Source organism: Heteronotia binoei, chromosome 14 (assembly GCF_032191835.1).
Source record: "Heteronotia binoei isolate CCM8104 ecotype False Entrance Well chromosome 14, APGP_CSIRO_Hbin_v1, whole genome shotgun sequence".
Lineage (NCBI taxonomy): Eukaryota > Metazoa > Chordata > Lepidosauria > Squamata > Gekkonidae > Heteronotia > Heteronotia binoei.
Window position 1 is genome coordinate 60,766,451 of NC_083236.1, and position 71,920 is coordinate 60,838,370.

The window sequence follows — 71,920 nt, forward strand, 5'->3', positions numbered from 1 at the left end:
CAGACGAAGCCTCTTCAGATTGGCAGGTGAACTCGCCTTCCCTTTCCCTGGATTCATTTCTCTTGCCTTCCGACGTCCCCTGCCGGTTTCTGGATCGATTTTTTTTTTCTCCCCTTCTGCACGTGTGTGTCTGTTAACGCGCATCCCTTCCCAATGCAAGAACAAACCCATCATTTATTGCCGCGAGACTACACGCGCACCTGAGATCAGGTGTGCCCCCTACCTTTCTCCCTCTAAAAAGGGGGGAGTTAATTGCCTGAAGCCTTATGCGTGTGTTCCTTGCTGCGGGGTCTATCCTGCCTGCATACCGCGTACTTCTTTGCGCGGTACTCAAACGACGATATGCCCCCTTCCAATTCAAGATGTTGGGAGAGGAAAGAGTAAGGGTGATCTTACGAGCCCTTTGCCAAGACGGTAAACCTTCCTTTCTCTCCCTTTGGCTCGGTGAGTAGGGTCACAAATGGCAAAATAAAGGGCACTTCTTGAAGATTCCTTCAGGTTCCTCCTGAATGCTGTTTGGACTGCGATCACACACCCTAAACAAAAATGCACTTTTCGTCCATTGGCAATGCACTTTCCGACCAGGGTTCCCTCTAAGCTGAGTTAGCGTGAGCCAGCTCACAGGGTTTTTAGCCTCCAGCTCACATCCTTTTTGTCTTAGCTCAGGAAGGATGGCCCCGGAGCACACTCATTGATGCAGGAGCTCACCATCTTTAGAGCGAGCAGCTCACACCTTGAATGCCAGGAGCTCACAAAGTAGCATTTTTTTTGCTCACAAGACTCTGCCGCTTAAACCGAGGGAACGACTATATTTTGACAGTAATATCCAGTTGGAAAGGGCATTGAAAGTGGATTGAGAATGCATTCTCTAGTGTGTGTGATCTCTCTGTCTCTCTCTCTCACTCTCTCTCTCTCTCTCACACACACACGGATTGTGGCTCTTCTTGGATCCGAATGGGATCTTCTTTCACTTCGGTTTCCCGGCAAGAAGTTTTGGCGATTTCTTAGGCTCGGAACGGAACCGGCGCGCTCCCGAAAGCCACTTTCCCCGGAGTCAAATCAGGTCCAAACTTGCCTGCTCGGACCGGCAGCGTCTTCAGGCTCTCGCCTTGAAGCTCCTTCACCACCCCGAGTACCCGATCCGGTACCCCGGAGACCGAACCTGGGACTCTCTGCGCGAACTCTGGGAGAACCCCCGTGCGCAATTCTCTCCGCTTCCTTCCTTCCCTTTTTCACCTTGCCCTTTTTTCCTTCCCCCGTGCAGTTTTTCGTCTCCGCCGCTTCCACCACGACTTGCTGCGACTCCGCGTCGCGGGCCGCCTCGGATGTTTCCTCGGCTCTTCCCAAACCGCCGCCCTGCGCTGCCCCTCTTACGAGAACCGCCTGCTGGCCGGATCCAGGACCGACCTCAATGCGGCTTTGGGCATGTACGGCTCCCCTTATGCCGCTGCGGCGGCCGCCAGCCAAGGCTACGCCAATTACCTGCCTTACAACGCCGACCCGTCCGCTCTCTACACCACCCTGGTGAGTGACTTGCCGGCCCGGCCCGATTTGGCCGGTGGGGGGGGGGGCGGGGGATAAAGGCGCTAGTCTTAGTGATCACCTATGCGGGGTGTCTAAATGTTGGAAGCCTCCTGGCGACCAGAGCTTGGAAGAAGCAAGAGAAACGACTGGGTTTAAAGCAGAGATGGCCGAACTGCGGCTCGGGAGCCCCGCTGCCCCGTGGACCGGCTTGGAGAAGGTATTTCTCTCTTTAAATCACTGCTTCAAGCCAAGTCAGCCAACAGCTTGGAGATTTCTTCTTCTTCTTCTTCTTCTTCTTCTTCTTCTTCTTCTTCTTCTTCTTCTTCTTCTTCTCTTCTTCTTCTTCTTCTTCTTCTTCTTCTTCTTCTTCTTCTTCTTCTTCTTCTTCTTCTTCTTCCTCTTCCTCTTCCTCTTCCTCTTCCTCCTCCTCTTCCCTCCTCCTCTCTCTCTCTCTCTCTCTTCTTCTTTCTTTCTTTTCTTTCTTTCTTTCTTTCTTTCTTTCTTTCTTTCTTTCTTTCTTTCTTTCTTTCTCTCTCTCTCTCTCTTTCTCCTCTCTCTTTCTCTCTCTCTCTTTCTCTCTCTCTCTCTTTCTCTCTTTCTTTCTCTCTCTCTTTCTCTCTCTCTTTCTCTCTTTCTCTGTTTCTCTCTCTGTTTCTCTTCCCCTTTTTTTTCTTTCCACCTCTCCCTCCTCCTTCCCGATCTCTTTCCTCCCCCCCCCCCTTACGGCTTTCAAACATCTGATGTGTACTCTATGTGGCTCTTATGTTAAGCAGCTTCTCCTCCTCCTCTTCTTCTTCTTCCTCTTCCGCTTTTTTCTTTCCACCTCTCCCTCCCTCCCTCTCTGTGAGAAAAAAAATGAGGAAATAACTCAAATATATAAAACAAACATAGACGTCTTCCTCGTGCCACTGTGGCCACGTAGGAAAAAGTCATTGAAAAAGTCTGATGGGAGGAAGGTTTTATGATGACAATTCTAATTCATGAATCATTTAACGGTAGATGCTGAGCTGATCTAAATGAACCCACCTTCCGTTGATGTCAGGGGTGTGTGGCATATGCAAATGAGTTATGCAAACGAGTTGTGCTAATGAGCTCCGGCACCTCTTTTTCTATAAAATGACCCCTGACCACAAGTATAAAAGGCATCTGCACAGGTGTTATTCTTTGCTTTATGAAATGGCTACTAATCGTCTCAAACCGGTTGCACGTGGACCAAGATCTAAGAACTATTTTTTCGTAAAAGCCCATTTCACATTAGGTCTGTGCTTGTTTCTTTGACTGTTACTTCCCTACAAATTGAGTGCAATACTTCCTTTATTTTCCAGGCTTTGGGGACTTTACTGGCTGTCTCATAGACAGAAATATAGCAAATAAAACTTCCCCCCCCCAGCCCAATTCCAGAGTTCAGAATGGAGCAAAGTATTTAATCCGGATTAATGACTCCATAGGGTTTTTTTTAAAGGTGCCAGCTGGCACATGTGATGTCACTGTCATTAGCGATTCCTGGGCCATGGCTCAGTGGTAGACTGCCTGCCTGGTGTGTGGAAGATCCCGAGTTCAATCCCCAACGTGCCCTGTTAACAGGGGCGGCCCGATTGCCCATGGTGCCCTAAGCAGACTCACTGCCTGGGGTCCCCCCCAAGGGCCTCTACACCCCCCCGCCGTTGCCTCTGTGCCCCCCCTGTGCCTCCCCCTCCCTGCCACACCTCCTCCTCCTCCCCTTCAGACCCTTCCCACCCTATGTCAATTTCAATGCTGGAATCGGCTCTAGCACCGCATTCTGGCTATCTAAAGCCACCCCCCCTCCCTGGCTGATCACTCAATCATGAGTAAAACCGCACCACAGGGTCGGGACGCGCTTACAGTCTGTCAGGATCAACGTCCTGAAAGGCTGACCCACTGCCGCTGACTCCTCTCCCATCCAGGAAGTGGGGAGGGGAGGAGTCAGCGGCAGCAGGGTCGGCCTTTCAGGATGCTGATCTTGACGGACTATAAGCGTGTCCCGGGCCCGCGCCATGGTTTTACCCACAATTGAGTGATCGGCTGGGGAGGGGGGGGGGCTTTAGATAGCCAGAACGTGGTGCTAGAGCCGGTTCTGGCATTGAAATTGACATGGGGTGAGGAAGGGTCCAAGGGAGGGAGGAGGAGGAGGCACGGCAGGGTGGGGAGGCGAAGGGATGGGAATGGAGGTGCGGGCAGCAGCAGTGGTGGGCGGGCAGCGGTAGCAGCCGGTGGGCAGGGGAGGCAGGCAAACTAGGTGCTTGCCTGGAGCACCGGGAGGGGAGTGGGGAGCCCAGTTTGGTGCCCCCACCCTCTCGGCACCCTAGGCAACCACCTAATTTGCCTAGTGGACGAGCCAACCCTGCCTGTTAAATGGAACAGGCAGGAGGGGATGCGAAAGACCTCTGAGAAAGACGTCTGAGACCCGGTGAGCCGCTGCCAGTCTGAGCAGACAACACTAACCCAGGGTCTGATTCAGTCTCTGGAAGCTTCATGCGTTCCCATGTCCTCTTCCCACTCTGATCAACCAAGAGGATGAGGGGGGTTGGAGGAAAGGATGAAGAGCCTGGAACCTTTCAGGTTAGAAAAAAGGAACAACTAAGGGGTGAGGGGGACATGACAGAGCTTGATAGAATCATGCACGGAAGAGAGAGAGAGAGTTGACAAAGAGACTTTTTTTTCTTTTTTGCCCTCCCAAAATACTAGAACTTGAGGGCATCCAATGAAGCTGATGGGCAGGAGGTTGAAGATGGAGAAAAGAGAATACTACCTCTAATGATTTTAATGTGGGATTTGCTGCTAGAGGATGTAGTAAGGGCCGCAGGAATGAATAGCATTTAAAAGGATTAGGTAAGATTCATGGAGGATGAGTCTATCATTGGCCACCAGCCGTGGTGATCGAGGGGAACCTCCACATTCAGAGGTAGTCAGCCTCCAGATCCCAGAGTTAGGAGACAATATCAGGGGAAGGCCTCGGCCTCTCTGTCCTGTTGCTGGTCCTCCAGAGGACAAGATGCTAGACTAGATGGACTGTTGGTGTGATCCCATAGGGCTCTCTGTCTGGGCCAAGTGATGCTCTGTATTCTTGGTGCTTGGGAGAGGCAACAGGGTGTCCTGGCCCCACTGATGGACCTCCGGATGGCACCTGGGGTTTTTGGCCACTGTGTGACACAGAGTGTTGGACTGGATGGGCTATTGGCCTGATCCAATGTGGCTTCTCTTATGTTCTTCTGTGACACAGAGTGTTGGACTGGATGGGCCATTGGCCTGATCCAACGTGGCTTCTCTTATGTTCTTCTGTGACACAGAGTGTTGGACTGGATGGGCCATTGGCCTGATCCAACGTGGCTTCTCTTATGTTCTTCTGTGACACAGAGTGTTGGACTGGATGGACCATTGGCCTGATCCAACAAGGCTTCTCTTACGTTCTTATGTGACACAGAGTGTTGGACTGGATGGGCTATTGGCCTGATCCAACGTGGCTTCTCTTATGTTCTTCTGTGACACAGAGTGTTGGACTGGAGGGGCCATTGGCCTGATCCAACAAGGCTTCTCTTATGTTCTTATGTGACACAGAGTGTTGGACTGGATGGGCTATTGGCCTGATCCAACGTGGCTTCTCTTATGTTCTCCCGAAGATTGGAAGGGGCCCTTCTGTGATTCCCTAACGTCGTTGCCGTTTGCTTTCCAGAACTCCCAGTACGAGATCAAAGAAGGCACCTCAACTTTACATCCGGGGATCCCTCAGCCTGCCACCGCTTATTACACCTATGAGCATTCCTTGGGACAGTACCAATATGACAGGTAATACATACCTTGAGTAGGTGAGCATGGCAGGTGGCTTCTTCGATCAGACACCCCTGCTTCTGTATCCCCTGCAGCCAGCTTCTGGTATTAGCTCACTGCACTTGCCCCAGATAATCCCTCAAGGGTATGTAGTATGCCTGCAATGGGGTGCGCCTTTGTATCAAAGTAAATCATTGAACTCGGTGGAACTAATTTTTGAGTAAGTGTGAAGGGGGGTGGGGTGGGGAAAGGGAATCTCACTATTCCATAGGACTGAGGGCATGGCAGGATTAGGGTTGCCATGTCTAACTCAGATAATATCTGAGGACTTTGAGGGTGGAGCCAGGAGACTTTCTGTAAAATAAATACATAAACACACAGCAGTGCAGTTCCCCTGAATACAGTCTTCATTTCCTCACCCAAGCAGCTGCAAATCATCTCTCTCTCTCTCTCTCTCTCTCTCTCTCTCTCTCTCTCTCTCTCTCTCTCTCTCACACACACACACACACACACAAATGAAACAGTTTGCAATCCCACACTCATGTGGTCTCACTGGGACAATTTACTCACGAGTTGCTGAACTTCCAATAACACAGGGAAACCAAAGGTTCAAGTCTCCCCTTTACTATGCAACCGACCTCTGAGAAGCTTGTATAACAAGCGGAGGGTCTGGGCTGCTTTCACAGCTACTGGGGGGAGCGGCCACGTTGCTCTGCCTGCTCACCCCGCCCCCATTCAGCCTTAAAGACACAGACACACCATCCAAAAAGGAAGCCTTTGCAAGCTTTCTCCTAGCGTTCTGAAGGGAAAAGGCACATGGTAGCTGTGGAGGTGACGCTTCCCCCCCGTTGGCCAGCTGACTGGGGACAGGAAGGAGCCTGGGAAAGCAGGAGAACCCCCGCTGGGGCCTGGAGACTGGCAAGCCTAGGCAGGATGCCTTAAGCTAGGGGTGTCAAACTCATTTGTTATGAGGGCCGGATCTGACCTAAATGAGACCTTCAATAGCAAAACTGGGCTCCTGTGTTAAAACCACATACACAGCTATACAAAACACAGGAAAAAGTACTCCTCGTGCAATTAACTACTTTATTTCACTAGTAGGCTTTATATCTTATGTGCAATTTAATACAAAACTATTTGAAATGCTCTATTCATACATCTCCAATTATATCTCCAAAAATACAAAGTAATCAGATAATACGTTTCCAACACTGGTAAAGTACCAGTAAATTTCACATCTCATTGCACAACTCCACTCTGTAGTAATGGGGAAACACTAATAATAATAATAATAATAATAATAATAATAATAATAATAATAATAATAATAATAATAATATGATCACCATCTTCAAGTACTTGAAGGGCTATCAAATAGAGGATGGTGTGGAATTGTTTTATGTGGCCCCAGAAGGTAGGACCAGAACCAATGGGTTGATGTTAAATCAAAAGAGTTTCCAGCTCAACATTAAGAACTTCTTGACCATTAGAGCGGTTTCTCAGTGGAACAGGCTTCCTCAGGAGGTGGCAGGCTCTCCTTCCTTGGAAGTTTTTAAACAGAAGCTAGATGGCCATCTGACAGCAATGAAGATCCTGTGAATTTAGGGGTAGGGATTTGTGAGTTTCCTGGAGATCCCTCCCGACTCGATGATGATGATGGTGGTGGTGGTGATGATATCTCAAAATTATTTTTAGTTAAAGGAAATACTTCATGTTATCAGTTGTAATCTAGGCAGCAAAAAGCATTGACCAGATGTGTCCATAAACTTGTCTGTTTTGATCTTCTTTTCTGCCAGGTATGGAACTGTGGATTTCAGCAGCTCGGCCAGACGCAAGAACGCTACGCGGGAGACCACCAGCACCCTCAAAACATGGCTGTACGAACATCGGAAGAACCCCTATCCTACCAAAGGCGAGAAGATCATGCTGGCCATCATCACCAAGATGACCCTCACCCAGGTCTCCACCTGGTTCGCCAATGCCAGGAGGAGACTCAAGAAAGAGAACAAGATGACCTGGTCTCCAAAAAATAAAGCGGGAGAAGAGAGGAGAGAGGATGACAGGAGGAACGGGGACGACTGTAGCAGTGAAAATGAAGACAAAGGTAGGAATGGATCTGTCTGTCTGTACTGCATCAAAGAATATGTCTGTGCCCAGGGCTTTTTGTTGTAACAGGAACTCCTTTGGATATTAGGCCACACATCCTGATGTAAGAAGAGCCCTGTAAGTTCTTGGAGGATTAGCTACATCAGGGGTGGCCAAACTACAGCTCGGGAGCCACGTGTGGCTCTTTCACACATATTGTGTGTCTCTTAAAGCCCCAATTGTTCTGTCAGCTGACTTGAAAAAGGTATTTCTCTCTTTAAATCACTTCTCCAAGTCAAGCCAGCCGGCAGCCCTGGAGAATGCATTTAAAGTTAAAGTTGCTTTCTCCCCCTCTTCCTTCCTTCCTTCCTTCCTTCCTTCCTTCCTTCCTTCCTTCCTTCCTTCCTTCCTTCCTTCCTTCCTTCCTTCCTTCCTTCCTTCCTTCCTTCCGTGTGTATATATGTACACACACACATATACTGGCCAATGTGTGACACAGAGTGTTGGACTGGATGGGCTGTTGGCCTGATCCAACATGGCTTCTCTTATGTTCCTTCCTTCCTTCCTTCCTTCCTTCCTTCCTTCCTTCCTTCCTTCCTTCCTTCCTTCCTTCCTTCCTTCCTTCCTTCCTTCCTTCCTTCCTTCCTTCCTTCCTTCCTTCCTTCCTCAATAGAGTAACTGTGTGACTGCTCTCAAACATCTGATGTTCATGTCTTTGTGGCTCTCAAACATCTGATGTTTATTCTCTGTGGCTCTTACACAAACAAGTTTGGCCACCTCTGGGCTACATCAAGGGCCTAATATGCAAAGGAGTTCCTGTCACAACAAAAAGCCCTATATGCTGTTTATTTGAGATCAGTTCTGAAAGAAACCTCTGGTTAATTTGTCCCAGACGCTGGGACTGATTTCCCGCTAGCCTTATGCCGTTCTCACGCTCCTCTTCTCCATGGGGCTTCTGTCGGATTTCACCCTGCCTGCCCCCGGGGCTGCAACTAGCTTCGCCTTTTTCATGCGGCAAACAGAAACAGGTTTTTAGAGGAGCTTGTTTGCTGCGCGGAAGAGGCAGAGCGAGTTGCAGCCTCGGGGCAGCTCGTGCGGAATCCCACAAAAGCCCCGCTGAGCAGAGGAGAGCGAGAGCGAGGTAAGGGTAATGGGAAATCGGTCTGGGTTTCATTCTAAAGATATCCTGAATCTGAGCGTGGAGGTTCTCTTCTTGACCGTTAAGAGCATGCCTTTTCCTCATCTGTAAAACAGGGGAAATAATAAAAAATGTATTGTTGGAGAGTATGGAAGATAGTTTGAGTACTTGGGGAGGACCTAAATGTGAATAATTAAGAATTGCTGCTTTTCTGCTGGATTGAAATCCACAGCAACTTAGAGACCAGTAAGATTTTTGAGAGTTTGATTAAAGTAGCTTTGACTCTTGAAAGCTCATACCCTTCAGATCTTGTTCTCTAAGGTGGACTTGAATGGAGCTGTTGTACTGTAGACTAACACAGTTATACTCTGAAACTAATTTCATGTTAGCATGCCACTGAAACCCAAAGCACATATCAGGAACTCCTTTGCATGAGGAACTCCTTTGCATATCAGGCCACACCCCCTGATGTAGCGAATCATAGAGTTGGAAGGTACCTCCAGGGTCATCTAGTCCACCCCCCTGCACAATGCAATCCTCCAAGAGCTTACAGGTCTCTTAGTTCAGGGCCTACTGTAAGCTCCAGGAGGATTGGCTACATCAGGCCTAATATGGAGCAGAGGTCCATCAGTGGCTATTATCCACAAGGTATAGATGGAACTCTCTGTCTGGGGCATTGATGCTCTTTATTTTTGGTGTTTGGGGGGCAGCAGTAGGAGGGCTTCTAGTGTCATGGTCCCACTGGTGGACCTCCTGATGGCATTTTTTTTTGGCCACTCTGTGACACAGAGTGTTGGACTAGATGGGCCATTGGCCTGATCCGGCATGGCTTCTCATATATTCTTCTGTGACACAGAATGTTGGACTGGATGGGCCATTGACTTGATCCAGCATGGCTTCTCTTATGTTCTTCTGTGACATAGAATGTTGGACTGGATGGGCCATTGGCCTGATCCAGCATGGCTTCTCTTATGTTCTTCTGTGACACAGAGTGTTGGACCGGATGGGCCATTGGCCTGATCCGGCATGGCTTCTCATATATTCTTCTGTGACACAGAATGTTGGACTGGATGGGCCATTGACTTGATCCAGCATGGCTTCTCTTATGTTCTTCTGTGACATAGAATGTTGGACTGGATGGGCCATTGGCCTGATCTGGCATGGCTTCTCTTATGTTCTTCTGTGACACAGAGTGTTGGACCGGATGGGCCATTGGCCTGATCCAGCATGGCTTCTCTTATGTTCTTATGTTCCTGGGCAGTCAGTATGAAGGAATGACCTCAGACCAAGGTCATGGAGACCACAAAGCTGCCTGTGGTCTACGTAAGTTCGATTGTCACTGAAGTGACTTCTCGCTTTCATCCTCCCTCCCCCTTCTGTTCTTGAACCTGCAGATCCCAAAAGCTGCAAAGAAGAGAAGGAGCTCAGGCTGAGCGACCTGGAGGACCTGGATGAGGAGGAACCAGAGACCAAGGCTGAAGCTGAGCTCAAGCACCCAGAACGGCCGGTCATCATCAGCAGCGCCTTGGCCGAGTGCGAGAAAAACAACGGCGGCTTGTCTCCGCCCAGCCACTTCCGTGTGTTTTCTTGCACCAAGAGCGAGTTGCCATCTTCGGGAGACTTCCTGAGCCCCAAAAGGGCTACCTTAGCCAGCAATCTCGGTGGCCATAGCCAATCCTACGACGCTCCAGAGAAGCCCAGGATTTGGTCGTTGGCCCATACGGCGGGCGCCAACGTGATTGTGGGACCCGCGGCCAACCCTTGTCAAAGGACAGAAAGCCCAGATTGTTTAGTGCTTAGGGGAAGGCTCCCCGGGGCTGGAGGACAATGCGGTGAGGAGAAGACACTGGGCGGCCTGGTCAGAACACAATCCCTTCATGACAAGGCCTTGGAGGAGTTGAGCCAGCCGACCAAAATCTTTAGGAATTCCGCTTTCAACTTACAGTCCATCTCTCTAAACTGTGCTTCCTACCCTGTGCTGGGGGAGACCTGCCAATACTCAGCCGGAGCTGAAGGTAGTTATTGTCTTGGCCTCTTTCCCTTCCTCCCCTACCCAGAAGTGATGCTTGGATGATAATCTCACTGGGCGTCAGCAAGCCTGATGGTGCCATGGCCTGGGAACACTTTCATTTACTGTTATATTATTTGATGGCATCAAGAAGAAGAAGAAATTAGATTTGTATCCTGCCCTTCACTCTGAATCTCAGAGTGGCTCACAATCTCCTTTCCCTTCCTCCCTCACAATAGACACCCTGTGGGGTGGGTGGGGCTGAGAGAGCTCTCCCAGAAGCTGCTCTTTCAAGGACGATTCCTACGAGAGCTAAGGCTGATCCAAGGCCATTCCAGCAGCTGCAAGTGGAGGAGTGGGGATTCAAACCCGGTTCTCCCAGAAGATAAGAGTCTGTGCACTTAACCATCACACCAAACTGGCTCTCAAAAGGAGACCCACCATTGCTTGCCGATCATTTGAAAGGCTTACAGGTGGTCTTTCTAGTCACACCCGGTTATGAGCAGGATCTTTTAAAATTGTCATATGTGACTGGAACCAAACGAGAAAAATAGCTGGGTACCCAGTGTGCATATACTGAAGATATTGGATTTATATCCCACCCTATACTCTGAATCTCAGAGTCGCAAAGTGGTCACAATCTCCTTTACCTTCCTCCCCCTCAATAGACACCCTGTGAGGTAGGTTGGGCTGAGAGAGTTCTCCCAGAAGCTGCCCTTTCAAGGACAGCTCTGTGAGAGCTATGGCTGACCCAAGGCCATTCCAGCAGGTGCAAGTGGAGGAGTGGGGAATCAAACCCGGTTCTCCCAGGTAAGAGTATGCACACTTAACCACTACACCAAACTGGCTCTTTCAGCCACCCTTTCAAGGCCAACCTCTGCCATAGCTATGGCTGACCCAAGGCCATCTCAGCAGGTGCAAGTGGAGGAGCGGGGAATCAAACCCGGTTTTCCCAGATAAAAGTCTGCACACTTAACCACTACACCAAACTGGCTCTCTAGTCATTTGGAAGTCACCCTTGTGAGAGGCAGAGAAAGCCCTGTTGAGCAGGTGCTATAGCTAAAGTTGCTCCAACTCCTGGGTCAGTATGGTGGGATGAGGATGGTGGTGGAAGCTGGCAGCCAAGAGCGTCATCGACGGTAGCGATAGCAAAATAGACTAGCCAAGGCTGCCTTCGCAGGAAAGATACAGGAGAAGGTCATAAGATTGTGCAGAAACTCCTAAAAGATCCCCACAACGAATTGAATAAGCTAAACCAGGGGTGGTCCGACTTGCTTTAACATAGAATAAGCATCAGACATTTCAGAGGCGCAAGACAGGAAGGAGGGAAGGAAGGAAAGAGATGGGGGAGGGGAGAGGGAGAGGCAGGAAAAAAGCAACTTTAACTTTAAAGAAGAAGAAGGCAACGCATTCTCCAAGCTGCTGGCTGACTTAGCTTGGAGAAGTGATTTGAAAATAGAAATTTGAAAATAGAAATGCCTTCTCCAAGCCAGCTGACAAGTTGCTGGGGGCTTCAAGAGCCACACAATTATGTTTGAAAGAGCCACATGTGGCTCCCAAGCTGCAGTTCTTAGCTAAATAATAATAATAATAATAATAATAGAAGAGCTCCTGGAAGTTGCAGCTGTCTTATGGGAAGTTGGTAATCCCTAATGGGATTTTTCAAGGCAAGAGATGAGCAGAGCTCTTTTGACCAGCCCTGGATCTAGGGAGGGGCAAAGGGGGCACTTGCCCCAGGCGCTACCGGAGGGGGGAGGTGCCAAATTGGGTATGGAGTCCATTCTATTCTGTAGTCCCATAAGACAGAATGGGCCCATAAGGGGGGCATCATTTTTTAATTTTGCCCCCCCCCCCTCCAAAATCATGTAGATCTGGTCCTGCATTTGCCTTTTACCTACCTCTGCCTAGCAACCCTGCTGCTCCTTGGGGGCTTCCCATACAAGTGCTGACTTTGGCCAACACTACTATAGATGTGGCGGCGGCTACAAGCATAGCCAGCTTCAAAAGGGGATTGGATAAAAATATGGAGCAGAGGTCCATCAGTGGCTATTAGCCACAGCATATTGTTGGAACTGTCTGGGGCAGTGATGCTCTATATTCTTGGTGCTTGGGCAGGGGGGGGGGGGCAAGTGGAAGGGCTTCTAGCCCCACTTGTGAACCTCTTGATGGCACTTGGGGTTTTTTTGGCCACTGTGTGACACAGAGTGTTGGACTGGATGGGCCATTGGCCTGATCCAACATGGCTTCTCTTATGTTCTTCTGTGACACAGAGTGTTGGACTGGATGGGCCATTGGCCTGATCCAACATGGCTTCTCTTATGTTCTTAAACTGTGGCTCGGGAGCCACATGTGGCTCTTTCACAAACATTGTGTGGCCCTCGAAGCCCCCATTCCTTGTTGACTGGCTTGGAGAAGGCATTTGTCTTTTTAAATCACTTTGCCAAGCCAAGCCAACAGTCGACTTGGAGAATGCACTTAATGTTAAAGTTGCTTTCTTTCCACCTCTCCCCATCTATTTGCAGCTCTCAAACAGCTGATGTTCATTCAGGGCCAGCCCTAGACTATCTGGCACCATAGGCAAGACTAACTTCTGGTGCCCCCCCCCCCCCCACTGATAATGCCACAGAGTGACATGGGGATGCCCAATTTGGTGCCCCCAGAAGGCCGGTGCCCTAGACAATCACCTAGCTTGCTTAGCGGCAGGGCCAGCTGCACATTCATGTCTTCCGGCTCTCGAACATCTGATGTTTATTCAATGTGGCTCTTACGTTAAGCAAGTTTGGCCACCTCTGCTATAGCTAATGCAGTTAGAAAACTACAGATCGTGTACCTAGTGAGGACATTTGCTCATCGTTTTATTTACTAAGGGCGTGACGCAGCCAAAGTTAAATGTTTTTAAGCCATTGGATTCAGGTCGACCCTTTGACTAGGCAAAGTAGGTGGTTACCTAGGGTGCCAGCTTTCTTGGGGTGCCAAATTAGGTGCCCCCATTTGACTCGGTGACATCGGTGCAGGGGGGGGACCCCAGAAGTTAGTCTTCCCTAGGGTGCCAGACAGTCTAAGGCCAGCCTGGATTGGACTCAATGGGAAAGCATTATGCACACGGTTCTCTCTCAACGGGGAAGCATTAGGCAAACACTGGGAGCCAGTATCTTGTAGTGGTTAAGAGTGCTGGACTCTGTTGGAGCACTGGGTTTGTTTCCCCACTCCTCCACATGAAGCCAGTTGGATGACCTTGAGTCAGTTGCAGAGTTCTCTCAGCTCCTCCTACCTCACAGGGTGTTTGTTGTGGACAGGGGTGGAATTCTAGCAGGAGCGCCTTTGCATATTAGGCCACACACTCCTGATGTAGCCAATCCTCTGAGAGCTTACAAAAAAGAGCCTTGTAAGCTCTTGGAGGATTGGCTACATCAGGGGTGTGGGTGTGTGTGTGGCCTAATACGGAAAGGAACTCCTGCTAGAATTCCACCCCCGGTTGTGGGGAAAGGATGGGAAGGCAATGGGAAGCCATTTTGAGACTCTTTTGGGTAGTGAAAGGTGGGGTATAAAAGTCAACTCCTCCTCCTCCTTCGTCACCTTCTTCTTTTTCTCTTGCTAAAACGGATGGGACTGAATGGTGCATCACTTTGGCTGGACCATGCCGCCCGTATGTATCCATCTTCTTGACGAAGAAACTAGCTCACTAGGTTTGCAAAGCATATTTAAAAAAAACTGACAGCTAACATGGCACAGGGAGAGACAGGTGACCCAAGTCTCATCAGAAATCAGAGGGTAAGCACGGCTGGTACTTGGAAGGAAGTCCACCAAGCAAGGCTCTAAGGAGAAGGGCAAGCACTTCTGCTTCTCACTTGCCTTGAAAGCCCCTTGCTCTGGTCACCACAAGTCAGCTGCAACCCGAGGGCGCTTTACATCTACACAAAATTGCAAAGCACAAGCAGAGAACCTGTTTGGTGTGGCGGTGAGGCGCACAAATTGTTATCTGGAAGGACCAGGTTTGATTCCCCACTCCTCTACATGCACCCGCTGATGTGACTTTGAGTCAGTCACAAGCTCTCCCAGAGCGGTTCCTCTCAAGAGCAGTTTCTGTCAGAGCTCTCTCAGCTCCACCCACCTCACAGGGTGTTTGTTGCAGGGAGGGGGAAGGGAAAGGAGATTGCGAGCCATTCTGGGTCTCCTTTAGGTAGTGTCAGATTAAACCCTGTGGAGGCACCTAGGCAGTTGAAATCTTGGGGGTCCCCTCGCAAATTATCTCCTAATATATCCTGCTAGCACCTTCTCAAAAGCCCCTTTGACAAAGCTGTGGGGGAAAGGCAGACAGAGGTAAACCAGTCCAGGGCCCCTTCAGGTAGTGAAGGCAGACAGAGGTAAACCAGTCCAGGGCCCCTAATTGTTAACCCAGCCCTGCCTTCAGGTAGTGAAGGGTGGGGTATAAATCCAATCTCTCCTTCTTCTAAAAGGAGAGACTGCACTGGTCAAGGAAATAGTTGAATTTACCAACTGCTTATTTAATAAGAGCCCTTGGTGTGCCTTATGGTTAACAGAGAGAAGGCCTGGAAGTTTTCTTAGTACAGAAGTTCTAATAGATGTCCACAAGAGCCAACCAACCAGCTAATTTTCCAAGTAGCCACTAGCACTGATTGGGCACTGACTTTGCTGCATTTCTGAAAATCTCACCTAAGAGCTAAGGACAATTTACACTATTCTCCTCAGCAGGCCTTTTTTTTGTAGCAGGAACTCCTTTTCCATATTAGGCCACACACCCCTGATGTAGCCAATCCTCCAAGAGCTTACAGTTGGGCCTGTACGAAGAGCCCTGTAAGCTCTTGGAGGATTGGCTACATTGGAGGTGTGGCCTAATATGCAAAGGAGTTCCTGCTAAAAAAAAACAGCCTCAGCACCATTTTATCCTGAGCCCAGTGAATGAGGTTTGACCAAATGTAGGAATGAATGATCCCTGAGGGAAGATTTGACCATGGGTCTTCCCAGTGCCAGTCCGGCACCTAAGCAATACTAGCTTTCAAAGCACTTGTGCCAAGTAACAGAGATCCAGGAGGGGTGGCGGTGGGGGGGTTGTAGCCAGAAATCCTTTGCATATTAGGTCACACCTCACTGATGTAGCCAATCCTTCAGGAGCTTACAATCGGTCCTGTACTAAGAGTCCTGTAAGCTCTAGGAGGACTGGCTACATCAGCGAGGTGTGACCTAATAGGCAAAGGAGTTCCTGCTACAAAAAAAGCCCTACAGAGATCTATTAACCCCCCCCCCCCAAAAAAGTGACAGCCAGAGGCTGTGGTTCAGTGGGAGAGCAGATGCCCAATGTGCAGAAGGTCCCACTGGTTCCGTCCTGACCCTTTCCATGAGGATGTGGCAGGTGTTAGTGAAAGACTTTTTCTGTTCCAGAACAGAATGATCATGATGGTCTTCCACAGCTCTGTGTCCCTTCCTTCACCCGAAGGGTGATTAACACGTGGCATTCACTGCCACCAGAGTGGCAAGCATAGCTACAAGCACAGACAGTTTCAAGAGAGGATTAGATCAATATACGGAGCAGAGGTCCATAAGGGGCTATTAGCCACAAGGTATAAATGAAACTTTCTATCTGGGCCGGGGCATGTGATGCTCATGCTCTTTATTCTTGGTGCTTGGGGGGCAGAGGTGGGAGGGCTTCTAGTGTCCTGGCCCCACTGATGGACCTCCTGTTGGCACCTTGTTGTTGCTTTTTGTCACTGTGTGACTCAGAGTGTTGGACTGGATGGGCCACTGGCCTGATCCAACATGTGTTGTCTTATGTTCTTATGTTCCTGGGCAGCCAGTAAGAAGGAATGGCTTCAGACCGAGACCATAGAGGCATGTCTGATGACCCCTCGTGGGGTTTTCAAAGCAAGGGACAAACAGAAATGTCTTGCCATTGCCTTCCACTGCATAATAACCCAGGTGTTCTCCCTTCAAGGACCCAGAGACCAGAAGGCACCATCCATAAGGCCTGCTGGATAGACCTTCTCTGACATGTGGGCTTTGATCTGCCATCCCTTCTTGTAGGAGCTTGTGTTATTCATGGCAAACCCCTTTGTATTAATGCCATATATTGGCGCACTCAGCTATACAATTGAACTGAAGCAGGACTAGAAAGACAAGATCTGAACTAGCGCAGAAAAGATGACCCCTCTGCCAAATTGAGTTGGTAGGACTTCCAAAAGGCATCAGCTTCTTTTCCCTCTATCGTCTTTCCTAATGTTTATAGTTGGAGATTCCTGTACATGCAGTTATTAGGTCAGTGTGCAATGGAATAAGGAAGTAGTAGATAATAATTCACCAGGAATGGATCACCACCACCATCATCATCAATCATCATCATCATCTTGCATCCTGTGTTGCTTAGGTGATGTTCTCCATTAGCAGTCTGCTCTTCTCCAAAGGTTGCCAGCTCTGGTTTAGGAAGTTCCTGGAGATTTGTTTGGTTGAGCATATGGAGGGGAGGAACTTCAGTAGGGCATAGTAGAGACCAGGGCTCTTTTTGCAGCAGGAACTCCTTTGCATATTAGGCCACACACCCCTGGTGTAGCCAATCCTCCAAGAGCTTACAGCAGGGGTGTCAAACATGCAGCCTGGGGGCTGAATCAGGCCCCCGGAGGGCTCCTATCAGGCCCCCGAGCAACTGGCCGTCATCTGCTTCCTTCTCCCCCTCTCTTTCTTCCTTCTGCATCACAGCTTGCTTTGCAAGGCTTGCTCAACTGCACAGGAACTACAGAGCAAAATCTTGATTTTCACCATTGGTTGAGGCTCCTCCCCCTCCTGGTTCCCGGGGGAGGGAAGGAAAGAGCCGGAGCTTCCTTTGCCCAGTTTCCTGGATCCCATGGGAGAAATACAAAGAAAGCACCTTTAAGACCAACAAGTGCTAATGTTTTAAACATGTTTTAAGTTTTTTTTTTTTAAAAAAACTTTAGTCATGTTTGTCTGTGTCCTTTAAAAAGTTTATACCTCCACTACCTAATCTTAAATAGGTATACACATGCCCCGGCCCCACACAGCCTGGCCCAGCCCAACAAGGTCTCATTTATATCAGATCCAGCCCTCATACCAAATGAGTTTGACTCCCCTGGCATACAGGGCTCTTAGTACAGACCCTACTGAAAGCTCCAGGAGGATTGGCTACATCAGGGGGGTGGGGCCTAATATGCAAAGGAGGTCCTGCTAGAATTCCTTACAGGGCTCTTCATCCAGGGCCTACTGTAAGCTCCAGGAGGATTGGCTACATCAGGGGGGTGGGGCCTAATATGCAAAGGAGGTCCTGCTAGAATTCCTTACAGGGCTCTTCATCCAGGGCCTACTGTAAGCTCCAGGAGGATTGGCTACATCAGGGGGGTGGGGCCTAATATGCAAAGGAGGTCCTGCTAGAATTCCTTACAGGGCTCTTCGTACAGACCCTACTGAAAGCTCCAGGAGGATTGGCTACATCAGGGGGTGTGGCCTAATACGCAAAGGAGTTCCTATTATGGAAAAAAGCCCTGATAGAGACTAATTTCCAATGCAACCGTTTTCTCCAGGGGAACTGATCTTTGTCATGAAGGGCAGGGGTAGTTCCAGCTGATCTCCAGACAGAATCAGGCCTCATTTTGGGCAGGAGCTCACAGGATCAGAGCTCCAGAACCTCAAAATTTTATTGTGTTCTTTCTTTCTTACCCCCCCCCCAAAAAAAAAAATACTTGCTTCCGGGCTCCTTTGTTCAAATCTCCTGTGAACATTTTGCTGAGCTCTAAGATCTGACAAACTTTCTAATATCTCCCCCCACAAAAAAATGGGGGAAATAACCGAAACATATCAAACAGACAGATGGAAATCTTCATCCTGCCACTGTGGCCACATAAGAGAAAGTACTTTACAAAGTATGATGGGAGTAAGGTTTGATTATGACCATTCTAATTCAAGAATCATTTGAAGGTAGATGCTGAGCTGACATAATGTAGTACACCTTCCGGTGATGTCAGAGGTGTGTGGCATACGCAAATGAGATGTGCTAATAAGTTCCAGTACCTTTTTTTTCTATGAAATGACTCCAGCCTGGAGGCAACCCTAATTTCCCCAAACCCTTTGATCTGGCCACATCTGTAGAGAGGACTCAGCGTTTGAGAGAAAATGGAATAGACGCAATACAGCAATTGTTCTGTTCTGCGCAGAGCGGGCATTTCTTCCAATCCCTTTCAGTGTTGTGTGATACACCTCATTGTTCACTGTGTACTTAATATCTATGTATATAATTATTTGCGTTTTATTTTTTCAAACGATTCTTGAAAATGATGGGAGATTGAAGGGGCTGAGGGAGGGAGACTGATGCTTTTCAAGGTGTCCTGCTGCTGAGTTACTGAAAAGCTATGTGACCTGGGAGAATATAGCTCCTGAATGGACACCTATGGCCACACGGGGCTTTTTTTTTGTAGCAAAAGCCCAGCAGGAACTCATTTGCCTATTAGGCCACACCCCCTGACAGCACCATTGTTTCTCACAGGGCTTTTTTGTAGAAAAGGCCCAGCAGGAACTCATTTGCCTATTAGGCCACACCCCCTGACATCACCATTATTTCACACAGGGCTTTTTTTTTTGTAGAAACAGCCCAGCATGAATTTATTTGCATATTAGGCCATACCCCCTGACACCAAGCCAGCCGGAACTGCATTCCTGTGCGTTCCTGTTAAAAAAAAAATGATGATGATGATGATATTGGATTTATATCCCACCCTTTTCTCTGAATCTCAGAGTCTCAGAGTGGCTCGCAATCTCTTTTATCTTCCTCCCAACAACAAACACCCAGTGAGGTGGGTGGGGCTGAGAGAGCTCTCCCAGAAGCTGCCCTTCCAAGGACAACTACTATGAGAGCTATGGCTAACACAAGGGCATTCCAGCAGCTGCAAGTGGAGGAGTGGGGAATCAAACCCGGTTCTCCCAGATAAGAGTCCGCACACTTCACCACTACACCAAACTGGCCTATGGACACACACGGAAACTGCCTTATACTGAGTCAGATTATCAGTCCATCATAGGTTTGCTAATTCCCCGCGGCCTCCTTGGCCCATCAAAGTCAGTATTGTCTATTCAGCAGCCGCTATGGCAGCAGCTCTCCAGGGTCTGAGACAGAAGTCTTTCCCATCACCTACTGCCTAGCCCTTTGAACTGGAGATGCTGGGGATTGAACCTGGGACCTTCTGCATGCCAAGAAGAGGCTCTGCTTCTGAGCTATGGACCCCCTCCTTATCACATTATTCGTTGCATCACATTACTTTCTGGATTGAAATGCATAGAATGCAGCTCCCTCCTTTGAAGGTTTGTTTCGGGGTTTGTTAGAGATAGACTACCTCACCCGCAGAGAAACACCTTTTGTTTGGTTCCTGCATGAGTGTATACGCGTATACATGAAGTACATGTGTGCACACGGCCATGAAGCTGCCATACACTCCCTCCTGTTCACAAGTTACTGCAAATGCATGTGTAAATCCATATATTACACCCCCCTCTTTATACATGTGTTAAGTGATTCTAATGTTGCATTCCATGCCTGTACAGCTAAAACATGTGATTCAAACCTCTTGATCCAGGAAGGTCCCTGGTTTCTAAAGTGTAAAGCTGTAAAGTGAACATGTGTTGGTTCTTTCTTGCAAACGGAGGTACACAAATACATGGTAACATGAGAAGTTATAGTAACATGAAAACTACTGGTCTCTCAAGGTCAGTATTGTCTACTTCGACAGGTAGCGATTCTCCAGGGTTTTTCACAGCACCTACTACTAACGAGAGAAGCCAAAGACTGAACGCAGGGCTTTCTGTGTGCAAAACCAATGCTCTGCCGCTGAGCCACAGTCCCTTCATAAGGAATCTTAACCTCTGACTGTTGTTGAAAAGGAGGCAAGCTCCGCATAGGAGCGCAGCCTCATGCAGAGATGCGGTGGGCAGCCTCCGTTGCATTTAAGGCTTCTGGAAAGCTTTGATGGTGCAACGTATTTAGGTGTTTTGGTGTCGGAAAGATGGCCATCGAGTGGGCTTTTTTGTTCAGGAGCTAGGAGGGATTGAAAGCCGAAGGCGCTGCTTGTGATCCAGTAAGGCATTGTGTTTTCCTTTGTTAAAACAGGGTTTGGGAGAACGGTGAGAGCCGCTCACAGTTCTCTAGATCTGAGCGAAGTTTGTCTCAGTCAGCATAAGGACAAACTCCGAACAGCTTTCAGGCCAGTGCTGAAGAGGTGAGGCAGGTAAGTATCGGAAGCCTTTGTACTGTAACACCTGAACACACAGGATGGTTTCCCTTTGAGATTCCTCCAAAGGCACCACCTATTTCTAGTTCTCCAGTATGTCCCTGCCTGGGAATTAAGGTCATGGCAAGAGGCCCTCCTCACTGTCCCACCAGTTAAAGAGGCTCAGCTGGTGGTCACATAAAAGACAGGCTTTTTGGTGGTAGCCCCACAATTGTGGAAAACCTCCCCAGAGAGGGGCCCCTGGTCCTTTCCCTTTCCATCTTTGGAGACTGATGAAGCCAGTTTTATTTAGGTTTGCATTTGACTGATTTTGTTTTTATTTGTTGGCACTCCTAATCTGGGCTTTTTTTGTAGCAGGAACTCCTTTGCATATTTGCAAAGTGGTGCCTAATATGCAGTGGTGCATATTAGGCCACGTACCACTGATGTAGCCAATCCTCCTGGAGCCTACAGGGTTCTTCTTACAGGTCTTACTGTAAGCTCCAGGAGAACTGGCTACATCAGGGGTGCGTGGCCTAATATGCAAAGGAGTTCCTTCTACAAAAAAAAAAGCTCTGCTTCTAATTGAGATTTTAAATCTTGATCTCAATTTTTTAAAAATAATTGTTGCTTTATTTACACAATTTGCATTATATATTTAAATAAAATCAAGAAATGTCTATGCATGACTTTGCTAAGGAAGGATATGCATCTATTCTCAATATACCCTAGGCTTGCCAATCCCCAGGTCCCAGTGGGGGTTCTTCTGCTTTCCAGTCTCCTTCCCGCTCCCAGTCAGCTGGCCGGTGGGGGGAAGCCCCGCTCCCAAAGCCACCATGTGATTTTTTTCCCCCCTCCGGAGGCTCCAGTCTCTGATTGGAAAGGCTTCCTCTTGGGATGGGGTGTCCGTGTTACTTGGAAGAAGTTGGCTGCAACTTGTGAGTAGAGAGGCCAAGCCCTCACTTCAGAGTCGCCGGGGGGGGGGCGGGGGGGGAAGGGGAGGGAAGGAACATCTGCTGAGCACTTCATTATTCCCTATGTGATCGATTCTCATAGGGTATAATGGGGAATTGATCTAGAGGTTTCGAGGGCTCTGGGGGAGCTGTGTTTTGAGGTAGAGGCACCAGATTTTCAGTATATTATCTAGTGCCTCTCCCCAAAGTACCCCCCAAGTTTCAAAATGATTGGACCGGGGGGTCCAATTCTATGAGCCCCAAAAGAAGGTGCCCCTATCCTTCATTATTTCCTACGGAATGAAGACATTTAAAAAGGTGTGCTGTCCCTTTAAATGTGATGGCCAGAACTCCCTTGGAGTTCAATTATGCTTGTCACACCCTTGTTCCTGGCTTCACCCCCAATGTCTCCTGGCTCCACCCCCAAAGTCCCCAGATATTTCTTGAATTGGATTTGGCAACCCTAATATGCCCCAAGGGTCTAACCTCAGGCCTACTCAAATCTGCAGCAAGAAAAAACAGGTTTGACAATCTCCAGGTGGGCCTTGTATACCTAGCCTCTATAAAGTGCTTTACATAGGCTAGGTGTGCATGGAGGCTTTGCTTCGTTCTCTGTACCATGCTCTGTGATTCTCATTGGGTTGCCTAGAGCAAGGGTTCCCAACCCCCGGGCTGCAGACCGGTACAGGCCCATGGCCTGTTTGCAATCAGGCCATGAAGCCTGACTGCCCGGGCCCCCACCCTCCCTCCTCCATTTTTACAATTTTAAGACCGGGGAACGGGCGGTGAAGCGCTGCCTTCCCTGGCTCTTTAAAGGCCAACCTCTGACACCCCTCCCCCCGGCCGATCGGCTGGGAAAACTGCTGCAGCGGCGGTGGGCGACCCGCTGAAGAAGGCACTCCACTAATCCCTATGGAGACCAGTTCCCATAGGGTATAATGGATAATTAATCTGCAATTATCTGGGGTTCGGGGAATGTTTTTGGAGGTAGAGGGACCAAATTTGCAGCATCGTATCCAATGCCTCTCCCCAAAATACCGACCAAGTTTCAAAAAGATTGGACCTGGGGGTGCAATTCTAAGAGCCCCCAAAGCAGGTGCCCCTATCCTTCATTGTTTCCAGTGGAGGGAAGGCATTTAAAAGGTGTGCAGTCACTTTCAATGTGATGGCCAGAACTCCCTTTGGAGTTCAATTGTCAGAACCTTGCTCCTGGCTCTACCCCCAATGTCTCCTGGCTCCGCCCCAATGTCTCCTGGCTCCACCCCCAAAGTCTCCTGGCTCCACCCCCAAAGCCCCCAGATGTTTCTTGCATTGGACTTGGCAACCCTGCCTGTCTCCAAGATGCTGTGTTTTCTGTCTGTGCTTCCGCATTGAATGCACTACAATCCAAAAGCAGAGCAAGACCCATTCGATGCATCAGGAGCACCCTGCATTTCTCTAGTCTGCGATGTTTAGTTAACTTAGAGGGATCAATTACAATGCTGGGATCAATGAAAACAGTGCCCCAATTAAGCAGGCAATAGATTTTTTTTATTTTTACAAAAAAATCTTAATTAGTTTTAATGTTACAAATCTATGCATGTCAGGGGCCTTGTTTGAGGACGGGTTCTATCTTTTTTTCCATACAAACAGAGTTGCAATTGTGCAGCCTACAGTATTCCCCCCCCCCACTTTCCCCCTTGATCCTTGTTCCTTCTTTCAACCCCTTTCTCTGTTGCATGTCACTTTGACATGCACACCCCATCTCTCCCCCTCCCTCCAATGTAAAAAGGTAAAGGTAGTCCCCCTGTGCAAGCACCAGTCGTTTCCGACTCTGGGGTGACGTTGCTTTCACAACGTTTTCACGGCAGACTTTTTACGGGACAGTTTGCCATGGCCTTCCCCAGTCATCTATGCTTTCCCCCCAGCAAGCTGGGGACTCATTTTACCCACCTCGGAAGGATGGAAGGCTGAGTCAACCTGAGCCGGCTACCCGAAACCAGCTTCCGCCAGGATTGAACTTAGGTCGTGAGCAGAGAGTTCAGACTGCAGTACTGCAGCTTTACCACTCTGCGCCACGGGGCTCTTCCCTCCAATGTACCCCCTGCAATAAACATTTAGATTGTCATTTCCTTAGGACAAGGGCCGCTATTCTTGTTTTTTGTTTTTTTTAATCTTGATGTTGCTGTAATTAATGACAACAACCAGGGGTGGGATTCTAGCAGAAATTCCTTTGCATATTAGGTCACACACCCCTGATATAGCCAATCCTCCAAGAACTTACAAGGGTCTTTTTTGTAAGCTCTTGGAGGATTGGCTACATCAGGGGGTGTGTGGCCTAATATGCAAAGGAGCTCCCGCTAGAATTCCACCCCTGACAGCAACAATACATTGGGTTGGATCTAGCATTAAATGTCCACTTGCACTGCAACTCCAGCACACTGGGAAATACAAGAGCTGGTGCCAGATGGGTGGTTTAAGCTGCCCCAGGGACTGCAGGCGAGTGGACAAAAAAAAAATGCGTCCAAATGTGCACATCTGCCTCTTGTCCCAACCCTGCCCTCAACTCGTCCCTACTTGAAATGGAGTCAGCCCAAAAAGGTACCATGTCAAAAGGGTGATTATCACATGGAATTCTCTGCCACAGGAGGTGGTGGTGGCTACAAGCATTGCCAGTTTCAAGAGGGGATTGGATAAACATATGGAGCAGAGGTCCATCAGTGGCTATTAGCCACAGCATATAGTTGGAACTCTCTGTCTGGGGCAAGTGATGCTCTGTATTTTTAGTGCTGGGGGGGGCAACAGGTGTCCTGGCCCCACTGATAGACCTTGCTTCTGGTGTCCTGGCCCCACTGATAGACCTCTGGATGGCACCTGGGTTTTTTGGCCACTATGTGACACAGAGTGTTGGACTGGATGGACCATTGGCCTGATCCAACATGGCTTCTTTTATGTTCTTATGACAGGGTCTTGTTTCGAGCAACTGTGGCTCCCATGGACTAAATGGGTCACAGAAACAGAGCCACAGAGCCTTTTGCATACACCTTTCACTGTATGCAAGTGAGATTTTGATCTCTCTCTTTCTTAGGCTAATCGAGCGCTGGAGAAACTTCTCAAGAAGGTCCAGAGCCACAAGGCTTTCCCAGGAAGTTGTCCATCACTCCCAATGCAAATTCTCTCTCTCTGTCTTCACACCTTTCATGGCATGAACTGCAGCTACATCTTCTTTCTCATGGCAGTGGTGGAGAAGGGATCCTCTCACGTATGCACGGCTCTCAAGGGTCACCACCCAAAGTCCAGTCAGAAAGGAACTGTAGGGATTTGTTTCTGCTACATTATATGAACATATCCTGTGCACTGAGCCACCAGGTTATGCCGGGCTGAAGCATCCATCTCCAGCTGTTCTCAAAGAGCCTTGGCTTCCATCTTAGACCTGTTGTCTCCTCTTTAAAAAAAAAATGCAAGTTATCAATGTGATTCCTAAACATATGGGTCTTTCTCTCTCTCTCTTAAAAATCTGCATGGGATATTGGGCTTTCTCCCTTTCGATCATCCTTGATTTCTTTTTTTCTTATCCTTTTGTCTCTTTAATGTTTTTTTTTTTAAAAAAAATAAGATGTGCTTGTCAGCCATGTTGTCTTGTACTCTGAAGGGGTTCTTTAATAGTGCAAAATGCGGGTTTGTTTATTTTATGTCCTTGTACAAAGATATCACGGAAAGTATTTTTCAAAATCTCTAATTAAAAAAAAATCAGCCAAATGAATGCTGACAAACAAAACTGTGAACTTGAGTAGAAGAGCGTGCAAATGAATTTTGTTATACCTGGATATCAGTTACACAGGGTTTTTTTGGGGGGGGGGGGAGATAGGGCCTTACAATGGGCTATTTTACATTTTGTTCTAAGTATATCATTGCCTTACACTGCACTGGGTGATTGGTCCAATATTGCCAGTCCTAATTGGTTTTCCCAGTTAGGTCTTTTTTGTTAGAGCAGGGTATCTTCTGCATACAGGCATTCTGCAATGGCTGAGGGGTGACATGATAGAGGCTTACAAGATTCTGCATGGGATAGAGAAACTAGAGGAAGAAGTACTTTTCTCCCTTTCTCACAATACAAGAACTTGCGGGCACTCAATGAAATTGCTGAGCAGTCGGATTTGAACAGATAAAAGGAAGTCCTGATTCACCCAAAGAATGATCAACACATGGAATTCAATGCCACAGAGGGTGGTAGCAGCTTCAAGCATAGACAGCTTCAAGAGGGGACTGGATAAACATATATGGAGTAGAGGTCCATCTTTGGCTATTAGCCACAAGGTATAGATGGAATTTTCTTTTGGGGCAAGTGATGCTCTGTATTCTTCGTGCCTGGGGGGGTGGGGGGGTGGCAACAGTGGGAGGGCTTCTAGTGTCCTCACTTCACTGATGGACCTCCTGATGGCACCTGTTGTTGTTGTTTTTTCCACTGTGTGACAGAGCGTTAGACTGGTTGGCCATTGGCCTGATCCAACATGGCTTCTCTTATGTTCTTCTGTGACACAGAGTGTTGGACTGGATGGGCCACTGGCCTGATCCAACATGGCTTCTCTTATGTTCTTCTGTGACACAGAGTGTTGGACTGGATTGGCCATTGGCCTGATCCAACATGGCTTCTCTCATGTTCTTACATGACTCGATGATGTTCTGTCTTGTCTTGACACAAGCAAGGGCCAGCATGGTGCGATGAATTTCTTAAGGAATGGATTGGAGAGGTTCAACAAACCATTGTATGAAGTGGTGGCAGTGAAAGCACATGGGTTCGGCTAGAGAAGGGACACAAAACCTTAGGCAATTTTCAAGTGGATGACCTGGTTAACATCAAATTGAAGAAGATCAGCTCCTTACAATGAGAGCTCAGCTCCTCATGGACAATGGGATCTCTTTAAAAAGCTCAGTATTGACAAGTGGATCTTTCTGCAGTACACGAACAGCTAGTCGCACCTCTGATAAGAAGTTTGTGTCTACGATGTACAGCTGAGGTCACAGTTTCAATACAATTTGGAACAAACTCTTAATTTTTTTTATTTATGTTATTCATAGCCCACCTTTCTCAAAGGGACTCAAAGGGGATTACGCAAAGTGAGCCAGTAGTTATGGGAATTATACTACCTTTCCAGATGTGCAGAAGCCCATGTAGAAATTGGATATGGGGACATGCACGGCCAGCATGCCATGTAAAAGAGGCCCATTACTTAGAGTAATAGGAGTGCAATCTGCTTGGTGCCAACAGATTGCACCAGTACAATTGAAAAAAAAAATGGAGCACTTAGGATTTTAGAAGTCTGGAACCACCAGACAGAACTGAAGCGCTGCATGAGTGTCCCCATGACACCTTAAATGGTACAGAGGATACATAATAAGATCCTGTGACAGTAAGCTGCAGGGCTTTTTTTTGTAGCAGGAACTCCTTTGCATATTAGGCCACACCTCCCTGATGTAGCCAATCCTCCAAGAGCTTAAAGGGCTCTTAGTACAAGGTCTACTGTAAGCTCTTGGAGGATTGGCTACATCAGGGGTTTGTGGTCTATTATACAAAGGAGTTCCTGCTCCAACAAAAAGTCCTGGTAAGCTGTACATCACAGCATAGACCACAGTCCTGATCATTTATCCAGGTAAGTTTGTGAACCATTTTGTGCAGTGGAGCCCTATGACCTGTGCAGAAAAGCCCTATTGAATAGTTTAGTTCAGTTTTGCACAGCTTGCGGAAGGCTGGGAGAGGCGGGAGGCCTGGAAAGAACAAATTTTCTCCCAGAAGTTAAGTTGATTTAGAAGGAGACAAAGAACACTTCAGACTTAGAGATGTAAAATTTCCGGAAATTTTGAAGCTTGGAAAAAACCCGAGTATTTTTCCGGGTTTTTAAAAATTAAAAAAAAAAAACAACGGATTTTTTTGGAAAAATTGAAAAAAATGCTACATTAGTACTTTTTTTTTCTTTTCCAGATTGAAAGTCATTTTGTTACTTTAAGAACATAAAATATGACTATGGACAATTTTACTTTGCATGAAATTATCACAACTAGCATATTAAAAATATAGTGTATCAAAACCATTATTATAAACAGAACTTACTTTTAAAGTAATATTTATTTGCAATTGTAACAAATGGAGCAACAATCTCTTGAACTATTTACTAGTTTATGTGGAACAGACAAAAAAACCCTCCACAAAACAATTTTTAAAAATGCAGAAGTAACAATTATTCATATTTCCTCTCCACAATCTTAAATAAAAATAAAAAAGTCATTCTCATAAAAAGAATTGAAGAAGGGGGAAGTGTATAGAAGGGAGTGTGGGACTAAGTTTCAATGAATGGGCATGACCTAGGACTTGCTTGTCCTCAGTGCACAGAAATTAGAATAATCTGATACATATATTTTTAGAAATGATTTGGAAAATATTTTAACACCTTGTCTTAAAATATTTTATTAATCGTGTTAAAATAAAACGTTCCATAATCATTTTCTTTTTTTTTTCTTTTTTCCAATTTTTCCGATTTTTCGGAAAAAAACAAAAAAGGCTTCCGAATTCTTCTGGTTTTTTTCCGGGCTAGGGTTGCCAAGTCCAATTAAAGAAAAATCTGGGGACTTTGGGGGTGGAGCCAGGAGACTTTGGGGGTGGAGCCAAGAACAAGGATGTGACAAGCATAATTGAACTCCAAGGGAGTTCTTGCCATCACATTTAAAGAGACAGGACACCTTTTAAAATGCCTTTCTTCCATAGGAAATAATTAAGGATAGGGGCACCATATTTTGGGGCTCATAGAATAGGACCCTCTGGTCCAATCGTTTTGAAACTTGGGGGGTATTTTGGGGAGAGGCACTAGATGCTATACTAAAAATTTGGTGCCTCTACCTCAAAAAATAGCCCCCCCCCCAGAGCCCCCAATACCCACGGATCAATTTCCTATTATTCCCTATGGGAATCGTTCTCCATAGGGAATAATAGAGTGCCTAGTAGACATTTCCCTCCCCCCCACGCTTTCTAAAGGGGGGGAGGGCCTCCAAACTAGGGAATCCCCTGCCCCCTCCCTCTCACACACACACACACTTACCAGATCTTCCTCCGGACAACTCTACTTCCTGTGAAAACGAAAGCAAAAAAAAGGGAGGGGCCGTTCTCAGAAGCCCTTCCTGCTTCCTGCCCAGCCTTAAAGGGGCAGACATTTTGCAAACGGCTCAGGAGCTCTACAACATGAAGCCTAAAGGTATGTTCTCCCCCCCTCCACCCCCGCTTCCAGAGTTTTGAAGAGCGGGAGATGAGGCTGCAAACCCAGAAGTCTCCTGCCAGAGCAGGAGGTTTGGGAAGCCTATTCCGGGCTTCACATCTCTAAAAGATAAAAGGTAGTCCCCTGTGCAAGCACCAGTTGTTTCCGACTCTGGGGTGATGTTGCTTTCACAACATTTTCACGGCAGACTTTTTTACGGGGTGGTTTGCCCTGGCCCTCCCCAGTCATCTACGCTTTCCCCCCAGCAAGCTGGGGACTCATTTGACCAACCTCGGAAGGAGGGAAGGCTGAGTCAGCCTCGAGCTGGCTACCTGAAACCAGCTTTCTCCAGGATCGAACTCAGGTCGTGAGCAGAGAGTTCAGACTGCAGTAATGCAGCCTTACCACTCCGTGCCACGGGACTCTTCTCACATCTCTAGCAGACTGCAAGTGCGGAAGACCACTTTTCAGTGGTTCCTGCATTTTTTTTAATATCTTCCCAGTATATATTTATTGAGTATTTATGTACAGCATTTATATCCCAGCTTCCTCCCCCTGCAAGGAAGAAGAAGAAGAAGATATTGGATTTATATCCCGCCCTCCACTCCGAAGAGTCTCAGAGCGGCTCACAATCTCCTTTCCCTTCCTCCCCCACAACAGACACCCTGTGAGGTGGGTGGGGCTAAGAGAGCTCTTACAGCAGCTGCCCTTTCAAGGACAACCTCTGCCAGAGCGATGGCTGACCCAAGGCCATTCCAGCAGCTGCAAGTGGAGGAGTGGGGAATCAAACCCGGTTCTCCCAGATAAGAGTCCACACACTTAACCACTACACCAAACTGGCTCTCCAAGGTGGCTAAGAAATTAAAGCATACATACTAAAACCACTCAGCAAAACCACTCCCTACACACACAAAAAAGCCCCACATAGCAGGGCTTTTTTTTTTTTTCTGGAAACCTCTTCATGAAAACAAAATTCGCAACCCCGCCCCCCCTAATTTTTTTAAAAAAAGATTTAAACAAGGGGATAGCTGGTAGTGGCTGTGGACGAGCAGGGAAGCAGCCAGACAGCACAGTGAACTCGTTGCTCTTGCAAAGGGTGAGGTTTGGACTGCAAATCTGGGGAGTGCATGAGGTGGCTTCAGGGAGGAGAGAGAAAATCCACTGCTGCCCAGGGCTCGCTTTGTAGCAGGAGCTCCTTTGCATATTAGGCCACGCAGCCCTGATGTAACCAATCAACCAAGAGCTTACAGGGCTGTTCTTAAAAGGCCTACTGTAAGCTCTTGGAGGATTGACTACATCAGAGGGGTGTGGCCTCATATGCAAAGGAGCTCCTGCTACAAAATGAGCCCTGCTGCAGCCTTTCCGATGAAGGCTTTTCTCCCTCAGCAGCAGCCATTCAAGCCATTCAGTGAATAAACGCCCAAGGGACTGTCTCGGATTTGGCGCTCTCCCAATGCAATAGCTATTTCCCCCAGTGAGGGTGAAAGGGGATCTCCCTGAACAAGTTTTTGTTGGACCTCCTTAACAATCTTGGATCCAACAAGGCATGCTGAAACAGAGTTGCTTCAAGGGCATCTTTCAACGTTAGGCATCAAAGGAAAAGGAAAGGTCCCCTGTGCAAGCACCAGCCGTTTCCGACTCTGGGGTGATGTTATTTACACAACGTTTTCACGGCAGACTTTTTACAGGGTGATTTGCCATTGCCTTCCCCAGTCATTTTCCCCCAGCAAGCTGGGGACTCATTTTACCCACCTCGAAAGGATGGAAGGCTGAGTCAATCTTGAGCCGGCTACCGGAAAACCCAGTTTCCACCGGGAATCGAACTCAGGTCGTGAGCAGAGCTTAGGACTGCAGTACTGCAGCTTTAACACTCTGTGCCACGCAAGATTTAAAAAAAAGAACTGAGGAAATTGATGATATGTCTAAAGTTTGGAAAGTGCTTTAAAGTAAAGGTAAGTCTGTAGTGCATAAATTGTTTCAAATAAATTAATATTGTTTCAAAGCATCCTGTATGTTCCTCCTTCATTTCCTTCTTGAGAATCCCAGCACCTGATTTCCGGGGGCAGGGGGATGAGGGAAAGCCCTGCAGATCACTAAAACAATTCAAAATAGAGCTAAAATACATGCAAAGACATAACAACTGTTGGAGTGAGCTACTCAGCATGCCTGGACATGAGGGGGCACTACAACACACATAAGTGTGTTTAAGTGTTATCCTCCTTGAATTGTCTTAACCTGGAAGCCGCCCTCTGATCCCTTCTCTCTCCGCGTGTCCTTTGTTCTTTCCATTCTTCACATAGCTTTTCTGTACCCATAACCTGTTGGGATATTTGGTTAATATTGCATGTATGCCAACCATGTAACCCAGTTAAAACAACCGTTAACCTTTTGAGGCAGGAAGGAGGGATCACTTAGGGAATGCCAAATGAAACAAACAAACAAAGCATAGTAAGCCAACACAGCAAATAAAGCACCTTTCTCCCTCTGTTAGCAGACACTTCCTTATGTAGGGAAAAGAAAAAAGAAAAACTAGTGTGCCCCATCTGCCATATGAACATATGAAGCTGCCTTATACTGAATCAGACTCTTGGTCCATCAAAGTCAGTATTGTCTACTCAGACTGGCAGCGGCTCTCCAGGGTCTCAAGCTGAGGTTTTTCACACCTATTTGCCTGGACCCTTTTTTGGAGATGCCGGGGATTGAACCTGGGACCTTCTGCTTCCCAAGCAGATGCTCTACCACTGAGCCACCGTCCCTCCCCTCTGGACTGGGCTGGTGGTTCATTTGGGCTAAGAAGAAGGCCCTTGATGGTCTTCTGATTCTGGTGTCTAGTGAATCTGTATTAAAGTTCAGATACAGTGGTCCCCCACCCCAGCATCTCTGCCTGGCATGCTGAGCAGATCTCTTGATGCTTCGTTCTGGAGTGGTGGTGGGGGGGGAGATAAACATGTTCAGGAACAGGCAAAGTAGGGCATTGTCAATGGGTCATCGTCCTAATTCATGTAAAAGAGCAACTCTGCATTCGACAAGGGTGAAACAGAAAGGAACACACTCCTCTGCATTCTTTGACTCTAATTAAAAGTGTCACTAGACACTTTCTGTACAGACTATCAAACCAAGCGGAGGCGAAAGGAAGAATGCGGCTTTGTTTCCTCCGTCTCTGGAAGCTGTAGCCATAATTTAATCACAGTGCTAATTAAGAGGTCATCTGTACATCAACTCTACACCAGCTTTCCCCCAAGTTCACAGGGGTCAGGATCTTTACATTAAGTCATTGGCAGTCAATGCAGCCCAATAGATCCTGCTTTTATAAATCAGAACCAAGCAATGCAGAAGAGATCAGGGCGTTTACCGAAGGCAAGCATGGGGGTAATTTAAATGGCTCTCCATCCACTAAATGGAACTACATATAGAGGCAGGTTCGTTCACACATAAAAGTATTAATTGTAGTATTCTATATTTCAGGGGTGACCAACGGTAGCTCTCCAGATGTGTTTTGCCTACAACTCCCATCAGCCCCAGCCATTGGCCATGCTGGCTGGTGCTGATGGGAGTTGTAGGCAAAAAAAAATAATCTGGAGAGCTACCGTTGGCCACCCCTGCTATATTTGACCCTGACCTTGATGGCGCAGGCTAGCTCGATTTCATCAGGTCTTGGAAGCTAAGTAAGGTCGGCCCTAGTAAGTACTTGGATAGGGGATGACCAAGGCAGTCCAGGATTGCTACATAGAGGCAGGCAGTGGCAAAAAACGTCTTGAATGTCTCTTACCCTGATAAGGTTGCCAAGTCCAATTCAAGAAATATCTGGGGACTGAGGGTGGAGCCAGGAGACATTGGGGGTGGAGCCAGGAGCAAAGTTCTGACAAGCATAATTGAACTCCAAAGGGCGTTCTGGCCATCACATTTGAAGGGATCGCACACCTTTTAAACGACTTCTCTCCATTTGGGAATAATGAAGGATAAGGACATCTTCTTTTGGGGGCTCATAGAATTGAACCCCCTCGTCCAATCTTTTTGAAACTTAGTGGGTGATTTGAGGAGAGGCACTGGGTGCTATGCTGAAAATTTGGTGCCTCTATTTTTTTTTATTAAAAAGTCCCTCCCCAGAGCCCCTGATACCCATGGATCAATTCTCCATTATACCCTATGGGAATCAGTCTCCATAGGGAATAATGGAGTGCCCAGCAGACCTTTCCCTTCCCCCCTGAAGCTTGGGGAGGGCCTCCAGACCAGGGGATGACCCTGAAGTGTGATGATGAACCTGAAGCGTGGGGAGGGCCTCCAGACCAGGGGATCCCCTGCCCCCACCTGGGGATTGGCAACCCTATGCCCTGAAAGCCCCGTGGGCTTGTCATAACTCTGCAGAGACTTGACAGAACATTCCATCACAGCAAGGATGCTACAGTTGTGGGACAGAGAGATAGAAGCTGGTCCTTGGTGGCTACAAGAAAGGGATCCCCAAACGCCTCCAAGAGCGCTTTCTCCTCTTACTCCCTACCTTCTGTTTCAACAGGGGTGGTTCTGGCAGCAAAACAACATTGCATGTGCGGAGCACATCTCACAGAGTCGGGGGGAAAAAAAAAGAATCATCTCAAGAGCCCGTTAAGGCTGACGGCTCAAGCCTGTGGATTCAAGACGGTTGGCACAAGAAGTGACTTGATTATTCGCACACCCATTTCCATCTGGCCCAGTCCAATCCCGTTGTGTACCTAGATGATGTTGACACCTTCCTGTCAGCCTGCATTCTCTTCCTTGTCTCGCAGCCTTCTTGGGTAAGCTCGGGAGATCAAGGAAGAAGCAGCGCAAGCTGGTGAAGTGACCTGCGGCTTAGAGGCAAAGAAATTAAGCCACGAAAAGATAAACATTATTTCAAGTCGGATTTGAGGGATTAGGGCTTGTAATAAAGAGTATTAGGCCCATTCAGGGGCTTTCTGCAAGGCAGCCATCTTGATTCCTCCTTTTCTCTTTTCGGGAGCGAGCCCAGGTACTTCCCTGCATTCATTCCCACTGGTCCCTTGTTTCCCGTACACTCTTCCATAAAGACCGGGAACTGCTCCAGACAAATGCAGAGGGAGCTAAATTTTTCAGGATATGGCCCCACACTATTCGTAGGCCCAAGGTAGCACATCTACAGTGCTGCCTTTGAAGCTGAGAAAGATTTCACAACTCTTAGCTTTCCCATTTTGTCCGCTTCCCAAAAGATTGCACTCCTCCCTTGTAATAAATTGGCCTACTGATTTTGATTTTGATTTTCGGTTTTTCACGCAGTGTTTCCTCAGTAAAATGTAAATACTTTTGAGCATTACTTGTGCATCAAGAAATCGACATGTCGCACCGTAGGCGCAAATGCAAAATTCAGATTTCTTGCATGTCATTTCGCATTGCATGTGTGTCGCGGGGCACTCTCCTTTTGCACTGTATGTGTGACTCTCCGATGCAGATTCTGTGAATGTAGGCAGATCGTGAGAGGAAAGGCTGGAAGGGACGAGCCAGTGCTTGGCTCTTGTGGCCCTTTTTGACAAGCCCCGAGTAATGCCAATCATCAGCTTGAGGAAGGGAAGGAATGTTCCTCCAGGCCAGATTGGCGCAGGGATCGTAGGTTTCTTTCCCCCCCCACCTTCCTCTGGGCATAAAGAAGGGGTCACTAAAGAGTGGAGGAGGATAATTATGTGTTGTACAGGAGATGACCTTTGAGGTTCCTTCTAACTCTATTTTTTAATGAATAATGTACATTGCACAAAACCATAGGATTTACAAAATTATGACTAGAATAGAGAAGTCCTTAATGAGCAGTAGGCTTGGGACAGATAAAAGGAAGCCCTTCTTCATCCAAAGAATAATTAACACGTGGAATTCACTACCGCAGGAAGTGGCGGTGGCTACAAGCTAGACAGCTTCAAGAGAGGACTGGATAAACATATGGAGCAGATGTCCACCATTAGGGTTTGTAGAATCTTTCGGGATCAAGTGCCGTGTTCTACTGGAGAAAGTTTTCCTTCCAGACGTTTCGTTCTCAGCTGCAGAGAACATCCTCAGTGGCATTGCAGCCGGAGCAGGCGCTCAGACCTTCTTGGCTGCTGTGCATTGAGTGGGGCCAGGGCTGCTGGAGAGCTGCTATTTCTAGGCTGGAGGGGGTGTGGTGAAAGGGCAATTGGTTTGTGGATGTGCCCATTGTTTGGTGGGGCTTCCTGGAAGGGTAATGATAAGGAAACTGGCTGTTGAATGTGACCATTGTTCTGTGTTAATTGCTGGGAGGGTTGGAAGGGGTTTGAAGATAAGGAAGATGGTTGTTGACTGTGCTGATTGTTCTGTGGAATTTGCTGGTTGTTCTGAGACTTTCTGCAATTTATAGTCTGTAGGGTGTTTTGCAGAGCTGGGTACCAAGTTTGGTGGATGAAAATGCCTTCTTCCTTTCTGTTAAAATTGTGCTGGTGTTTGTAAATCTCAATAGCTTCTCTGTTCAGGCGGGTATGATAATGTGAGACCGTAGAAAGGACTTCAGTTCTTTCAAAGTGGATATGATAATGTCCGTCAGTGGCTATTAGCTACAAAATAGTGACTCCAGCAAGGGGCTTTCAAGGCAAGGGAGGATCTGATGTGGTTTGATGTAGTGGTTAAGTGTGCAGACTCTTATCTGGGAGAACCAGGTTTGATTCCCCACTCCTCCACCTGCACCTGCTGGGCCTTGGGTTAGCCATAGCTATCGCAGGAGTTGTCCTTGAAAGGGTGGCTGCTGTGAGAGCCCTCTCAGCCCCACCGACCTCACAGGGTGTCTGTTGTGGGGGGAGAAGATAAAGGAGATTGTAAGCCACTCTGAGATTCAGAGAGAAAGGTGGGGTATAAATCTGTGGTCTTCTTCTTTGCCATGGCCTACCTCTGCAAGTACAGATCCTTCCCTTCCAAATGCTGACCTTTGCTTAGCTTCCAAGATTGGGCAATACAGTTCAGCCTTCCCTCCAACAATCAATGTAGGGAAATCCTTATCCCTAATAGAAGACATTGTGATGTTATTACGACCTGTGTGTGATCCCTAATTGTTTGCAATTACTTGAGAGAGATTTTTTTTTTAAAGGAAAGAAAACCGCTGGCAAAGAATAGACAGTAAGGCTACAACCTTTTGGGCAGAGGGATTTATCAATTTGAAATCGCTGTCCATGCATCCATAAATCATAGAATCATAAAGTTGGAGGGGACCTCTAGGGTCATCTAGTCCAACCCCCTGCACAATGCAGGAAACTCGCCAATACCTCCCCCTAAATTCACAGGAACTTCATTGCTGTCAGATGGCCATCGAGCCTCTGTTTAAAAACCTCCAAGGAATGAGAGCCCACCACCTCCCGAGGAAGCCTGTTCCCAGGGCTGGATCTAGGGGTGGCAGAGGGGGGTGCTTGCCCCGAGCGCTGATGGAGGGGGGGCAGCAAATTGGGTATGGAGTCCATTGTATTCTATGGCACCATAAGATAGAATGGTCCAAAAGGGGGCATCATTTTTTAATTTTGCCCCCCCCCCTCAAAATACATGTAGATCCGGTCCTGCCTGTTCCACTGAGAATCACTCTAAATTTATTTTTGTTTATTTTAGTCGATTTATATCCCGCCCTACCCCACCGAGGTGGGCTCAGGGCACCTTACAACATAAAAACTAACAAAGATCAGTTTAAAATACGTTAATAATTACACAATAAAATACATAAAAATACATAAAACTCACATCAATATGTACTATGCTACCTTCTTAAATCAATCCTTCAATATTCCAGTATTCAATAATCTGATGTTCGAGATTTAATATTCAGGCATTCCGATAATGATTAATTATATGCCAACCGGAAGAGGGCTGGTTTACAGGCCCTGCGGAACTGTTCAGCTCCTCCGGGAGCTGATTCCACCAACAGGGAGCTGCAATCGAAAAGGCCCTGTCTCTGGTTGCTTTCAGATGGGCCTCCGTTGGCCCAGGGATTATAAGGAGGTTCTGAGACCCCGATCTCAGCACTCTCTGGGGAACATGTGGGGAGAGACGGTCCCTAAGGTAGGCAGGTCCCAGGCCATAAAGGGCTTTAAAGGTCATAACCAGCACCTTGTACCGAACTCGGTATGTTATTGGCAGCCAGTGCAGTCCCCGAAGCCCCGGCTGAATGTGCTCCCGTCTAGGGAGCCCTAACAACAGCCGGGCAGCGGCATTCTGCACTAGCTGCAACTTCCGGGTTCGGCACAGGGACAGCCCCATGTAGAGGGCATTGCAGTAGTCCAGCCTCGAGGTGACCGTTGCATGGATCACTGTTGCCAGGTCGCCGCACTCCAGGAAAGGGGCCAACTGCCTTGCCCGCCTAAGATGAAAAAATGCGGACTTGGCAGTGGCTGCTATCTGGGCCTGCTAAATGTCAGGAAGTTCTTCCTAATGATGAGCCGGAAACTCTTTTGATTTAATTTCAACCCACTGGTTCTGGTCCTACCTTCTGGGGCCGCAGAAAACAATTCCACACTATCCTCTCTATGACAGCCCTTCAAGTACTTGAAGATGGTGATCCTATCACCTCTCAGCCGCCTCCTCTCCAGGCTAAACATCCCCAGCTCCTTCAACCTTTCTTCATAGGACTTGGTCTCCAGACCCCTCACCATCTTCGTCGCCCTCCTCTGGATTCATTCCATCTTGTCTATATCCTTCTTAAAATGTGGTGCCCAAAACTGAGCACCATACTCCAGATGAGGTCTTACCAGAGCAGAGTAAAGTGATACCATCATATCACGTGATCTGGACACTATACTTCTGTTGATACAGCCCAAAATTGCATTTGCCTTTTTAGCTATCACATCACACTGTTGGACTCATGTTCAGCATATTATCCACCAAGACCCCTAGATCCTTTTCACACATACTACTGCTAAGACAAGTCTCCCTCATCCTATAACCATGCATTGGATTTTTCCTACCTAAATACATTTATCCCTGTTAAAATTCATTTTATTGATTTTAGACCAGTTTTCCAGCCTGTCAAGGTCATCCTGTATCCTGTTTCTGTCTTCTGTGTTTGCGACCCCTCCCAATTTCGTATCACCATCGGCAAATTTAATAAGCATTCCCTCTATTCCTTCATCCAAATCATTTATAAAGATGTTGAACAAAACAGGTCCCAGGACTGATCCTTGAGGCACTCCACTTGTCACTCCTCTCCAAGAGGATGAGGAACCATTCACAAGCACTCTTTGGGTGTGATTTGTCAACCAGTTACAGATCCACCTAATGGTAACAGGATCCAAACCACAAGTTGGTAAAATGTCCAAACCGCATTTTACCAACTTGTCAACAAAGGATAGTGTGTGGAACCTTATCAAAAGCCTTACTGAAATCAAGATAAACTATGTCTACAGCATAAATCATCATGAACTATATGTACATTATACGTATAAACAACAGAGTGGAATATAAGCTCTGTATTTGAATCTGTACAGTGTGCATGCACAATGGAAATGAATCTGAAAAACTAACAGCAACAAAGAAACAGCCTAAACTGCTGAGGGAAATAAAAGGCTAATAGAAAAAGCAGCAAAAGTAGGAAATGCTCTCTTCTCTGGCGAGAAAGAAGAAGAAGAGATTGGATTTACACCCTGCCCATCACTTGGAGTCTCAGAGAACCAGTTTGGTGTGGTGGTTAAGTGTGCGGACTCTTATCTGGGAGAACCGGGTTTGATTCCCCACTCCTCCACTTGCACCTGCTGGAATGCCCTTGGGTCAGCCATTAGCTCTCACAGAGCTGTCCTTGAAAGGGCAACGTCTGTGAGAGCTCTCTCAAACCCACCTACCTCACAGGGTGTCTGTTGTGTTGTGGGGGAGGAAGGCAAAGAAGATTGTAAGCCGCTCTGAGACTCTGAGATTCAAAGTGAAGGGCAGGATATAAATCCAATATCACCATCATCTTCTTCTTCTTCTTTGCCTTCCCCTCCTGCACAACAGACACCCTGTGAAGTAGATGGGGCTGAGAGATCTCTGACAAAAACTGCTCTTGAGAGAAACAGCTCTGAGAAAGTTATGACTGACCCAAGGTCACACCAGCAGCTGCATGTGAAAGAGTGGGGAATCAAACCTGGCTCTCCCAGATTAGAGTTCACGCACTTAACCACTACACCAAATGGGGGGGCCAGAGAAAGCGATGGAGGCAAACTGACCCCTGGGATGTCTACTTTGTGGTTCTGTGATGCACATGAGCTTCCATTTTTGTTGTTGTTCAGTTGCACAGTCGAGTCTGACTCTTTGCGACCCCATGGACAAAGTCATGCCAGGCCCTCCTGTCTCCCTCCATCCTCCGAAGTCTGCTCAAATGTGTGTTAGTTACATCAGTAACGCTGTCCAGCCATCGCATCTTTTGCCATCCTCTTCTTCTTTTACCTTCTGTCTTTCCCAGCATCAGGGTCTTCTCCAGGGAGTGCTCCCTTCTCATTTGGTGGCCAAAGTCTTTGAGCTTCAGCTTCAGACTCTGACCTTCCAGGGAACAGTCAGGGTTGATTTCCCTTAGGAAAGACTGATTTGATCTTCTTGCAGTCCAAGGGACTCTCAAGAGTCTTCTCCAGCACCACAGCTCAAAAGCATCTATTCTTCTGCACTTGGCCTTCCTTATGGTCCAACTCTCACAGCCATACATTACTACCATGGCACCCCATAAAATGTTCAAGTTAAGCCAATCTTTCCTAGATTTGGTATGCTCCCATCCCCACCATCTGCGTTAGAAAGATTATTCCCAGTGCAACCCTAAGCAGTTTGCTCTAGTTCCAGACCATTGAAATCAATGGGCTTAGGCTGAAGTATTATCGCCTAGGACTGTGGCATCAGAAAACGATGACGGTGTTGATGGGACGCACTTTAAGTGCGGTTGGTGTGGTCTTAAGAGCCGTCGACAGAATTAAGGCAGCCCGTTGGGAGTCCTTTAAGACTTTTATTTATTCCCTCCCCTCCAATTCTCTTTTTATTAAAGGTCAAGCAAGCCCCGCGGAAGATTATACCGCTCTTCCAGACCTCCGTGCAATCTGTCATGCCGGCAAGACATGTATCACAAATCTCTCAACATATAATCTTTCAGAATCATATTCTGAATACTGTTTTGATTAAAAAAAAAAACTGGAGCTAAGACTGACAAGGAACTAATATGAAAAAGGACAAGGAGTATCCAGGCTGCCGGGGAGGGGGGCGGGGTGCTTTGTATTGAATCATCAACATCAACTAATGGCTTCGTCCAGATTGGCATTCGAAAATGGGGGTGGGGAGGCATCGCGTATTTATGAAGTGTGCTGGTTAATAGTCATTGGAAGCTTTTTCTTATATCAGGGGTGGCCAACGTAGCTGTCCAGATGTTTTTTGCCTACAACTCCCATCAGCCCCAGTCAGCATGGCCAATGGCTGGGGCTGATGGGAGTTGTAGGCAAAAACATCTGGAGAGCTACCGTTGGCCACCCCTGTCTTATATCATGTGATACAAGAAAGATAACGCCATGTATTGTCCTCTTCTCTCCACCAACCGAGAACTTGTTTCTTTGGGAGACAATGATTTAAACCAGGGGTGGCCAAACTGCGGCTCGGGATCCTTATTATTATTATTATTATTATTATTATTATTATTATTATTATTATTATTATTATTATTATTATTATTATTATTATTATTATTATTATTATTCTGTAGATTTATACCCCGCCCTTCACTCTGAATCAGCGACTCCCTTTCTCACAATCCAAGAACTCGTGCGAATTCAATGAAATTGCTGAGTGGTCAGGTTAAAACAGATAAAAGGAAGTCCTTCTTCACCCAAAGGGTGATTAACATGTGGAATTCACTGCCACAGGAGGTGGTGGCAGCTACAAGCATAGACAGCTTCAAGAGGGGAATGGATAAGCATATGGAGCAGAGGTCCATCAGTGGCTATCAGCCACAGCTTATTGTTGGAACTCTCTGTCTGGGGCAGTGATGCTCTGTATTCTTGGTGCTTGGGGGGCACAGTGGAAGGGCTTCTAGCCCCACTGGTGGCCCTCTTGATGGCACTTGTTTTTTTTGGCCACTGTGTGACACAGAGTGTTGGACTAGATGGGCCATTGGCCTGATCCAACATGGCTTCTCTCATGTTCTTATGACTCAGAGCGGCTTACAATCTCCTATATCTTCCTCCCCCACAACAGACACCTGTGAGGTGGGTGGGGCTGAGAGAGCTCTCACAGCAGCCAACCTTTCAAGGACAACTCCTGCAATAGCTATGGCTGACCCAAGGCCATTCCAGCGGCTGCAAGTGGAGGAGTGGGGAATCAAACCCAGTTCTCCCAGATAAGAGCCCGCACACAACCACTATGCCTAACTGGCTCTCTGCCCATTCTGCCCATTCCCCCATTTGGGGGCTCAGAGTGGCGTACATCATAAATAGTAATAAAATCACAGCAAAATTACAATAGCATCACAATAAAAAAAACAATTTCAACATTCAGTAAAGTACAACAGGATGGTCCAGCAAGTTGATATAAAAGAAGAGTATGGCAGAATGGTGCTACAGAATAGCACGGTAGAATAGTACAGCAGTGCAGTAGGCGAGGCCAACTTATCTGATGGATCCAATGTGGCTCTTCCACACATACTGTGTGGCTCTTGAAGCCCCCAGTGGCCAGCTTGGAGAAGACATTTCTCCCTTTAAATCACTTTTCCAAGCCAATCCACTTCTCGCTCCCCCAATCTTTTTGCTTTCCTGCCTGCCCACTTACCTGCCTTGTGGCTCTCAAGAATCTGACGCTCGTGACGCTCACGAATCATGACGCCAGCTTTAAGAGGGGATTGGATAAAAATATGGAGCAGAGGTCCATCAGTGGCTATTAGCCACAGTATGTATATATATATATATATATATATATATATATATATATATATATATATATATATATATATATATATATATATATATATATATATATATATATATATGTGTGTGTGTGTGTGTGTGTGTGTGTGTGTGTGTGTATGTATATATACATACACATACATATATTGACCACTGTGTGCCACAGAGTGTTAGACTGGATGGGCAAATGGCCTGACCCAACATGGCTTCTCTTATGTTCTTCCGTGACACAGAGTGTTGGACTGGAGGGGCCATTGGCCTGATCCAACATGGCTTCTGTTATGTTCTTCTGTGACACAGAGTGTTGGACTGGATGGGCCATTGGCCTGACACAACGTGGCTTCTCCTATGTTCTTCTGTGACACAGAGTGTTGGACTGGATGGGCCATTGGCCTGATCCAGCATGGCTTCTGTTATGTTCTTCTGTGACACAGAGTGTTGGACTGGATGGGCCACTGGCCTGATCCAACAGGGCTTCTCTTATGTTCTTTTGTGACGCAGAGTGTTGGACTGGATGGGCCATTGGCCTGACCCAACATGGCTTCTCTTATGTTCTTATGTTTTGCAGCTCTCAAACATCTGAGGTTTCTTCTATGTGGCTCTTCCATTAAGTGAGTTTGGCCACCCCTGATTTAAGCAATCCCCCCCCTCCCCTTTCAGGACAAAAGAAATATATCGGGGCTGATCCTGATAGCCAACAGATTGGAATATTCACTAAAAATATATACTTCCCTAATGTCTCTCTCTCTCTCTCTCTGTATTAATGTATAAATGTAGAACCATCATGCGGTTAAAGAGCAGTTAGGTAATTCTTCCCCTGCTCTTAATCCATGAATTGAATGATTAACCAGTTCAAATGAAATGCACGCACATAAGAACATAAGAGAAGCCATGTTGGATCAGGATAATGGCCCATCCAGTCCAACACTCTGTGTCACACAGTGGCCAAAAGGATTGGCTACATCGGGAGGTGTGACCTAATATGCAAAGGCGTTCCTGCTACAAAAAAGTCCTGGCTATAAGCCATCGTGAGAGCACTTTCCTGAGAGTATGCTCCTTCACACATGTCGTGCAGCTCTCGAAGCCCCCATCACCTCACTAGTTGCCTTGGAGAAAGCATTTTTCTCTTTAAATCACTCCTCTAAACTAAGCCAGCACATTACACTAGTGCTACATTTGAACTGCCTTGCTGGGCTCAGTTTTCAGTGCTGTCAATGACTTTTAAAAATATGAAAAGCTGGGCCACTTCCCACCCCACTCCCCAGTGCTTTAAGACAGTGGTCCCCAACCTTTTTGGCAGCAGGGACCAGCAACACCGTGCACCTCCCGTCTCCCCCCTCCATTGCCCCCCATCAGAGCACGCCTTGGTGCTGTGCCCACTCCCTCCCGCCCCAACCGCTCCACCTCCCCCCTGGCTGTGATGTGCCATGCCTCGGCCCTTACGTTCCGTCCTCCCCACCCCCCGGCACTCACAGCACGCCACGCCTCACCCCCACGCTTCTCCCCTCTCCTTTCCAGAACCGGAAGGGAGGGGGAGCCAAGCCTCCTCCAGCACATTCTTAGAAGAAGGATAAGATGCATGTTGTGTCGCCGTCGGTGGGACAGAGACGTGGCATGCTCTGATCACAGGGGGGGGGGGGAGACAGAGCAGAAGGGAAGGGAGGGGGCGATGCTGGGGGGCAGCCTCTCGTGTGGCCCGGTTGCCAACAGTCTGTGGGCTGGGACTGGTCCGCAGACTGGGGGTTGGGGACCCCTGCTTTAAGAAATCTGCCTTAGCCAAGGTGGCCAAACTTGCTTGATGTAAGAGCCAGAAAGAATAAATGTCAGATGTTTGAGAGCCACAAGGCATGAACATCAGATGTTTAGAAGGAAGGAAGGATGAAGAAGAAGATATTGGATTTATATCCCACCCTCCACTCCGAAGAGTCTCAGAGCGGCTCACAATCTCCTTTTCCTTCCTCCCCCACAACAGACACCCTGTGAGGTGGGTGGAGCTGAGAGGACTCTCACAGCAGCTGCCCTTTCAAGGACAGAGTCTCAGAGCGGCTCACAATCTCCTTTCCCTTTCTCCCCCACAACAGACACCCTGTGAGGTGGGTGGGGCTGAGAGGGCTCTCACAGCAGCTGCCCTTTCAAGGACAACCCCTGCCAGAGTTATGGCTGACCCAAGGCCATTCCAGCAGGTGCAGGTGGAGGACTGGGGAATCAAACCCGGTTCTCCCAGATAAGAGTCCGCACACTTAACCACTACACCGAACTGGCTCTTTCAACCACCCTTTCAAGGACAACCTCTGCCAGAGCTATGGCTGACCCAAGGCTATCTCAGCAGGTGCAAGTGGAGGAGTGAAGAAGAAGAAGAAGATATTGGATTTATATCCCGCCCTCCACTCCAAAGAGTCTCAGAGCGGCTCACAATCTCCTTTACCTTCCTCCCCCACAACAGACACCCTGTGAGGTGGGTGGAGCTGAGAGGGCTCTCACAGCAGCTGCCCTTTCAAGGACAACCTCTGCCAGAGCTCTGGCTGACCGAAGGCCATTCCAGCAGGTGCAGGTGGAGGACTGGGGAATCAAACCCGGTTCTCCCAGATAAGAGTCCACCCACTTGACCACTACATCAAACTGGCTCTTTCAACCACCCTTTCAAGGACAACCTCTGCAAGAGCTCTGGCTGACCCAAGGCCATTCCAGCAGGTGCAGGTGGAGGACTGGGGAATCAAACCCGGTTCTCCCAGATAAGAGTCCGCACACTTAACCACTACATCAAACTGGCTCTCCAAGGAAGGAATCTCCCAGATTAGATAGAAATGTACAACCTTGCGGTTTGTCATTGTTCTGCAATTAGCAAGCATGCAGACACTTCCTCCCACTTCCAGCTCTTCTCCTTCATTACATCACACGAGTGAGTGGATCTGCGGAATTGCTAACCCCTTCAGGGTGCCAACTGGGTTAGGAGGAAGTGGGTTTAGAAATGCTCCCCCCCCCAATTTTTTCCCCCTTTTAATGCCGATGGAGGTCAAACATGGACGAGGACATCCCATCTCCACACTTCATTACCCCCAGTCAAAGGACGAGAAGGACAACGGTGAGCCCTGCATTGTTTGAGATCATGTCGAGTCTCACTTGGAATTTCTGGGACAGCTGACGCCCCTCTTTACTCGTCCAACTAGCGCCGCTAATGAATTTTTTTACCCGAGATAATTGGACAAAATAATATTCCGGCAGAACCTTCGCTGTCCATGAAAAGCTGGCTTTGTGGACTGGAGACTCGCTGGTCCCTCCAGGCCACCCCCACTCCTGTGTCCTCCTGGTGAACCAGCCTGCCTCTGGGCAGCTTCCAGGCTGATCTTCTGCCACAGTGCATCAGGAGCTGCTTCAGGCATGAGTAGTTTTTATGACCTATATTTCCAGTTTCAAACAAAAAAAAAGGTCTGATCCTGGAGGGAGGGGAGAGTTTTTGCTAATTTCTGAACACACTAAGAAAAGAGGATAGACTTAGGTGAGTGGCCATGTTGATCTGAAGCAGCAGAACAAAGTTTGAGTCCACTGGAACCTCTAAGAATCCTAGAATACTGGAAGGGACCTCCAGGGTCATCTAGTCCAACCCCCTGTATAATGCAGGAAGCTCACAAATCCCTCCCCCTAAATTCACAGGATCAGCATTGATGTCAGTTGGCCATCTAGCCTCTGTTCAAAAACCTCCTCGTAAGGAGAGCCCACCACCTCCTGAGGAAGCCTGTTCCACTGAGGAACCGCTCTAATAGTCAGGAAGTTCTTTCTAATGTTGAGCTGGAAACTCTTCTGATTTAATTTCAACCCAATGGTTCAAGTCCTACCTTCTGGGGCAACAGAGAAGAAGAAGAAGAAGAAGGAGAAGAAGAAGAAGAAGAAGAAGAAGAAGAAGAAGAAGAAGAAGAAGAAGAAGAAGAAGAAGAAGAAGAAGAAGAAGAAGAAGAAGAAGAAGAAGAAGAAGAAGAAGAAGAAGAAATAATTCTATTTATACCCTGCTCTTCACTCTGAATCTCAGAGTCTCAGAACAGCTTACAAACTCCTTTATCTTCTTCTCCCACAACAGACATCCTGTGAGGTACGTGGGGCTGAGAGAGCTCTTAAGAACCTGCCCTTTCAAGGACAGCTCTGTGAGAGCCATGGGTAACCCAATGTCATTCCAGCAGCTGCAAGTGGAGGAGTGGATAATCAAACCCGGTTCTCCCAGATAAGAGTCCACACATTTAACCACTGCACCAAAGTGGCTCTCACCTGCTACCTGTTATTCCTGAAAACAACATTGTCTTGTCAATGTGCTCCTATCAAAGAGTTCACCAGTGATAAGAGAAGGCCAGGTATGGTTCTTCTCACCAAAACATATAACCAAGATCAATACCATCCTTTAGGGCTGCCGACACTGTCATATAGGGTTACAAAGATTAATTTCCCTGGAGAAAATGGCACCGCTTGCTCTATGGTATCACATCCCTACTGTGTTCTTTTCCTTCCCCAATCTCTGCTCCCCCCACCCCCCACACCAAGTCTCCACCCCCAAATCTCTAGGAGTTTCCAAATCCATATTTAGGAACTGCACTGTCATTCAAAATTAGTTCAGGTACTTATAATTAATATGTATGGATTCCTTCCTTAAAGTTTGACCCTTTGAAAGAACCACCAGTTTCTGCAGCTGCAGTACATACATGTTGTGGTCACTAGCAAATGCCTGCCATGTTTTATAGCCAAGGTCTATCCTGGTGCTCGTTCTCATTTCAGGACAGTGGCATCTGCTCGTGGTCTCTTCTTTTGTTTTTAACCTGCTGTTGATCTGAAAACAAATTGCATGCTCAGACAAGGTGGATAACATCCTCGAGGTATTTTAGTGATTTATTTAATCTGGGTTCTTTGATTTTTTTTTTTTGCCCCAATCTCTATCTTTTTTTTTTTTTTAGCTTGAATCTCAAAAGCTACTTTATCATGCACCTTGCCAGCTTGAATTGCGAGGGTGGGCGGGCAAACTTTTGTCTTTCTCTAGTTCCTGAAAAAGTAGCCCCATGGCACAGTAGTAAAAGCTGCAGTACTGCAGTCCGAGCTCTCTGCTCACGATTGGTGCTTGCACAGGGGACTACCTTCACCTTTTTAAGTTCACAAAAACTTTTTTGCACTGTGTGTACGTACTTTAAACTCCTTTGCACTGTGCACACTGTACAGTTTTAAATAGGCAATTTGCATGGTATTCACACATACACTGCTCATCATAAGGACATAAGAGAAGCCATGTTGGATCAGGCCAATGGCCCATCCAGTCCAACACTCTGTGTCACACAGTGGCAAAAAATTTTATATATACACACACTGTGGCTAATAGCCACTGATGGACCTCTGCTCCATATTTTTATCTAAACCCCTCTTGAAGGTGGCTATGCTTGTGGCCACCACCATCTCCTGTGGCAGTGAATTCCACACGTTAATCACCCTTTGGGTGAAGAAGTACTTCCTTTTATCCGTTTTAACCTGTCTGCTCAGCAATTTCATCGAATGCCCACGAGTTCTTGTACTGTGAGAAAGGGAGAAAAGTACTTCTTTCTCTACTTTCTCCATCCCATGCATTATCTTGTAAACCTCTATCATGTCACCCCGCAGTCGACGTTTCTCCAAGCTAAAGAGCCCCAAGCGTTTCAACCTTTCTTCATAGGGAAAGTGTTCCAGCCCTTTAATCATTCTAGTTGCCCTTTTCTGGACTTTCTCCAATGCTATAATATCCTTTTTGAGGTGCGGCGACCAGAACTGCATCATTTGTGCATCATCTGATAACACTTGGTGTTTATCACGGCAGAAAAATAATATTGAATGTTTCATTTACAATATTCTGGAGAAAATTGGAGCAAACAAACTTTAAAAACGACCATGGGTTCAAAAGTTTTCTAGTTGTGCGAGAGCTAGGCTGAACTGCTCTTGTGTCCTTTGTTACAGGTATCTAAGCCTGGCTGTTTGACCAGATCTGTGAGCCATTTGGCTGGACGCAAAGGAGTCTGGTGTGGTGGTTAAGTGCATGGACTCTTATCCGAGAGAACCGGGTTTGATTCCCCACTCCTCCACTTGCAGCCGCTGGAATGGCCTTGAGTCAGCCATAGCCATCACAGGAGTTGTCCTTGAAAGGGCAGCTGCTGCGAGAGCCCTCTCAGCCCCACCCACAGGATTTCTGTTGTGGGAAGGGGGGGGGGGGTAAAGGAGGTTGTTGTGACTGCTCTCTGAGATTCAGAGTATAGGGCAGGATATAAATTCAATATCTTCTTCTTCTACAAGGGGGCGGAATGGTGGCTCAGTGGTAGAGCATCTGCTTGGTAAGCAGAAGGTCCCAGGTTCAATCCCTGGCATCTCCAAAAAAGGGTCCAGGCAAATAGGTGTGAAAAACTTCAGCTTGAGACCCTGGAGAGCCATGAATGGGGCTGTGGCTCAGTGTTAGAGCATCTGCTTGGTAAGCAGAAGGTCCCAGGTTCAATCCCCAGCATCTCCAAAAAAGGGTCCAGGCAAATAATGTGAAAAACCTCAGCTTGAGACCCTGGAGAGCCGCTGCCAGTCTGAGTAGACAATACTGACTTTGATGGACCCACGGTCTGGTTCAGTATAAGGCAGCTTCGTATGTTCATATGTACAATGCCATACATTCCACCCTCCAAAGCAGTCATTTTCTCCAGGGGAACTGACCTCTATTGTCTGGAGATCTGATTTCATAGCAGTCATTTTCTCCAGGGGAACTGACCTCTATTGTCTGGAGATCTGATTTCATAGCAAGAGATCTCCCAGCCTCAACTGGAAGTTGATGATCCTATATAAAAACATACAGATGACCCCAGCAACTGATGTTCAAATCCTTCCTGTCCATTCAGATTGCCAGCTCTGGGTTGGGAAACACTTGGAGATTTTGAGTGCTGGAACCTGGGTAAGGTGAGGCTTTGAGTGGGGAGGGACCTCCACAGGGTTTAGAGGGGAGGAGGTAAAAGAGATTGTGAGCCACTCTGAGATTCAGAGTGAAGGGCAAGGTATAAATCCAATATCATCATCATCTTCTTTTTCTTTTTCTTCTTCTTGGTGCAGTGGTTAAGTGTGCAGAGTCTTACGTGGGAGAACCAGGTTTGATTCACCTCTCCTCCACTTGCAGCTGCTGGAATGGCCTTGGGTCAGTCATAACTCTTGCAAGAGTTGCCTTTGAAAGGGCAGCTTCTGGGAGAGCTCTCTCAGCCCCACCTTCCTCACAGGGTATCTGTTGTGGGGGAAGAAGATAAAGGAGATTGTAAGCCGCTCTGAGAGTCTGACATTCAGAGTGAAGGGCAAGGTATAAATCCAATATCATCATCATCATCATCATCTTCTTCTTCTTCTTGGTGCAGTGGTTAAGTGCTCTGAGTCTTACGTGGGAGAACCAGGTTTGATTCACCTCTCCTCCACTTGCAGCTGCTGGAATGGCCTTGGGTCAGTCATAACTCTTGCAAGAGTTGCCCTTGAAAGGGCAGCTTCTGGGAGAGCTCTCTCAGCCTCACCTTCCTCAGCCCCACCTTCCCTCACCTTCCTTCGTCTGTTGTGAGGGAAGAAGATAAAGGAGATTGTAAGCCGCTCTGAGACTCTGATTCAGAGAGAAGGGTGGGGTATAAATCTACGGTCTCCTTCCTTTTCGTTTGTTTTTTCTTCTTTGTGGCCAGCTTCACAGTCACGCCCTCCCACGCCATTGGATTTTTCATCTCACTCATCCCGCATTGAACTGCACACCTCCCAGCCACGGTGGTTCTTTGTCTTCTCATTGACCGATGGTGGCCGAGCAGCCCATCAAAATTCATACAGCATCCTTTGCCAGTCGAACCGACCTGACCCCTTTTGTCTGAACTCTCCTGTTAAAAACCTCGTCTCGCTCCTGGCAATTAGTCCGCAAGTATCTAAACAGGAAATGAGAGAGATTTCTCCTCATTTCCTTTCAATTACAGTGATAATGCAATCTCTCTCTTATACCCTTTAAAAGAACCTTGGCGGAAAGGATAATGCATGCTAATAGGCGGAATTTGATCAAAAACGAATCAGATACGCCAGTAGTGCTTGGCCACTGGCCACGTCCCGAGTTAGTCGAGGGGCTGGAGGATACATTAGATCCTCCGCAATGCACCTAAAGGTAATTGCCATGTTGCTTACTGTAAGAGGAAGCTTCAGTAGTGAGCGTTGGATCGCAGAGGTGAAATTCAGCTTCCTTCATGCATTTGGTCTCTTGGGACCATTTCTGCTCTTGATTGATCGATTGACTGATTGTTTGGTAGCTTGCCCTCCCCCCAAGCAGGCTCAGGATAGGTCACAATAATACTATAAGCAGGGGTGGAATTCCAGCAGGAGCTCCTTTGCGTATTAGGCCACACACCCCTGATGTAGCCAATCCCCCAGGAGCTTACAAAAAAAGAGCCTTGTAAACTCTTGAAGGAGTGGCTACATCAGGGGTGTGTGGCCTAATATGCAAAGCAGCTCCCACTAGAATTCCACCCCTGACTATAAAACCATTAAAACATTTGTAACAATAAACAATTTTAACAATTTTAAAAAACATTAGGGTTTGTAGAATCTTTCGGGCTCAAGTGCCGTGTTCTACTGGAGAAAGTTTTCCTTCCAGACGTTTCGTTCTCAGCTGCGGAAAACATCCTCAGTGGCGTTGCAGCCGGAGCAGGCGCTCTGACCTTCTTGGCTGCTGTGCATTGAGTGGGGCCAGGACTGCTGGAGAGCTGCTATTTCTAGGCTGGAGAGGGTGTGATGAAAGGGCAATTGGTTTGTGGATGTGCCCATTGTTTGGTGGGGCTTCCTGGAAGGTTTGTGGGCACATCCACAAACCAATTGCCCTTTCATCACACCCTCTCCAGCCTAGAAATAGCAGCTCTCCAGCAGCCCTGGCCCCACTCAATGCACAGCAGCCAAGAAGGTCAGAGCGCCTGCTCCGGCTGCAACGCCACTGAGGATGTAGTCCGCAGCTGAGAATGAAACATCTGGAAGGAAAACTTTCTCCAGTAGAACACGGCACTTGAGCCCGAAAAATTCTACAAACCCTAATGATGTTACCAGCCGTGAAAACCTGAAATCTTTGATAATTTTAAAAAAGGTAGCCATGAAGCAAATAAAAAAAATGCAGCAACCTCGAATGACCAGAAGGTACTAGGCTATATAAGCCAAAGGGCAATGAAGATCTTACACCAAACCAGCTCTTTAAACCTTTTCATCTTAAGGGACAAGCAGGGTCAACCCTAGCCCTTCTGGCGCCCTAGGCAGCACAGCTCTGCCCCCACCCCGAGGCCTTCCACCTACTCGAGAGTAGCCCCACACCTGCACCTACTTGCGAATCGCCCCATGCCTGCACCTAATTGTGAGTAGCCCCATGAGCAGGCAGCAGGTGCGGGGCTAATCGCAGGAAGGGGTGGCAGAGGGAAGAGGCAGGCAGGCAAACCAGGCATCCCCCCTCCAGATAATATGCTAGCTGCATTGAAGCCTGTAGGGCCGAGCTTCAGTGGGCTCTGATGGGGGGGGGGTGGAAAGGAATGGAGGGAAGGGAAGGGAAGGGGCAGCAGTGGTGGGGGAGAAAGAAGCAGGCAGGCAGGCAAACTAGGCATTTGTCATGGGCACCGGGGGGGGGGGGAGCAATTCAGCGCCCCCTCTCTTCTGGTGCCCTAGGCAGGCACCTAGTTTGCCTAGTGGGCGAGCCGGCCCTGGGGACATGGGAAAAGCTCAGCTTTGACCAAATCTAAGCGATCCGAATGGAAAGCAATTGGATTTTATTTTGAAAGCAAAACACGATTTTTACACGCGCCAAGACAGACAGGCAGAGATGTAGCGAGATCCCCCTCCACGTATGCTAGCCTTTTCTCCAAAGATATTTCTCCCTAGTACTTGTTAGGAGAAAAGTGTAATACAAGCAATCCTACTATACCGGATCTCCTGCAAACTACAATACGAAATGAAGAATCAAATCAACCCCCAAACTCTCCAAGAGAGCACGTCTCCCTAGAAAGGGAAGGAGTGAATGCGTACTTCTTGACTTAATGTCTTCCCCTTTGACTTTTTAATAGCAAAAAAACCCCCCAAAACCCTTCACACAACTATTTTACTATTTCTTACCATTGATTTCCCCACCCTCCCTTCTAGGAATTCCTTCTCTGTTTCCTACTTGGAGTCTTGGTCAATTTATTCTTTATTGTGCCGACTGTTGGTTTGCGCTGGTTTGGGACTTGGGGGGTGTGGGGCTTTGGTGAGGATTTTTGGCTGCGTGCCCATGTTAAAGCAAATAATAAGAGCTTGGAAAACAAGGAAGATGATAAGAACAAAAGCAGGAGTCGGAGACATTTGTAATCTACCCGGCCTCATACCTCTCCGCATTTGGATTCCAGGGCTTTCAAAGGTTTTGCTGGTTTCAGAATGAGTTCTGCTTCTTAATCAACGGGGAATAGAAACGAATCCTCCAAATGCCGTATGTGAGAAACAATATAAGCACCGTTGTGTGATAACAGGGTTGCCAAGTCCAATTCAAGAAATATCTGGGGACTTTGGGGGTGGAGCCAGGAGACTTTGGAGGTGGGGCCATAGAATTGGAAACCCCCCCCGGTCCAATCTTTTTGAAACTTGGGGGGCATTTTGGGAAGAGGAAGTGGATGCTATGCTGCAAATTTAGTGCCTCTATCTCTAAAAAAACACCCCAGAGCCCCAGAAACCTGCAGATCAATTCTCCATTATACCCTGTGCAAATCGTTCTCCATAGGAAATAATGGAGTTCCCAGCAGACATTTCCCTCCCCCCCACTTCCTGATGACTCTGAAATGGTGGGAGGGCCTCCAAATCAGGGGATCCCTTGCCTCCACCTGGGGATTGGCAACCCTAGAGGTAAAGCTACCAACACGCACATTTGCACATCCTCAGATACGTTAGGGTTGCCAATCCCCAGTTGGGAGCAGGGGATCCCCTGGTTTAGAGGGCCTCCTCGCACTTCAGGGTCATAAAAATGTGGGTGTGGGGAGGGAAATGTCTGCTGGGCACTCCATGATGCCCTGTGGAGGCCAATTCCCATAGGGTATAATGGAGAATTGATCTGTGGGTATCTGGGGCTTGAAGGGGGGGGCTGGTTTTTAGAGGTAAAGGCACCACATTATCAGGTGCCTCTCAGCATGCGGTGCCTCTCCTCAGAACACCCTCCAAGTTTCAAGAAGATTGGACTAGGAGGCCCAATTCTATGAGCTCCAAAAGAAGGTGCCCCTATCCTTCATTATTTCCAAATAGAGGGAAGACATTTAAAAGGTGTGCGGTCCCTTGAAACGTGATGGCCAGACCTCCCGTTGAAGTTCAGTCATGCTTGTCACAACCTTGCTCCTGGCTCCACCCCCAAGGTCTCCTGGCTCCACCCCCAAAGTCCCCAGATACTTTTTTGAGTCAGAACTGGCAACCCTAAGATATGCACACAGAAGGCCCTGACCTGGAAAGGCCAGGCAAGCCTGATCTCATCGGGTCTCGGAAGCTAAGCAAGTTTGACCCTGGCAAGTACTTGGATGGGAGACCTCCTTGGAATACCAGCAGCCAAGAGGACAGGGGCAGGCTTTATTCAGCCACCTCTCTGAATATCAGGCCTTGAATTCAGCAGGAGCTCACAGGAGCCCAGCTCCTGAACTAGGGTTGCCAAGTCCAATTCAAGAAATATCTGGGGACTTTGGGGGTGGAGCCAGGAGACTTTGAGGGTGGGGCCAGGAGACATGGGGTGGAGCCAGGAGCAAGGGTGTGACAAGCATAATTGAACTGCAAGGGAGTTCTGGCCATCATATTTAAAGGGACAGCACACCTTTTAAAATGCCTTCCTTCCATAGAAAATAATGAAGGATAGGGGCACTTTCTTTTGGGGCTCATAGAATTTTGAAACTTGGGAGGTATTTTGGGGAGAGGCACTAGATGCTATACAGAAAATTTGGCACCTCTACCTCAAAAAACAGCCCCCCCCCACAGAACCCCCAATACTGGCAGATCAATTCCCCATCATTCCCTATGGGAATCGTTCATGGAGGTGCATGATGGCTGTGGGGGCGGGGCTTCCCCCGCTGGCCAGCTGGCTGGGGGAGGGGGGAAGCCTGTAAAACCGGGGGATCCCCCGCTGGGATCTGGGGATTGGGAAGCCTATCCTGAACCTTTCTGAGGGTTTCCCCTTCTCCTCCCCAGCTACCTTGTCCATTGAATAGGAGGTGCAGCTGCATAACAAACCCTGGATTAGGAGAGCGGCCGGCCAGCCAGCCCGCCAGGTAGGGTTGCCAATCCCCAGGTGGGGGCAGGGGATCCCCCGATTTGGAGGCCTTCCCCCCGCTTCAGGGTCGTCAGAAAGCGGGGGGAGGGGAGGGAAATGTTTGCTGGGAACTCTATTATTCCCTATGGAGATTTATTCCCATAGAAAATCATGGAGATTTGATCCGGGGGTATCTGGGGCTTTGGGAGGGCTGTTTTTTTGAGGTAGAGGCACCAAATTATCGGTACAGCATCTAGTGCCTCTCCCCAAAATGTCCCCCAAGTTTCAAAATGATTGGACCAGGGAGTCCAATTCTATGAGCCCCAAAAGAAGGTGCCCCTATGCTTCATTATTTCCTATGGAAGGAAGGCATTGAAAAGGTGTGCCGTCCCTTTAAATGTGATGGCCAGAACTCCCTTTGGAGTTCAATTATGCTTGTCACAGCCTTGATCGTGGCTTCACCTCTAATGTCTCCTGGCTCCACCCCCCAAAGTCTCCTGGCTCCACCCCCAAAGTCCCCAGATATTTCTTGAATTGGACTTGGCAACCCTACCACCAGGGGATATGCCACACCCTCAGCAGCCCTCACACCAAACCACCCTTTCTCCACTTCTTATGTGATTTTAGGTGGTGGGTGGCTTGCTGGTTTTTTGACTCGGGGGGGGGCAAGGAGAACCCCAGGTGAGCAAGGCCTTCTTGGGGTGGCTGGATCTTAAAGATTCCAGTAGATTTAGGGTTGCCAATCCCCAGGTGGGGGCAGGGGATCCCCCTGTTTGGAGGCCCTCTCTCCGCTTCAGGGTCGTCAGAAAGCGGGAGGAGGGGAGGGAAATGTCTGCTGGGAACTCTGTTATCCCCTATGGAGATTTATTCCCATAGTAAATCATGGAGAATTGATTCGCGGGTATCTGAAACTCGGGGGGGGGGCTGTTTTTTTGAGGTAGAGGCACCAAATTTTCAGTATAGCATCTAGTGCATCTCCCCAAACTACCCACCAAGTTTCAAAAAGATTGGATAAGGGGGTCCAATTCTATGAGCCCCAAAAGTAGGTGCCCCTATGCTTCATTATTTCCTATGGAAGGAAGGCATTGAAAAGGTGTGCCGCCCCTTTAAATGTGATGGCCAGAACTCCCTTTGGAGTTCAATTATGCTTGTCACAGCCTTGATCTTGGCTCCACCCCAATGTCTCCTGGCTCCACCCCCAAAGTCCCCAGATATTTCTTGAATTGGACTTGGCAACCCTAAGTGGATTCTAACTTTGTTCTGCTTCTTCAGACCAACAAGATAGCCCTACTTTGTTCTCCCTTTATATTGGGATCTAAGATCTTGTTGGGTTCAGCATTCTGTCGTTAACTGTATGCTGATTGGCTGACTTATGCCCCGCCTCTGAGGGAATGCCCCCCTCTTTGCATTCTCCTGTTATCTTCAGCTTTCAGCAAACACGTCTTGACTCTCCCATTCCAAGAATTCGAAAGGATTTACAACTGTAGGATTTGTTCACTCAACATTCCATTAAAACAACCCCTGAATACCTTCGACACTAATACATACTTAGAAGGATAATGCATCTAGTTTTCGCCAGGTCTGGCAAAGATCTTTCCAAGTCGGTTTTGAAAAGTTTCCTTCAACAGCCTCATCATGTTTTAAGCAATTATGACATTAAACAAATAGGTTCCAGGCTATAAACAAAAATCAGATGGCCAGATAACTGGCGACTAATCTTTAATAAATTATTTGATTTAAAAAAAAAAGCAGTTGGAAATCAGCTTAAAGGCCGGTCCCTTGGGTCTTCTTTTGAGTCCAATAAGACTGTGCAGTCTAAGCTGATCTCTGATTGCTTTAAGTTAAAAAAAAAAAAAAAAGCTTTAACAAAGAGACCACGATAAAGAAATCAAAATCAATGAGGTCACCCCGGTGTGATTTAGAACAGAATTTCATCTCTTGTGCAACAAAGTATTTATTTATTTCTCTTTCTTTTTTAAGAACGCTCTGGCCGAACACCAGACTCTGATTTGATGTAGCAGCCCGTACTCTTTCCTCTAACCAGTCAGGGGACAGCAAACTGTTGAGATCTGGCCTGGAATCGGAATCCAATTTATTCATTTAAAACACACACACAGAACACGTTTTAAATAAATTGCTCTTTTGTTGGAAATGAGGATCCTTGACAGACCGTAAGAAACAATGCTAATTTCTTAAGCCACCAGTAATTTTAAGAGGAATGAGAGAGCGAGGGGAGAGTGGATCCTTGTTAGCCCCCCTAAGAATTTAGCAATCATGCTCCCGTTGAAGTCAGCACCCGAGCATTTGTTTATTGCAAAAATGCAGCTTGGTATCCCTCTGAAGGTGCTTCGTAACAAGCAAGGACCTCATGCCTTTGTGTCTCTGGATTTATTGATTTCCTGTTTGCCCCCGCATTCCTATAGCCTAGGGTTGCCAAGTCCAATTCAAGAAATATCTGGGGACTTTGGGGAAAGAGTCAGGAGACATTGGGGTGCAGCCAGGAGAAAGGTTGTGACAAGCATAACTGAACTCCAAAGGGAGTTCTGGCCATCAAATTTAAGGGACTGCACACCTTTTAAATGCCTTATCTCCAATAAAGGATAGGGGCACCTTCTTTGGGGGCTCATAGAATTGGACTCCCTGGTCCAATCGTTTTGAAACTTGGATGATGTTTTGAGGAGAGGCACCAGATGCTGTGCTGAAAATTTGGGGCCTCTACTTCAAAAAACAGCCTCCTTCAATGTTGGTCCCATAGAGTTTTCCCTCCCAAATTGCTAACGTGTCTAGGAAAACCATAGAGTTTTTACAGATACTCCTAGAGCGGCCGGTGTGCAACATCGCCAGCGCAATGCCATCACTTCTAAGTGATGTCATCGCACCAGCAATGTTGGGGGAAGATCCCCCCACCAGCCCAATGTGGGCCGGCAGGTTGAGAACCTCCAGGGCGGGAGAACCCCCGCCTGGCCCGGGAACGTGGCAGTCCTAACTGGTGGGATCATTGTAGGAATGTTAAATGAAACAAAAAAAAGTTTTAACCTGCTGGCAGAAGATGCCAACAGAAGGGAACAGATGGATCACCCTAGGGAGAGTGTTCCAGAGCTTTGGTGCCATGACCGAGAAGACCCTGTCCTGGGTTGCTACCACTAGGGTCGCGAGCAGGGGGGGGAACTGAGGGGGAAAGCCAGTCTGGGGCCCCTAAAGGCTCGGGGGTCCATAGGCCAGTGCCTACTTGGCCTAATTGTTAACCCGGCCCTGAGGATTGGCTACATCAGGGGGTGTGGCCTAATATGCAAAGGAGCCCCTGCTAGAATTCCACCCCTGATCTTTAGGAATTTCCCAGCTCGGAACTGGCAACTATACTTCTAACATTGTACACAACGTGACAATTGAGCTGCTGCTCCTTGACGAAACAACCGTTGGAGTGAAGCTTAAGAAATGGAGCTTAATCAATCGTTTGTTTGCCCACAAGCAAAGGAATGCATCTAAACTGGGGAGGGGAGAAAGACCACGTCTGGCATCACGTTGGAGGGCCTTCGCTTGTAGAGCACTGGAAGGAAACTGGCATGCTAATATGACATTTACAAATAATACCCAACCGCAGCCTAATTACCGGATTGCGCTCTCGCTAAAGCGGCGTATGTATTGTATTAGAAGGAGGGGGGGGGACACATTTATTTGTTCTGTTGTGTGGCAACTTCCCGCATTTGCATATTTAACAAATTGCTAAAGAGGAGTCGCTTTCCTCCCCTTCATTGCAGTGACCATCGCTCTGGAGAAAACAACATCCAAACAGAAGATCAAAGGCAGCAGCATCCCCTTTCTCAATCGCCTTGCTTTAATGGCATAAAGTTATGGGGGGGGGGGGGGCGGGGGGGCGGGATTTGTTCTGTTTTCTTTTGCTTTTTAAACAAACTGATGAGGAACGTGGATGTCAATCTCCAAGCAGGGCCCGGAGATCTCCCAGAATAACAAGTAATATCTATGCTGCAGAGATGAATTCCCTGGGAGGAAATGGCAGCTTTGGAAGGGCAGATTCTATGGTATACCATAGAGCCTAGGAGAAAGAAGTGCTAGAGTGATGTAACATCCCTGCTGAACTCCCTTTATTGAGAGATTTGGTTAATTTAGCAGAGTTTCCCAGTCATAGAAGCATGATACGGAGTGCAGTAAATAAATCTCCCAAGAAGTATATAGCAAAAAAAAAAGAAAGGTAAATTTACATTTATTTAAATAGGTCCTGTTCACATTCAGATTGCAGTCAAAAGAAGAAGAAGAAGATATTGGATTTATATCCCGCCCTCCACTCTGAAGAATCTCAGAGCGGCTCACAATCTCCTTTACCTTCCTCCCCCACAACAGACACCCTGTGAGGTGGGTGGGGCTGGAGAGGGTTCTCACAGCAGCTGCCCTTTCAAGGACAGCCTCTGCTAGAGCTATGGCTGACCCAAGGCCATGATAGCAGGTGCAAGTGGAGGAGTGGGGAATCAAACCCGGTTCTCCCAGAAAAGAGTCCGCACACTTAACCACTACACCAAACTGGTGTAGAGAAAGAAGCCTAAAAAGCCCAGAGGGAACTCATTTGCGTATGAGGCCCCACCCCCCTGAAATCGTTGTTTCACACAGGGCTTTTGTGTAGAAAAATCCCAGCAGAAACTCATTTGCATATTAGGCCACACACCCTGACGACACCATTGTTTCACACAGTGCTTTTTTGTAGAAAAAACCCAACAGGGCCTCATTTGCATATTAGGCCACACCCCCTGACCAGCACTCTGTTCCTGTGTGTTCCTGATCAAGAAAAACCCTGCCAGATAATTCAACCTAAGGTGTATGGGAGAATGAGGGCATTTTCTCTACAGGAGATTCCTGCAGAAACATGTGTCTTCATGGAAGGTCATGTGCAATGAGTGAGAGGAGGGGTCAGAGGGCAACTCACAGGTTAAGACAAAGAGAGGCATCCTACTCAAGGAGAACACACCTACACAGATTCAGAATGGTGTAGTGCCCCCCAATGTCCCGGCATGCTGCGTCACTCACTTCAACACGTTCCCCTCCCAAATTCCATCGTCCCCAGGCTCCACCCCCAAATCTCCAGGAATTTCTCAGCCCCGAGTTTAGGGTTGCCATTGCCAGGCCCAACTCAGGGAATATTTGGGAACTTAGGGAGTGGAGCTGGAAGAATTTGGGATGGAACAGAGGGACTTTTTCATTCCCTAAAAACAAATAAAAATACAGCAGTGCAGTTCCCCTGAATACAGCCTTCAGTTTCTCCTCATCTTTTTTTTTTTGCATTCAAATGGTTCCACAGTAGCTGCACTTCCACTAGAATGAAAGTGAACTCACACACACACACACAAACCCCCCAGCCATGTCTACACTTTTGTCCCTACACATTTGGGGCAATGGTATAGAGCAGGGGTCCTCAACCTACGGCCCGCGGGCCAGATGCGGCCCGCTGAGGACGTTTATGCGGCCCGCCGGGTTATGGCAAAATCAGACCGGAAGTGACATTCGACCTAAACTTGCGTTAGCAACACACACTTCCGGCACTGGGCTAAGGCGGCAGAGACAGAGTGTGAGGTGATACCGAGGTGAGGTGAGTTCCCAGGCCAGGGTGTGTGGTGTGGGGAAGGGAGAGAGATGCAGAAGATGGAGAACTGACGGCCCGCGGCCTTGTACAGTAACGGCAGTCCGGCCCTCCAACAGTCTGAGGGACAGTGAACTGGCCCCCTACTTAAAAAGGTTGAGGACCCCTGGTATAGAGAGTTTTACTCACCAGAATTGCTAAATGTAACAATCTGCTGTATTTCTAGAGGGTGGAGTTTTCCCTCTACCCCATACTCAGATTCAAATTAACTTTTTACTACCCAAACAGCTTCTGAAAGGAATGGAAAATGAACCGAGGGATTGGGCTCTCTTGCTTCCTGTCTTTCTCACTCGCACATGCAGCTCTTCCTACTCACCTGGCCCCCTGCAGCTTTAGTCTCCCTAAAGTTTAAAGGCACACATACACACACATCTTCCAAAACAGAAGCAGTTGCAAGCTTCTGAAACTGCTTGAGACCTAAAGGCACATAGTGGCTGTTGGGATGGGGCTTTCTCCCCACCTCTGGCCAGCTGGCTGGTGACAGGCAGAAGCCTGCAAAACTGAGAGATGCCCCCACCTGAACCAGGGGACTGGAAAGCCTACCAAAGTTGGCATTGCTACCTGGGCAAGGGAGACCAGTGGGGTATCTTGGAGGGCAGGAGGACATGAAGAGCAGGGCTTTTTTAATAGCAGGTACACACAGGAACGCAGTTCCGGCTGGCTTGGCATCAGGGGGTATGGCCTAATATGCAAATGAGTTCCTGCTGGGCTTCGTATACAAAAAAGCTGTGTGTGAAACAACGGTGATGCCTATTGCAATTTTGCCAGTGTTGTTAAAATCTGGCCTGTAATGCGTAGCATTTTTTGTCAATAATATTGATAATAACTCATTTGTTTCAAAATATAGATTAGCAAGACAAGACTTGCGTCAACAGTTGTTACTTTTATACAGTTCCACCCACCCCCTTTTGTTACAATACAACCTGGAGACTGGCAACCCTACCGTCCGTTGTTAAGACACTCTCATTTTCAGGAGGTTTTATTCTGCAACAGGAACGCCTGTGCATATTAGGCCACGAGACCTCTGATGTAGCCAATCCTCCTGGAGCCTACAATAAGAGCTCTTGGAAGATTGGCTGCATCAAGGGTGCGCGGCCTAATATGCAAAGGAGTTCCTGCTACAAACAAAGGCCCTACTCGTTTTACTTCTTACTCAGAGTTGTCCATCTCCATATACGTCCAAGAAAGCAACCCTTTTGATGCGGAAAGATGAAACCGGCACCTCGTGCTTTTTTCTTTTCTTTTTTTAAAAATTTGTAATGAAAACTTCATTATAGAGACATATAACTTACCATCCATCATCTCTAAATAAGCAATCTCCGAAATGGGAAACTGTCGGTATCTAATTTGATGGACTGGCTGTTCATTGTGTTTCTAGTCTTCTGGGGCCGCAGTTTATTTCTTCCTTACATGAAAAAAAGACAGGCGCACTGAAGAGCAAGCCCTGCAGACTGTTATTGGGAGGGGAGGAGGGAGGGGGGGGATCCATGATCTGTTGATGATTTCTTCCAAATTACAGAGCCCATTGCTGAAGCAATTAGCATTGCTGGGCTGTCATCTTTTGGCACAGATTGGCAACTTGGGGGCCTCCACTTGGCATCCCTGTGCATACCTTACCCAGTTTCGTTTCTCGGCTCCATTTTGTTGTCGTTTCCCGAGTCCTTGTGACAAGTGTTCCCTCTAAGCTGAGTTTGTGTGAGCTAGCTCACAGATTTTTAGCCTCCAGCTCACACGTTTTTGTCTTAGCGCAGGAAAAATAGCCCCAGAGCACAATAATTTATGCAGTAGCTCACAACTTTAATACCAGAAGCTCACAAAGTAGAATTTTTGCACACAAGACTCTGCACCTTAGAAGAAGAAGACTGCAGATTTATACCCTGCCCTTCTCTCTGAATCAGAGACTCAGAGCAGCCTACAATCTCCTATATCTTCTCCCCCCACAGCAGACGCCCTGTGAGGTGGGTGGGGCTGAAAGGGCCTTCACAGCAGCTGCCCTTTCAAGGACAACTCCTATGAGAGCTATGGCTAACCCAAGGCCATTCCTGCAGCTGCAAGCGGAGGAGTGGGGAATCAAACTCGGTTTTCCAAGATAAGAGTCCGCCCACTTAACCACTACATTGCTTGTGACACAGCCATGTTTTTGGTTCCTGTCCTCGAACAACACTGGAAGGGAACTGTGCCACACACCAGATTTGTTTCTCATTTTACGTCGGCCCAAACGCATTCCTGGGTTAACTGATACACGCCGGCGAGAACTGATAGACTCTCTCCCGCAATTCCCTCCAGGCAAACGAAGACTGAGAGGAAATCAAATATGACCCAAATGCAGCAAAAATATTTTTGCGTGTCTTTAAGTTTGTGAAACCTCATGCCGAAGCAACAAATGGCTTTATAGTAAATCTCTCTGGAGAGGTTTCAGGGCCATGTGTAATGCAGTTTCCTAGCTGAACACAGACGCAGGAGAACGGGGTGTCATAACTTTGGAGGCACCAGCCCACAGAAGAGCCTTTACGTTGGCTCGATGCGCAGCCATGCCCTCAAAGGTGCTAGAAGGGAAATATAGAAAAGTCCCGTATGAAGACCGACGCTGTCCTTGTGCTATGGGAGAGGTGGAGTCGATGACTCATATGTTTTTCCGATGCCCATTTCCACCAGGTACAGAGGGATAGGTTTGTTTCCCCGTTTGTAGTTAAACCAATGGCAGACGCGGACGAGGCATGTTTGGAGAAACTTTTGGTGGATGCAAGTCCAACGATCTCTAGACAGATAGCCAAATGTTGCCATTATCTTGTGAAGTTCCATACTAAGAAGCAAGAAACTGCATGTCTTGTATGATCTCTTGGAATTTTAGTTTATAAATGTTTTTTATATACTCGGATTTAAAGGATTTATATAAATTGGAACTGACTTGAATTTTAAAATTGGCTCAATTATATTTTAGTTATCTTGGATTGTATAGGTGGGGAAATGTTTATGTATTTTATTGTATTTTATGTTTTTTTAGGAGGGTATTTTATACTATCTTAGGTCTTTTAGGAGGGTTTTATATGATGTGTTATAGTTTTTATATTGGTCTATGACTGTAATAAAGTTCATTCATTCATAACTCCACAGACCCTGGTACCAGAACAGAACTTCATTAGAGCATGCTGTTGCCAACCTCCATGTGGGGCACAGATATCTTCCAGAATTTCAACTGACCTCCAGACTACAGGGCAGTGTTGCCAGCTGTGGTTTGAGAGATTTCTGGAAAGCTGGGGGTGAAGCCGGGGGAAAGTAGGGGTTTGGGGAGGGGGTGGACCTCATAGGGCTGCCAAGTTCCCAGAACAGGTGGGAGTTATCCTTGCCTAGAGCTTCACAAACCGCCGGCCCACATTGGGCCAGTGGAGGGATCCTCCCACAACATCGGCAGCATGATGACTTCACTCGGAAGTGGCATCGTTGTCCTGGCGACATTGTGCACTGCCTGGTCTAGGAGTGTCTGGGAAAACTCTATGATACCGTGAGGGTAGGGTTGCCAAGTACAATCCCAGAAATATCTGGGGACTTTGGCGGTGGAGCCAGGAGATACTGGGGTGGAGCTAGGGGGAGGGGGGGAAACGGCGCCGGGGAGCGTGGTGAGCCGCCCCGTCTTGGAGCGGGCAACGCCGCTGCGCAGCGCCGCCTCTTCTCCGCTCGCCGTGGCTGCTCCTCCGAGATGGGCTCAGGCTGAGCCCATCTTGGAGGAGCAGCTGCGGTGGGGCAGGGGGGGCAGCAGCGGCGTGGCAGCCTTGCCGGCTCCACTCTGCCTCCGGAGTGTAATCGGAGGGGGGGCGTGGAGGTGGGCCGGGGGCATGGCGAGCCACGAGTCCGGGTTCTAGAAGGGCCCGGATTCGCAGCTTGCCATGCTCCTGGCCTGCCTCCGCCCTCCCCTGGTTTTGCCTGCGCTGCTGCTGCCTCTTGGCTGCTCCTCCGAGATGGGCCCAGCCTGGGCCCATCTCAGAGGAGCAGCTGCGGTGGGCGGGGAGGGGGTGGGGAAGGGGGCGGTGGCCTCGCTCTCTCCGGGATTGGGCGGCTCGCCATGCTCCCGGGTGCCGTTTTCCCCCTCCCCCTGCTTCCGTTTTTTTTGGGGAGCGGAGGAAGAGGGTGGAAATCCTGGGGTCCCCCACCAGGGCGGGAGGATTGGGAAGCCTACGTGAGGGACTTGGCAACCTTAGGACCTCAGCAGGTTATAATGTCATTGAGTCCACTCAACAAAGCAACCATTCTCTCTAGAGGAACTGATCTCTGTCATCTGGAGATCACTTGGAATTCAGGGAGATCTCCAGGCCCGAGCCCTACTACAGAGGAGATTTCCTCTAGACAAAATGGCAGCTTCAGAGGCAGGGCTGGCCCTAGACTGTCTGGCACTTAGACAAGGCAAACTTCTGGTGCCCCCCCCCCCGAATGATAATGTCACTGAGTCACATGGGGGCACCCGATTTGATGCCCCCAGAAGCCTGGCTCCCTATTTGCCTAGTGACAGGGCTGGCTCTGGTCAAAGGGCAAGCTCTATGGTATACCATAGATTTGAGGTGAATTTCCTCCCCAGATTGTCTCCCTGACATATAATGCTCCCAAATCTCCAGGAATATCCCAGGACAGAGTTGGCAACCCAAGAAAGGCAAAGCTCATGCTAGGCCACTACTAGCCACTGCCAACAACTGATATAAGATACAAAAAAAGTGAAATTAAGGCAAAGGCTTCTTCATTAATGGATCATGTCAAAATAACTAGGCAGTTCAATAAGGGAACACTGCCAAATTTACAACTCCCCACAATATAACCAGGGCTTTTTTTTTTTTTAGCAGAAACTCACAGAAACACAGTTCCATCTGGCTTGGTGTCAGGGGGTGTGGCCTAATATGCAAGTGAGTTCCTGGTGGGTTTTTCCTACAAAAAAAGCCCTGAATATAACAGCATGTTTTCCTTAATGGGAGAAATAGCTGCTTCAGTGGAGAAACTTGGGTGGAAGAAAGAGGTCTGTACCCCAGTCCTTAGGTCCAAGACAATTAGGAGACCCTCTGTGACTGGCATGATTTTTTTAAAAAGGAGAGCGAAAGAAACAAGCAAACTAAAGAAGTCAGGAGAAGCTATAGCTCTGCTCTAAAAGGGTACTGCCAATAAAACCAGGGACTCATTGCCTAGTAGGCCTCACCCCCTGACATCACCATTGTTTTGCACAGGGCCTTTTCGTAGAAAAAGCCCAGAAGGAACTCATTTGCATATTAGGCCACACTCCCTGACACCAAGCCAGCCATTCCTGTGTGTTCCTGTTCAGAAACAACAACACCCTGAATAAAACAATTTGAAAGTTTTGATCGACAAAGCAAGTATTTCGAAATGGGACACAAGAAACCCTTTAGGGCACGTATGAATGCGCGTGGGGCACAAATTAAATGTATATGCAGAACAAATTACAGCCCTAGATGGTATTCAATTAATTTGGATATCTCTTCACACAGAGACTGGTGCACTGGGTATGAAGTAGGGATGCCAGCCTCCAGGTGGAACCTGGGGACCCCTCAAAGTTACAGCTCATCTCCAGACTACAGAGATCAGTTTCCCTGGAGACCAACACTTGACTGACATTGAGGTTCAAACTGATGGAGCACTCTTATCTAGCATGTATAGCAAGTTAAAATCTTGGTCTGGATTTGCTGCAGCCCCATATTTATCTAATATCACATATGACAAGCTTAGATGGGTAGGGTTGCCAAGTCCAATTCAAGAAATATCTGGGGACTTTGGGGGTGGAGCCAGGAGACTTTGGGGGTGGAGACAGGAGACATTAGGGGTGGAGCCAAGATCAAGGCTGTAACAAGCATAATTGAACTCCAAAGGGATTCTGGCCATCACAGTGAAAGGGACGGCACACCTTTTCAATTCCTTCCTTTCATAGGAAATAATGAAGGATAGGGGCAGCTCCTACTTTTGGGGCTCATAGAATTGGACCCCCTGGTCCAATCTTTTTGAAATTTGGGGGGGGGGTATTTTGGGGAGAGGCACTAGATGCTATACTGAAAATTTGGTGCCTCTCCCCCAAAAAACAGCCCCCCCCAGAGCCCCAGATACCCGCAGGTCAATTCTCCACGATTTTCTATGGGAATAAATCTCCATAGGGAATAACAGAGTTCAGCAGACATTTCCCTTCCCTCCCCCCACTTTCTGACGACCCTGAAGCGGGGGGAGGGTCTCCAAACTGAGGGATCCCCTGCCCCCACCTGGGGATTGGCAACCCTATAGATGGGCCTTTTCCAGGGTGCGTTTTGATGCCCTCCCTTATAATATATTGCAAGGAGACAGAAGTCTTGATCAATTCCACAAGGCCTGCAAGACTACCCTTTTTCAAATCTCCTTCACTTAAATGTGGATTGATCCACTATATTCGGCCATCATAAACTACCGAGGAGAACATCTAGAGTATAGCACTGTAAATGTTAATTTTTATTGTAATTTTATGTTTGTAATTATAATGGTTTTAATTAGTAAATTATATATATCGTTTTGACAATGTTTTATATTGTAATTTGTAAGTTTTACATGTTGTGAGCCGCCCTGAGCCTGTTTTGGCGGGGAGGGCGGGATATAAATAAAATATTATTGTTATTAAGGAAGGTTTCTTCGCTGGCCTATCCACCAAAGCTGCTGTATATGCTCAGGAAAGGAAACTGAAACTGCCACTCACATTCTTTCACATTGTGAGCTCGATTCCAGAGAGAGACACCAGTTAATATTTCCATTACTCTCTAAATTTCAACGTCTGGATAATTATCTGAAATTTGCAGATGTCGTGCTATTGAAATACTTATTGGAAGATACTGAGAAGTCTGTAACTCAGGCAGTAGCAAAATATTGGGTTTTTTAGCCACAAATAAGCGGAAGTTTTTAACAAAGTAGAGATGGTTAATAATGCCATGTTTAAGGTTTAAAATTGGTGGAATTTGAATATGAGAATGCTTTTATGCAGTCATAAATTATGGTCTGTGACTGTGAGATTGTGCTGGTCAATTGACCGTAATAAATTGTTGTCATTGTTGTTGTTTTCCTGGAGAAAATGGATGCTTTGGAGGGTGGACTCTAGGGCACTATACCTCACTGGGGACCCTCTGATCCTCAACTTACATCCCCAAATCTCCTGGAATCTCCCCACCTGGATTGTTTCCAGTGAAGGGAAGGCATTTAAAATGAGTGTGGTCCCTTTAAATGCGATGGCCAGAACTCCCTTCAGACTTCAGTCATGCTTGTCACACCCTTGCTCCTGGCTCCACCCCCAAAGTCTTCTGACTCCACCACCCCCTCCCCAAAGCCCCCAGTTATTTTCTGAGTCAGACCTGGCAACCCTATAATGACTACTACTTCTAAAAGATTTGAAAGTCATCCACCCAGTTCCTTTGAACAGAAGACGAAGAAGATATATCCCACCCTATACTCTGTATCTCAGAGTCTCAGAGCAGTCACAATCTCCTTTACCTCCCCCCCTCCTCCACAACAGACACCCTATGAGGTATGTGGGGCTGAGAGAGCTCTTACAGCAGCTGCCCTTTCAAGGACAACTCCTACCAGAGCTATGGCTGACCCAAGGCCATTCCAGCAGCTGCAAGCGGAGGAGTGGGGGAATCAAACCCGGTTCTCCCAGAGAAGAGTCCGTACACTTCACCACTACACCAAACTGGCTCTCTTCACTGTGCATATGACTTTTCCCCTTTTGTGGCATAATTGGTCTACCAAGTCCCTCTGTGGCTTTCTTATCAATGGGCATCATAAACAATAATGTGGCTTAAATCTTTACGCAGATCTTGCTCTAACGTTCTCCGCGGAGCAAGAGATAAACATGATTTGTAAGATAAGTCCAATTAACAATCAATTACGCCCTAATGGCCTCTAATCGATAAGTGCATTTGACTAAAAGGAGAAGGGAAAGGGGAAGCCCCCAAGATTCTGGAAAGCAGCCAGTTGTCTCGGCCGAAAGCAAGCGGCAAACATTGTGCTTTGAGTGTTATTTCCATCCTAATTCTCTGCTCTTCCTTTTGTGTTCGGAAAGCTTAGGCTGTTTATGAAAGAATCATAAAAGGAAGGGGCGAGTTTTATAGCCCGAGCGGAGTCGGAACCTGCAGAACAGCTGCTCTCAGGAGCAAGATCTGGAATACTTGTGTCAGCCTGCTCTCTAGCGTTGTTCCAAGAGAGCAGCACCTCGGTCTGGTTTATAAAAAACCGTCACAGAGGAGAGGATGGGGGCAGCAGAAAGATGCTGCTTCTGAATCTTCTCCGAAGAGGGGGGGGGGGAAAGAGCGAGAGGCATTCAGTGCCCAAATCATTCAGCTCCCTATCACTTTGTCAGGGACGGCCAGAGGGTGCCTCTGGTGCCCGCCCTGTTCTATAGAGAGAAAAAAGCGTGAAAACTGGAAGGAACGTTTTACTTACCGGCCATTCAAAATGACCCACATTAAAATAAAAACAGATAAGCTCTTCAAAAGAAGAAGACGACGACATTGGATTTATATTCCGCCCTCCACTCAAGAGTCTCAGAGTGGCTCACAACCTCCCTTATCTCCCTCCCCAACAACAGACACCCTGTGAGGTGGGTGGGGCTAGAGAGGGCTCTCACAGCAGCTGCCCTTTCAAGGACAACCTCTGCCAGAGCAATGGCTGACCCAAGGCCATTCCAGCAGCTGCAAGTGGAGGAGTGGGGAATCAAACCTAGTTCTCCCAGATAAGAGATCTATGGCTGACTCAAGGCCATTCCAGCAGGTGCAAGTGGAGGAGTGGGGAATCAAACCCGGTTCTCCCAGATAACAACAACAACAATTTTTATTTATATCCCACCCTCCCTGCCGAAGCAGGCTCAGGGCGGCTAACAACACAATTCCATACATCAGTTATACAAGATTAAACAAAGACTACATTAACAGTTTAATTAAAATTCTATTAAAATTCTAAAATTTGATAAAAAATATGCTGGTGCTATTTTACAAAGGCGAATTCCTTAGCAGTTTCCCTCTTGGTCGGTGAAGGCCAATCGGAAGAGGGTAGTCTTGCAGGCCCTGCGGAACTGTTCAAGATCCCGCAGGGCCCGCATTTCCTCTGGAAGTTGGTTCCATAGGCGTGGAGCCATAGTAGAGAAAGCCCGGCTGCGGGTGCTTTGTAGCTTCACCTCTTTCGGCCCAGGAATAGTCAGCAGGTTTTTCCCAGCTGACCTCAGTGCTCTCTGGGGTTCATATGGGGAAAGACGGTCCCTAAGGTAGGGAGGTCCTCGGCCATAAGTCCGCGCACTTAACCACTACACCAAACTGGTTCTCTAGTAGCACCTTTAAGTTTTATTCAGACAGTACGCTTTTGTGCGCTAAAAGCACACTTCATCAGACAATGAAATTGGGTGCAACAACAAATCTTTGTTGGTCTTAAAGGTGCTGCTAGACTCCTACTTTGTTCTGTTGCTTCAGACCAACAAGACTCCCCACTTGGACCTTTTTAAAAACTTGGGTTACCAAGCTCCCGCTGTGGGTGGGGTATCCCCTGCCCTGGAGGACCCCAATTCACCAGCAGGGAGCTGGCTGCTGGGGGGGATCCTCGCCTCCAAAGAGCCCCATCAGTGTGCGCTGTCCCCAGCACAATGACATCACCTGGAAGTGATGTCATCACACTGGGGACGGCATGCCAGGGACACTTTAGGGCTCGCCTTAAAACTCTATGGCACCATAGAGTTTCCCTGCAAATCCTAGAGCATTTCCAGTGTGATGCTCCAGGAATTGCAGTAAAACTCTATAGTACCATAGAGTTTTATCGTGAGTCCTAGATCGTCCCTGGTGCGACATCCCTAGTGCGATGACGTCTGTTCCAGGTGACGTCATCACACCGCACGAACTTTGCGCACAAGAGGTACAAGTCCCCCACCACAGTGACGGAGCAACTTGGCAACCCTATCAAAAGCCTTCCATGTCCATCATGCCATCTATAGAAGACCAGAGCTGATAGAGATTGAGATTCCAGAAACTTCAATGCCGTGCTTTCTTTCTAGACAGTATGGGAGACTTGCCTTTTGGGCACCCCTCAACATCTGGAGCCCTGGATGGCTCAGGCTAGTTCAGTCTTGTCAGATCTTGGAAGCTCAGAAGGGTTAGCCCTGGTTAGTGTTTGGATGGAAGACCACCAAGGAAGTCCAGGATCACTACGCAGGGAATGGCAGACCACCTCTGAAAGTCTCTTGCGCTTGAAAATCCCATGAGCGGTCACCATAAATTGGATGGCTTGACAACACTTTCCTTCTTCTTTCCAGAGGAGATCTGGGAAATTACAGGTCAGTCAGTCTGACTTCAATACCGGGAAAGTTGGTAGAAACCATTATCAAGGACAGAATGAGTAGGCACATTGATGAACACAGGTTATTGAGGAAGACTCAGCATGGGTTCTGCAAGGGAAGATCTTGCCTCACTAACCTGTTACATTTCTTTGAGGGGGTGAACAAACATGTGGACAAAGGAGACCCGATAGATGTTGTTTACCTTGACTTCCAGAAAGCTTTTGATAAAGTTCCTCATCAAAGGCTCCTTAGAAAGCTTGAGAGTCTTGGAGTAAAAGGACAGGTCCTCTTGTGGATCAAAAACTGGCTGAGTAATAGGAAGCAGAGAGTGAGTATAAATGGGCAGTCTTCGCAGTGGAGGACGGTAAGCAGTGGGGTGCCGCAGGGCTCGGTACTGGGTCCCATCCGCTTTAACTTGTTCATAAATGATTTAGAGTTGGGAGTGAGCAGTGAAGTGGCCAAATTTGCGGATGACACTAAATTGTTCAGGGTGGTGAGAACCAGAGAGGATTGTGAGGAACTCCAAAGGGATCTGTTGAGGCTGGGTGAGTGGGCGTCAACGTGGCAGATGCGGTTCAATGTGGCCAAGTGCAAAGTAATGCACATTGGGGCCAAGAATCCCAGCTACAAATACAAGTTGATGGGGTGTGAACTGGCAGAGACAGACCAAGAGAGAGATCTTGGGGTCATGGTAGATAATTCACTGAAAATGTCAAGACAGTGTGCGTTTGCAATAAAAAAGGCCAACGCCATGCTGGGAATTATTAGGAAGGGAATTGAAAACAAATCAGCCAGTATCATAATGCCTCTGTATAAATCGATGGTGCGGTCTCATTTGGAGTACTGTGTGCAGTTCTGGTCGCCGCACCTCAAAAAGGATATTATAGCATTGGAGAAAGTTCAGAAAAGGGCAACTAAAATGATTAAAGGGCTGGAACACCTTCCCTATGAAGAAAGGTTGAAACGCTTAGGGCTCTTTAGCTTGGAGAAACGTCGACTGAGGGGTGACATGATAGAAGTTTACAAGATAATGCATGGGATGGAGAAAGTAGAGAAAGAAGTACTTTTCTCCCTTTCTCACAATACAAGAACTCGTGGGCATTTGATGAAATTGCTGAGCAGACAGGTTAAAACGGATAAAAGGAAGTACTTCTTCACCCAAAGGGTGATTAACATGTGGAATTCACTGCCACAGGAGGTGGTGGCGTCCACAAGCATAGCCACCTTCAAGAAGGGGTTAGATAAAAATATGGAGCAGAGGTCCATCAGTGGCTATTAGCCACAGTGTGTGTGTGTGTGTGTGTATATATATATATATATATATATATATATATATATATATATATATATATATATATTTGGCCGCTGTGTGACACAGAATGTTGGACTGGATGGGCCATTGGCCTGATCTAACATGGCTTCTCTTATGTTCTTATGTTCTCCACCACCACCTCCAGGCGATCACCTTGGTTCAGGGCCAGCCCTGCCACTGGACAAGCTAGGTGAATGTCTTGGGAGCCCCTCAAGTGGCTCAGTGGCCTTATCAGCGCGGGGTGGGAGCACCGGAAGTTAGCCTTGCTTCGGTTGCCGAACAGTCTAGGGCTGCCCCTGCCTAGATTTGCCTAGTGAGCAAGCTGCTGATACAAAAAAAGGAGGGGAAATCATGGCATGGCATGCGTATTTGGCTTTCAAACTACCAATAACAAGTAGGTCACAGATTATGATTAGTATGGTCTCAGGTACCACTGATATTTTTAAATGGAATTCGCTGGCCCAGTGAAAAGCAGTGGCACAAGATTTTTTTTTAAAAAAAGGCTTTGTCTGTTTATTGGAAACCGTTGCCACAGAGTCCCTAGTGATTCCTAGAGCTATGTGGAAGTGACAAAGGTTATGTCTAGG

General features: G+C 47.6%; 1 protein-coding gene across 1 annotated transcript; it reads left to right on the forward strand.

The window, feature by feature from the left end:
- Positions 1-342: 342 nt before the first annotated feature.
- On the forward strand, positions 343-25,093 carry IRX6 (iroquois homeobox 6). The gene is given in 8 exon segments (XM_060253849.1): positions 343-380; positions 1,009-1,345; positions 1,348-1,524; positions 5,216-5,328; positions 7,107-7,414; positions 9,928-10,548; positions 20,659-20,776; positions 24,779-25,093. Coding segments are annotated over 7 exon segments (1,707 nt in total). The 3' UTR covers positions 20,772-20,776; positions 24,779-25,093.
- Positions 25,094-71,920: the final 46,827 nt, after the last annotated feature.